Here is a 72,089-nt window from a genome sequence, read left to right on the forward strand (position 1 = left end):
ATCCGAGGCCATGGTCCTCAGTCGGAAAAGGGTGGCTTGCCCACTTCAGGTTGGTGGAGAGTTCTTGCCTCAAGTGGAGGAGTTTAAGTATCTAGGGGTCTTGTTCAAGAGTGAGGGAAGGATGGAATGGGAGATTGACAGACAGATCGGTGCAGCTTCTGCAGTAATGCGGTCGATGTATCGGTCTGTCGTGGTGAAGAAAGAGCTGAGCCGCAAGGCGAAGCTCTCGATTTACTGGTCAATCTACGTTCCTACTCTCACCGAAAGGACAAGATCCCAGATACAGGCGGCCGAAATGAGCTTTCTCCGCAGGGTGGCTGGGCGATCCCTTAGAGATAGGGTGAGAAGCTCGGTCACCCGGGAGGAGCTCAGAGTAGAGCCGTTGCTCCTCCACATCGAGAGGGGTCAGCTGAAGTGGCTTGGGCATCTGTTCCGGATGCCTCCTGAACGCCTTCCCGGGAAGGTGTTTTCCGGGCCCGTCCCATCGGGAGGAGACCCCGAGGAAGACCTAGGACACGCTGGAGGGACTATGTCTCCCGGCTGGCCTGGGAACACCTTGGTGTCCCCCCGGAAGAACTGGAGGAAATGTCTAGGGAGAGGGAAGTCTGGGCATCTCTGCTTAGACTGCTGCTTAGACCCGGCCCCGGATGAAGCGGAAGAAGATGTATGTAGTATTTTGTAATGTAATAGAATGTGTGTTTTGGAAAGTCTGTAAAGGTGCCATGTTGTCTGGTGTTAGTGGGACATCCTAATTTCACACCAATGAGACCAACTGCTTCCTCTGAGGAGCTGACAAAAGGTGCAGGGCCAAAGTAGCCCCACCCGCTCAGATAAATTAGTTGTGATGACAGACCAATCAACATAGTAGTAAAATTACATTTGTTGGATTAATTACACTGTAGTTTGGTCTTTTATTGTGTCCCATAAAGGGATGAACTTGCCAAGATGTTTTGGTGCTGTACATGTTATGTCTTGTTTGTTACAGGTAAATGTTTGCTGGACAATGCAAATCAGTGATACCAAATATCTAGCTCTGGATAAGGCTAACTGTCATGGCAGTTTCTTCATTTTCATTGTTGTTGTCAAGGTGAGGTGATCCTATTGTTGATGCAATGGAGGGGTTTTGAATTGATCTGGACTTTTACATATTTGTGGGAGTCTATAATTAACAAATACTCCTATCACGTGTTTTAGATATGGTATGCTTTAGATGGTATACACTGTTGACTTTAATACAATTTGGTAGGTCATTAAGTATTGTAACTATTCCTTGATTGGAAAAAATGGTATTATTTAGAAATAAAGATTGCAGCAACACTCTTCATTCATGTACAATCACTCCAGTAGAATAATTGGGAATCTATGTCCATACTAGAGTTCTTAGAGATACTGAGAAATACACAACGTAATTTGAAGAGACAAGACTTGTAATCCCTGAGTCCTGGATCCCTGAGTCCCCAGGAATATATGCCATTATAATGTATGGTTTATGATGTAAGGCTTCACTAAACCCTACCTGCATCTTATGGTTACTTACAATATCATATACATAAAAAAACAATATGGATTCAGATTAGAGATTTATCAATTCTAACAAAGGTTAGATTCTCCTGCACAAATTGTTCAATTGGTAAACTTCTTCCACCATTAACTACATCTCTTCTATATTTAATATTTGTTTGATGATTTAATACATAAAATATTTCTCAGCCATTGAAATCTAAATAAGGATTTGAAATGTCACATGCTGTGGCATGGATCCACAAAACAACCAAGCTGGGTTCAGTTTTTATTCACAAGTTATTTTCCAGGTCACATATCATGTCCTCATGGTGGAATATTCAGGCCAAAATAATGTGCTGGCCTGTATCAGATCACTCCATGGTTGGCAAGATAGGTTAGAATGTCTTCCCTTTTCAGCATGCAGTGTGAAGGCAATTGAGCCAGACCTCAACATTTGGGTGGTTGGTCTCAGATGTACTCTGTTATTTTTTGAAGGTCTTTGGAGTTGGGATGTGTAGCAGCAGTGCTTCGTATTCATCGCAACATCCCTTTAAATTCTTTATATTTTTTTTAAACAATCAGTTTTCACATTTTATTTATTGCATTCCAGATAGTAGCCAATTCCGCAGCACCTGCGCCAACTGAGGCACTGCTGGCTTGGACACAGACTGTGTTATGTGGACTAAGTATGAGATACGATTCAGAATTTCTTACAGCAAGCCAATTTTGGCATTGATTGTGAGTTGTGATATAGAAATATGATTATGGTATTATCATTAGGGCTGTCAAAATTATGCATTCATGTTTTGAATCGTGTTGACTCGCCGCTTGTCTGTGAATCTTGCCGTTAAATGGAGAGCTTACACATCTTCAATGACGGGATGCCGTTTGTGTAAATGAGGTGTAACGGCATGTTAGAACTCATACGTTAGAAGAGTCTGCGATGTTCCAAGTTGGAAATTGGAGTATCTACAAGCAGAACAGCCATGCCTCTCCTCTGACACTTTTCTGTTAACCTTGCCTTTAGCACGGTAGGTTTTTTGTTATGCTATGTTATGTTGTTGCTGGTCTAAACTAGACATTCATTTTGTTGCCAGGCGAATTTCCACTAAAACATATTATAATCGTGTAACTTCAATTATGAGCAAAAATAAATTACATATCTTACCCTGATTAATGTTTGTGGATAAACATCTCTTGGTACTTTGCCTACCTTATATTGTACTCCCCAGCAAGCAACACGCCAGTGGCCACTAGCATTTTGCCGATGCGGCCGCCGAGCGTTTCTGCAAAGCGTCTGTCCAGCCGCTTGTTTTATAGCGCGCATCACAGTTTCACTTTCATGACAATGCCTTCTAATACCCTGATCAGCGGCTCACCAGCGGCCCGACGGCGGCTAGCCGCTTTTATGCAATAAACCCAGCGGGATGCCTCACGCCCCAATATTAGGTTTTATTATAATAATCCTTTATAATAATTTTGGTCATATCACAAATGACAATGAACTGAATAAAATCTCAACAATTTATTTCAAATAGTGCAAGATGCATACAAAAAAAACATGCATTTCACAGCAAGCATACATAATAAAAATGTGCAAATTAAATTAAATAGAAATGTTACAAAATCAAATAGTGCAAGAAAATGTGTCCAGCAACAGATAGTAACATTACAGTATTTAAAATGAAAGTACAAAAAAAACATAATAAAATACAAAATAAACAAGGGCTAGAATGGCAGTAATATACATAAGTATGACCTAGCAGCAATCAATAGTTATTGAAAATCATAGATACATCAGTGGAATAAGCTTATGAATGGTGGCATAACACTACAATTGGAGTCAGAATTAAGAACATTCACACAGAGCTATAAATATATTAAGAGGATAATGCAATAATATAAATAACACTGTACATAGCAGCAGTAAAAAAAAAAAGAAAAAGAAATACAGTACAGCAGCTTAGCAGCAATATTGATTGGGCTGGAGATGTCATTCATATTCACAGCAGGTCCCTTGTACTGCCACGTCATCTCCCACCTGCACGGTCAGCTGCCCCTTTCTGGTACCTGGGGACCTGGTTCTGGACAGCCTCATCAGTGGCATCCCGGTTGGAAAGATTCTTCCCTATGGCTCTTGTAATACGTTAATTAGATATTGTACTTAAATGGTCTGACATGATTTTGAGAATTGCATGACATTCAAAACAAATGAAATGTTTCATGAAGACAACATGCTAGCGCAACTATAGTCTTGTTTTTACCTGATTGTAGAAGCTGTCCCCTCGGCTTGACATTCTTTTCAGTGAGACGTTTATCAGAAGATAAAAAGCACAATGAAATGTCAATAGCTTAATAGTGAAATAAACAAAACTGCCATATACATGTAATTTCAGAAAGGCTGTACAGTATTGCATTTCAGTGAAGGGCACAAGTTCAGACAAATGCAGTTTCATTATGACTAGATGCTAGTGTAACTATAGTCTTGTTTTTACCTGATTATAGAGCCAGCTGTACCCTCAGCTCGACCCTCTCTTCAGTCAGCCACTTGATCTTCTCCAAATGTTCTGAAAGTAAAGACAGACAGTTAATTATTCAGTCCTAAATATCTGGTTATTTCACAATCAGAACTCAAATTGCAGTGTCCACCAAAATGTTCATTCTTTCCTTAATGTGCAGAGCTAAAACTTCCCCCTACCTCTTCCTTCTTGCCCTTGAAAAAAAAATTTGAAATTGACAAATAAAATTGGAAGCAACATGCTTTAATAACAAGTTAAGCATCTGGGTTAAGTGAATGAAGCAACACTTACCTATGTAGCCATCCTCTACATGGTGGTGTGGAGTACCTCTCTGGTGCCTTGGAGTACTGCGCTTGCTCCATCCTAAAAATAAACATAAAAGTTTGTGTACAGGTAAATATGATGATACCAAGTAAACATTGCAGCAATTATGAGATCAACATGTAATTCACATACCTGGCGTGGAACTGCTGCCACACAGTCATCCTCCTCCGGGAACAAAACTACAGAAAATGTCATCACCTGAAAGCAATGTTTAGAAAATAAGTTTAAGAAACCGGCAGCATAAGACACACACAGGCTAGCTAAGAACAATGTGGATACACAGACACCTCAGTAACGGAATTGCAACATGTCCAGGTTTAGCTAGTCTATCTAAATTTACTGCCAAGAGTAACGTTATCCACATGATGTGGATAACGTTACACAAAGAAACACGATTTAGCCAACGTAACGTATCAGTTGATAAAAGTTACAAGGAGCACATATTATAAAATTCTAACTTGTTGATACCCTAAGAAACACGATTTAGACAAGTTAGCTAACAATGTTACCATACCTGATCAACTGTTGATATACGAAGAAGCACAAAACATCTGAATTTGAGGATAAACGAAGAAACAAAAAATTGTGAGCAACCACACTTGTGGACACATGAAGAAACAAGGGTTACTGTAGGTATTTCATCTCAGGACAACGCTGTTTTTTTCATGCTCCGTTTCTATAACTCTTTTTCCCGCCAATGGTTTAGAACTTGCATTCAGCTACCAGAAACTTGACTAAAGAATTTGAATGTTAATAGAATAACAAACAGTAATTGTTTAATACAAAACAGTCATTACGTTCTTACTCAGTAACCTAACAACACTTAATGTTAGTTATTTATAATAGAACAGAACATAACTCACCATAGATGTGGGTAACTCTGTGTTCAAAAATGTTCAGACTGATGTCCAAGAAATCCTTGATCATCGTTTGTTTCGGGAGTTCATCAAATTGTAGTAAAACAATGTGGTATTGTCCAATTCAGAGCATATCGCTTATACACTTTGAACAAGAGTTGATGAAAGAACCAAGTCGCTAAAAGAATGTTCCTTTTAGTTTTCACCGCACAGGGCCTCTGCTTTGCCGAGGGGGTTAAGAGGCACCTGGAAGGTGGGTACCCGGAATGTGTAGTGGTGTTCACGGATGGTTCAAAGGACCCAGGGACGGGTCGGACGAGGGCAGCTTTTGTAGTTAGGGGAGCGGGTGTGAGTGTCACTTAAAGGGTTATGGATCACTTGGCGGTTTACACGGCTGAACTTTTGGCGGTGCAGTTTGCATTGAGGTGGGTGGAGGACACGAAGACGGGTAGTGTGGTTATTTGCTCTGATTCATGTGAGGTGTTGGTTAGTTTGCAGTCTTTCAAGTCCACTAGGCGGCAGGACATTTTAAACAGGGTGTTGGAAGCACAGAGTAAGAAGAGATGGGATTCAGGTCTCATTCATGTGGGTTCCGGCTCATGCAGGGGTGGCGGGAAATGAAGCAGCCAATAAACTTGCAAAACAGGCCCTGGTGAGGAGGGTGGTGGACGTGGTGGTGCCCTTGAGCAGGGCAGAGGCTAAGGTGGTGGTGTGGAAAGAGGTGAGGAATATGTGGCAGGAACAGTGGAATGTGGACACCAAAGGAAGGCACTTGTTCCAGATACAGGGTGAGATTGGGGATGGAAGGAGGGCAGTTAGGAGTAGGAAGGAGGAAAGGATTTTTGACTAGATTGAGGGTGGGGCACTGTGGATTGCACGGCACGCTACACAGGATAGGGAAGCATCCGACTGGGTTGTTACTACTGTGGGGAAGTGGAGACGGTGGATCACGTCCTGAGGCAGTGCAGACTCTATGAGAGGTTTCAACAGGGTCTGAGGGCAGAGGGGGTGCACGTGTTGAGTCTAGGATCTATGTTGGGGAGGGGGTGTTCAGGTGCAGTGGTTAGGTGTCTGTTTGTGTTCCTGAGAGAAACTGGGTTTGCAGGGAGAATGTAGGTCCTCCCTGGAGCTGATCCACACTCCTTTACAGTAGGTGTCAGTTATACACCAATAGTGTTGGATGCCAACCGCTGTTCAACCCCACAGAAGAAGAAGAAGTTTTCACTGCACTACAGCGTGGGATCCCAATTGTGATTGTCTTGCTTTACACATGTGCAATTCGCTATAGCGCCATTTACGGACATGGCGGTGTTTAAACACAGTAAAGAACTGTCCCCCATGAAGCATTAAAGTCGAGGCTATAGATGAGTAGTTGAGCCGGTACCATGCAGTGGAAAATGGCCATTAGTTTGGGAAAATATTATGGTAAGCAATGGCGAGATGGGTTTACTGTACATGTCTACACAAAGGTCCTTTACACAAGCAATAGTGCAATAGTCAAAGTCTATTTTATTATAAACTACCAATGTTGACCAAAATTCTGTACACTAATATTTTACAAAATTAAAATAAATCAAATAATCAGTACAAAAACAAAAGGGGTACAGCAGACTAAAGCACACGCTATCTTTTCGGCGGCTAGCCGCCAGCGTAACGCAGTCAGGCCGCTGGTGGAAAGCCGCCTGAGATGCAAATTAGCTCATGCAAAGGTTGTGACGCTGTGTTAAATGTAAATAAAAACAGAATGCAATGATGTGCAAATCATTTAATCCTTATATTTAATGGAAAATAGTACAAAGACAACATATCTAACGTTTACAAAAAACAAGTTGATGATAGTAACACGTTTCAACAAAGTTGGGACTGTGGTATCTTTACCACTTAGATGAACCTTGACCTCACACAGATTACTTAATTCCTGGCATACAACTCCAACACCATGACAAGAGATAGAAAAATATATTGTATTACCAGAGGGTCCTAGATTGCAACTGTTAGAAATCGGCCGTTTCGTATAGTGGTTGTAATAATTAGCATACCCGTTTGTCAAGGGAGAGAGAAAGTATATTATTTATTGCAGCATTAGAAAGTCTTGTTCATGAGGTTACGGACCTGGTCTTCCTTACACAACCTCAATCTCTTCTCAGTCAATCTCTTCTCACTGTAATGTTGGTTACCAGCTAGCCTATACATTAAGGGCGTTTCTAACTTTTTAGAAGTCAACCCCCATGCCATATGGCCATCGTAAACATTCCTGTCATTAGAGCGCTACCTACTGAGAGATAATCTAAACAGAGGTGTTTCTGTTGTTCTCATTATCTAGGCACATTCACTTCCAATGAAACGTACATTCATATTGTAATTGTTAATGCTCAGATTCTACAGTCCCCCCTATCAAACATTTAAAGAAAAACATTACATGTTTGATAAAACATTACAATTCAATTCCTAATGAAAAGAAAAGGCCCATACGCATATGTTACAAATGGCTAAAATGAAAGAACAAAATGAGTATCTGACCAATCAGGTCCTATTGTTCCTCAAATGAAAATGAATGTAAACAGGACAATTGACACACCACACTCCGACACATAACTCAATGTATGACAGTCATCAATCCTGTCCCCACCTCAGATTATAAAGGTCAAGAAACATTGACATCAACAGGTTATTATCAGTGTTAACGGTGTTCAGCAGAAAACCAGACTCAACATGACATCATGATTAAAACATTTCCCCCAAAGTCCATTGAACAATCAAAACCCCCCTTGTCCATATCATGATCCATGCGACAAAATCATACAAAAGACTTATGCGTATCCTGTTGTACCTGTGACAGATTTCAACCTTTAAAATAGGGAAAACATCTACCTTTGTCAGGGACCATCTATAATAGGGAACAATTCACTGTCCAAACAAACCATGATAGCCATCTTAATGTAGATAATTAAGCATCATCACAAATACGCCGAAGTCCAATATTGGGATTGTCATCGTATAGATTTTCCCACCTGTCTTGCGAGAAACAAACCTTCATACATATGAAATCACCATATCAGTTTATTTAGGAAAATCTTAGAGAAGTTAGTTTCCAATCAAGTGTCCTTCAGTTCTTGTCTTCAGTTTTCTTTGTCTTGCATCAGTGATGAAAGTTCCAAAATCAGTTATTGCAGTCAGTGTGATGTGGACCCAGCAATTTGCCTGGTTGTCCTAACAAGTCAGTGTAGGTGTATAATGGAACAGTGAGTTTCCAACACTTCACTTAATCAAGATTAACACCACAACAGTGTCTTCCACTGTGTTGGGACCCTGTGACCTTTCCAGTCAACTGGCCCGTGGTACTCTGACCTGTAGTATTTGGAGTCCTTCAGGACTCAGGTGGATTCTCCTCATCTCGCTGTCAACGATACATCTATAAATGGAGTGTGAAGCCAAGTGATCTGACCCTGGCATCGTTCTGCCATGTGAGTGGTCGGGAAGATTTGAAACAGATTTAACCAATGTGGTTGTAGAAGTCCTTCTTGAACATGTTGCTGGTACTCACACACTCAGTTGTCTGTGTCCAGTCAGTGATGTGATGTATCATCAGAAAAGGGGTTGTGATGTCCTGATCTGTTGAAAGTATAACTGCAAAACAACGATTAGTGTGGTTCAACAGTCCATCAGACTTTCATCCACTGGGTCTGGTTCCGTCAACTCCCAACAATGAAGACAATAGATCAGTCCTGAAAACTTGGATTCGTGGATCTCAGAAGTTCCATCATCAGAGTGAAGCGTACACCTTATTCAGACAAGTTTCCATAAAAGTCTATTTCAATGTTCCTTTTTCATCCAGAACTGGTTTGACTCCATGTGCTATATTAATGCCTGATAGCAGCTAGCAGTGGAATAAAATTGTCAGACTTGACTTTGCTTAGCCAAATCCGAAATGGTTAGATCTATACTATTCAACCATTAAAATGTTAGACCTTATATCAAACAAAACAGTTTCCAAATAAACCAATTAAAAACATCCTGTAAATGTAAAATGTAAAACATAACAGATGCCAATGCTCCGTTATAACTATGCAAACAGGAAAAACTAATTTTTTCACAAAACTCCTTATAAATACCAATTTGATTTGCCTTGAGCCCTAAGCTCAACTCTTTCCAATCATAATCAATTATCATATCATACATCCCCCCTGCCTTCACTTCATTAAGTCAATGGAAAATGACACCATGAGTGAATGCAGAACAATGACAAATAAGGCTACAGGAGGCGCCATCCTGAACCCACACTGGCCATCTTTTCAGGACAGACATGAAAAATAGAGAATTGGTAGTAGGGATGGATCTATAATCCATTCGATAAGGAGTTGCATCCTGTATATTCATCAAAACAAAGTGAACAAGTTAAAAACACGAACATTCACTAATACAAAGACATCAATGTGCAACACGGTCGCTTGTGCGAAGGAATTATAAACCATATAACCCATTAACAAATTTTACCACATAGCTAAACAGCTCTCAAATTTGTCTTTGCCACAGTACCATCACACAGGTCTGTGAAATTGGCTATCATGCATTTATAATATCCTGTAGTTTCTTGGCACATGCCTAACTAAATTGTTTGGCCCCCAGGGGATAAACTGTGCAACTAAATTGTAGGAGTCAAAAACTCCAGCCCATGTGCAGTGGTTTACCTGTTGCAACCACCAGGGCAATTGTATTAGCATAGCTAAAGCAAACAACTTTAGAATTTTTACAGGCAACGGCCAAACTACCTCATGAAAAACACAGTGTCTTGATTAACCGCCTAAATTTTAGGGAATTTGCAAAGTTAGATTAATTTTTATTCCAAATAGTGGCGGTCAGCCAAACCCTAAATCACAACTTTAATGCTGTATCTTTGTTCTATCATCAACAATGGGGGATGACTTTAGGTCTCTACCCTCACTTCAGTTGGTTTCAAAATCATACATTTCAACATTAAAGCTAATGAGAGGAAAATATATTTAGCTTTCACTTAATGTTTGTTTATCCCAAAACTGTATATGCTTTTGTTGATAAAATTACCATAGATGAGACCAGACTGAACACTCAAATGTAACCCTTAGTAATAGGTTACTCTGATGTAATGGGAGAGGTTGTTTGGGGTCATCCTAGGGGTCTGCCCCCCTTCCTGAAGCTCTGAGCTCCACCCATTTATGGTGAGCCATTAAATGACAAATGTTTGTTTATGGTCCTCAGACTATCCTATCAATTTAGCTGACATCCTTTGTTAACTGGAGATTTTGATTTAGTGTCCAACCCATCGAATATTTTCGCAGTTTGTAGAAATGTGCTCATCATTATCTATACAACAACTCAACATTAGGGTGGAAATTAAGAAACTCTTAAGAATGGCAATCCAGACAGAAAACAGATGTATGACGTCACTAAAATCAAGGTACAATAAGTAATCCAAAGGAAACTCAATGTAGGCCCTAAACACTGTTACATCAATTACCTATTTGTTCATTAGTCAATTTACCATTTTAGAATTTAAACTCCATTAACGAGTATCAGGTGTTGGTTTTGAAAACAAGCATTATCCCAGTTATCGTTGGTAAATACAAATAAGAGAAACTATATTATTTAACCAAACTCAATTCAGCATTTAAAATACATCTAATTGTTATGTTGGGGAATAAACTCGCTTCAGCTGTATTACCCTTTTTTTTTTAAGGCTATGACTATATTGGATTCAAATTCAGTCCTCATGGGACACTGCGTGTCTCCTTAAAGTACAAGTCTATCACCATGTGGATTCTTCATCCTACCACTTATACAATATAAAAGGAGAGTGAAAACACAATACCTTAACCTTTTTGTAAGACAACCTTGAGACTATTTTACCAGATTAGAAAATCATTGTACCAAATTCTAATTCATCATAGGTTTCAGATGTACCCACTTGTGCTAGCGAACAGCTCAGCAAGCAACAGACAAGTACCACGTGGTGGGCCTTGATTAAGGCCTACCTACATTGTGAGACCCCCCTTGAGGCCTTACGGTTTTAAACATTTTCATCAACGCAATAAATACGTTTGACTCAAAATTACATAAGTACACATGACAAAGCACAACAAAACAGGTTATTTCTTGAATACCTATTAAAACATGTTCAAGCATGACAGAACAAAACAGGCTATTTCGAATGCCTATTAAAACATGCTATATAACATTCAATTGCTTCTCAAACTACATGTAATATTTAATTAAATAAGCTTGGCTATTACCGAGGAAGGTGATCAGGTTTCCTTGATAAGTTCCAGCTTCATTTAATGATTAAGTACGATACATTTTTAGGAAATAAACATTTAAGAACTCTGAATCAATGATTATGAAAGCTCACGTCAGTTCCTAGTATTGTCCATGATTCCAGGATCCCATAAGAGAGACTCCATCTTGAGACTACTGTCGGTCAGCCAGGTGGTCAAACAGAATGAATCTTCGTCCATTTCGATTGTCTCCTTTTGCGCCTTTCGACTGTTGTCCTTTCTCGGCCATCTTAACTTTCCTCTGTCTTCTCTCTTCGTCTGTACCACACTCTCCATCTGTCCATATACAACTTCATCGGAATCCATCTTGTTTAGCCGGAAAAGGTTCTTTTTCTTTCTGTCCATTTCGAGTCCTGGCATCGTTGTTAATGATCCTTTTCGTTCTTGATGGTATCCTATTCGCGCCTTGCTTTTTAAACATGAACGCATCATGCGCGTCAGAGGCTGCAGTCCTCTTGTTGTATTTGTACAACTGGACGGCATTATATTTTTACTTGTACAAGTCACTGTATAATTGCCGAAAAATACAATATCACACACTAATCCCAAAAAGGAAAATGGAGTGTCATCATACTATGGCGACATGGAATACAGTTCAGCACTGAAGCACACCGGTCAACGCCCCAACAAATTGAGACGGACTGTCCGCACCCGCAGACAGATTCCACGCAAAATAAAAATCACGGCCTAGTCGGGTCGTCATAGGGCTTGTTTGACAAATTAACGCTTTTGCAATCTTGACAGTTCGTTCTATGGCGTAGTTTTATGACTCACTGTTCAGTTGTTTTCAGCAACCAGTAACCGGGAAAAACAACTTCTTCCTCGCGATTGCAAATCGAGCCCCTAAGCTCTCCAGCTGAAGTTCAGCAGAATCGTTAAAACATATCCATCGGGTCGCGGCAGCATCATGTTAGAAATCGGCCGTTTCGTATAGTGGTTGTAATAATTAGCATACCCGTTTGTCAAGGGAGAGAGAAAGTATATTATTTATTGCAGCATTAGAAAGTCTTGTTCATGAGGTTACGGACCTGGTCTTCCTTACACAACCTCAATCTCTTCTCAGTCAATCTCTTCTCACTGTAATGTTGGTTACCAGCTAGCCTATACATTAAGGGCGTTTCTAACTTTTTAGAAGTCAACCCCCATGCCATATGGCCATCGTAAACATTCCTGTCATTAGAGCGCTACCTACTGAGAGATAATCTAAACAGAGAGGTTTCTGTTGTTCTCATTATCTAGGCACATTCACTTCCAATGAAACGTACATTCATATTGTAATTGTTAATGCTCAGATTCTACACAACAGTACAACAATTCATAAGGCCCATATTCCACCTTCAACCACTGCCTTCCTTCCAGTCATTGTGGGCACAACAAAGATTTCCAAACGTGGATACCCTCCCATATGCTAATAGGGCATGCAAATCACAAACTATGCACTCTACACTCAGTATCGGTCTACACTCCAACCAAGCATAAAGGGGAAACACTACAAAAATGTATGGTTTTACACATAGTATGGGGTCCAACACTTGTTTTACTCTATCCTGCCGACCCTTCGAATGCGTTGCTGTTTAGTTGTTTGGATAATGCAGGAAGTAAACAAACAGACATGGACTGTGAATGGAAACTTCTAACAATGTGCAGTCTGTGGAGATAAACATGGCTGATGACTGTAACCCTCTGACCAGAGAACCCACAGAGGAGGATCTTCAGTAGTTGATGAACTGTCTCTGAGGCAGGTTTACAAGCATGGCAGGACTCCTTGAACCTGATCCAGAACAAGTGGTATCCTCCCTGTCTGTACTGGACATTGTTAAATAATCAAGGGAACCCGGGCCCTGCAGGCATCCTGGCTGGCATGGTGGTGTCTTTTGAGTAGCAGGAGGATATACGGCTGGCAACATTGGGACAGCGCACCAACCCCTTATGGCACATCATGTGGAGTGGGAGGTTGAGGGCCAGCAATTTAGGATCAGTGAAATTACTCCACTGCTAAAAAGGGTCCTTGGCTCACAAGCGCTAGATAGGGTGTATGTCTGTGAATTGGGACACAGACAAATGTTTACTGAAAACAGGGCTGAAAGAAAAAAAGTAAAAAATTACTACTATAGTATATGAAAATTGTGATAATAGCCTGGTAAAAAACATTAACAAAATAACATTAGTTTTGCAAGTAGTGCTTAACTAAAATAATGTCTAGTGCCAGCTGTAGTGGTATGCATCATTTCGTCAGGGTGCTAGTTATCTTTGTGGTTATAATCAGATTTCTTGATCTGGTGAGTTAAATTAAGCTTTTGAAGTCATTTCTCTCTTGTACATTTGGGTATTGCAGTATTTCCAACCCATTCATATACATTGCAAATGTACTGTGATCATATTGTGGGTAACGTTGTGTCCATAACATGTTTATTTTACCCCACTGAAATACATTGCAAATGTACAGACAGGAACTGTGACCTCAATGCTCTATATGTGACAGGACCTTGTACACAATGAAAAGTTGAAAAAATATTGTTTGTTTTTTGCTTTTTCAGATGTCCATGGATAGACTGAGATATTTTTAGAGTGGAAAAATAAAAGTATTTCAAAGTGCCTGATTCAACCTTAGGTGTTGGTGGGCCTCCATAGAGTGTCTTCTCAGCAGGATAAGTTTACAAGAGCTTCAATGAGCAAAGGGGGAATGTATATGAATGGGTAGGAAATATTGCCCAATTGTACATATGAAGGGGACCTCTTACAGGCATGGGCCTTTCCACCCTTGTACAATTGGGAAGTATTTTCTCCCCATTCATAAACATTGCCTGTGGACGGTGTCTACCCTTGCTGTGTATGACACTGCCACCGGCAATATATTACACAGGACCTGGACAGTAGAATTGCCACCATTGGATCTGGATGTAGACCAGGCCCAAAAAACACAATGGCCCTCATTTATCAAAAGTGCGTACACCAAATTTCCGTTGGCGTACGGCACTCTCAGATAGCAAAAAATATCCACAAGGCTTCTTTTTGCCGCCGGCCCTTAGCTGTCGGCTATAGGTGCGTCCTGCTGGCGGGGATGAAACGTTTGCCGCCGAATACGTCACTCCCATTTCTTGCGAGATTTTTTGACTGCTTCATTTTCTCTGGCGGTTGCCTGGGTCTAAAAACCGCGGTCCTTCGGCGGCAAGACGCTTTTAAATAGGCTACTCTCAAAATCGACCGGCCATGTTGGTTTGGACACATTCGCATCAGTTCGTCGCTCAATCGCGAGTTACAGTCTGCTAGCTAGCAAAGTCATCGACTACCATCGTTTAAGTAAGTACATGTTTCCTTTTTGTGTAACGCAATATTATGTTGACATTGTTTTTAGTTTATATATTTAAAATGTGTAGTAATCTTTGTTCTGGCCTAACTAGCTAAAGTAGCCTTGTTAACGCAATGTTGTTAGTACATGTTGAATTTTAACGAGCTATAATAGGTAGCAAAAGCTTTACATCTTTGAAAACACTAAAATTTAAACTTAGTCTTTCTTACAAAAAAACGATGTATATATGTTGTTTAAATTATTTTGTTTGCCTGAACAAGTATGCTGCTAGTCCAGTAGCTAGAGTAAGTGTTTGCTAGCACATGCTGTTTTGCCTTTGTTACAGTACACACTGTGGCTAGCATGTTTTGTGCTGTGTTGCTACTGTACTGGACTTAAGGCGATTGTGATTTCTAATTCTCTGAACTGCTGTACGTTTTATGTTTGAGGAACATTCTGTGTTCACTTGAATCACAACACCCAATGAATACATTTTATTTTTAACAATTTCACTGTTCCACGTTTGGCTGATAATGTTTCCCCCCCACAGCATAGCTACTGTATATTCCTAACGTTAACAATCCGATTTTGTTGCAGATACCTTGGCCAGAGCATAACCGATTATCTTCACCCAAGAGACCTACTGTTGGTCAATCGTTTTGGTTTTAAAGGTAAATACATTGTTAGTCACAATGTTTAGTTACTGGGCCAAAAGGAAAATAATAATGACAAGAGTTGAGAGGGACAAACAGGACATTCACTTGAATCACTACATTCTACAGAAGTTGCATTGATTCCAGAAAACCAGGAAAATGTTGAGCCATCTGTAGACTTCAGAGTTGGTATGTAAAATGTATTGCTGTGATGCTTAATTTGTGATCCTGTAACTAAACTATACACTTTGTTAGATTTTCAAATTTCTGTTCCCTCTTTCTCAGAACCAGGTTTCTCCCTAGTAATCCAGACTCCACTTCAGAGCCAAGAGTTTGAGTACAAGTAAGTGATGTTATTTGTGATGTTTTTTGTCTTGGAAACTATTGCTTCTATTTAAGATTAGGAATCCTTTTATCCATAATCTGTTTTTCTTTAGGGCACTTGACTTTCTGGATAAAAGGTGTGGAGGTGTGTTGTACATATCATTAGCTTTGCACAGTTCAATTATTGTTTCATTACTGAATATGCAATCTCTGCAGTGAAATTAAAGCTGTTATGTTTTTTCCCCCAGTTCGTCAAGTACTAAACTTTACACCCCCAGCAGAAAATGTACCCTGGCAGCAAATGGGTGAAAAGGCTGGAGGTATGTAATACGTTGCGCTAAACTGTTACATTTAAGTCCAATTCATTACATGTATGCAATAACTTCAAACATATTTTTACGTCAATGATTATCAATAGGAGAAAGTCATCGCTCCGTTATTGGCCCTTGGACTCCCCTGGCATCGCATGTACAGCATGAAGTTTTCAGCAATGAAGGTATATTCTAGGCCTATGTCCTAATGTCCAGTTTTTTAACAGTTTTGAAAATAGTGCCTTTAGTTTTCCAGAACGAGAACCAAGCCCTGAGGGAGGAGAACCAAGCCCTGAGGGAGGAGAACCAAGCCCTGAGGGAGGAGAACCAAGCCCTAAAGGGGGGAGAACCAAGCCCTGAGGGAGGGGAGCCATGCCCTGAGGGAGGGGAGCCATGCCCTGAGGGAGGGGAGCCATGCACGAGCAGGTGAGAACATGCACTCTTTCTTTAATTTTACTTTTTTGTGTGTAATGTAGGTTCAGAATGACCATATGCCTTTCATTTTGTAGCTTCGGGTGACAGCGGCTCGCTTCAAGAGCAGGTGAAGCTATTTGGGACAATGCTGAAGATTTGCTCGCACTGGGCAATCGGGTACAACTTGCAAACAACACCTGTGGTTGTTGATTTAATTCCCACTGGGTCCACATGTACGTGTATTAGACCTAGGTATAAATGTCATTGTTTAGTAATTGAGGGACCAGGACTGACTACTTTATTCTTTTATTCTGGGAACCCCTGTAGGTGCAGATCAGACCCTAGTGCTGCGACGTCTTGGAGAGTTTGGCGATGTTGTGCGTAGCATGGAAAACAAAATGGACACTATGCTGCAACATTTCAGTGCCAATGTGTCTGTTGGAGAGCTATCCCTGCCAGGGGATGTTACTCCCCCTAGACACCCAGGAAGATTTGGTGTTTCTTGACAGCATTTTGAGGGAGGATAAAGAGCTCCAGGAACGATTTGTAAGTGTGTTGCTTTCGTTTATAAGGCCGTTGGGTAATCTAAAAAGTCAAATTAAGTTTGTACACTATATTCTACAGTCTAAATCCACAGCCTGTCACATTTTATATTTATGTATGAGAAGCTTGCGAGAAATGTAATTTAACACATTTTCAGCTTCGGTTTTTGGCTATCAAATGTGGGAGGGACCTGAAGACAACAGTGTGGAGAATGCTTCAGAGTATTTTCTCTAATAACCTTGCCGTTAATACAACCTGGACTGGTATAGGGGATAAAACCTGTTTTAGAGACCTGTTCCTGAAGACCATTGTTCAAAGTAATTTTTTTAAGTAGATGCCCTGATGCCTTATGCCATTCAAATGTAATGACAGATCTGTATTTTCTACAGGGGCCCTCCGGAAGAACCCGGCAACCCAGGATGCCACTGATGAGGCGGTCCAGGTTAACGTTACACGTTACCTGAAAGGAGCATCAGACTGTGAAGGAGGAAAAAGCCGCCCAGCTGAGAAGGACCCACAGCCAACCCCTTAAACCTAGGCTGACTACTGACACCCCAGCATCCCTGAACTGGAACACTTTCTTTATCCTGCAGTCAGTAACATCAAGAAGCCAGAAGTGCCAGACTACACTCACCAAACCCACCCTGTTTTTTTGTATTAACTTTAGTATTGGCTTATTTCATTCCATCTTAACGATTCTATTTTAGTTTGTAAATCCTATTTCATACCTGTTACTTGATATTGCGCATTAACTAGTACCAATATTCTACTTTCATTTCATCACTATGCTTAACTGTTATCCAATTAATAATAGCTTGGAAATACTATTTCGTACTTATGATACTTGATATTGCACAGTACCTGGTACCAAATATTCTACTTACTCTGTTTTTAACATCAGCATTTTTCATTCCATCACAGTGCTTAACTGTTATTCTATTGTTAAATATAGCTTGTAAATCCTTGTGCCACAGGTCAGCATTGCAGTTATAATGGTCTGTTCTACTACTGTTTTTACCTCTGTATTTTTATATATGTATATCAAGTTTTGTTTATCACAGATACAAGAGACACATCTTAATGCAGCATGGTGTAAATATTGTGCTCCAGGTCAGCAATGCCATTATAATGGAATATTCTACTCTAGAGCTTTACTCAATGGCTTGAAAATGTGATGTTCTACCTCGTTTTATTTGGTATCCTGCACATTCTTTGGTACCAAATATCCTCATTACTTGTTATGTTTACTGGTAATTATTTTCATCCCAGAGCTGACCTCTATATTATTAACAATGATTGTGTTTGTGTTATAATTTGCTTGTATGGCTGTTCTTTTTTTTTTAACCAACTTTTTATTGGAAACCTGCATGTTCTGTGTGTATTTATGCCTATTATTTATTTCAGTGATCTGACACATCTTGTTTGAATGACAGTTACTGTACTTTGAAATGTGGAATTAAAACACCAAATGGAAATTTGTCTGGTTTGATCAATCATTATTCTCGATAAACTATATATATATATATAAAAGCGGCAGATCGCTCGAAAACCTTTTGTATAACGGCGGTGGAAAGGCGGTTGGACCACGGGCCGGCCGCAGAACACAGGCGGTAGGAGTGCGACCGCCGCTTTTAAAAAGCGTCTGCCGCCGGCGGAAAGCTGGCAAACGTGTTTGCGATTTAGACATTCTGACGCTTCTACTGTCTTTGGAGGACCGCCTCCGGTCCGCCGACTCATTGCTATCTGGGACTCAGCCCCTGCTGCAGTTCCCTCGTGCACTGATGTTATGCCAGTGCAGAGATGTAAACTGAAAATAAAACAGTATTAATAGTCATATTTGGAGTGATCTTTGGTGGATGGATGACAACAAAATATTGCACATGGACATGGCGGAGAGAAATGAAACCTTAACAGCGCAGAAAAGAAAATCCTAACGCACTGACAAACTAAAAGATGTGATATATTATGACCTACTGTAAAAAACAACAACAACATAATTACAAACTTCAGTGTTTATTTTTGTGCAACATGGACTTCAAGGTTTCATTTGTGTGACTTTACCAAAGGATTTGATTTATATGTTTTCCTTCAGATGCGAGTCTGTGCGCTTTACATGACGTTTCAGTGTTAGGCCCGGCAGTTGCGCATGGACTGGGTTCAGTAATAAAAGGCTTTGAATTACCAAAATATAATTCAGACTGACAAAATAATAAAAATGACATTCTTCTTCTTTTAGACAATAATATAAATAATAATAATAACGACATTCTTCTTCTAAATAACGATAAACGTCATTGGTAAATATCATGAAATAATAAGACGAATATTACAAATTGTCATGCAGTTATTAATGTGAATGAATGGTACTCCACATCACATCATCATCTTTTATTCCGCTTTTTAAACTGCCAAATGAAACAAATGTATTTCTTTCTACCTCCCTGGTGATCGTCTCAATCTCCACGTCAGATAAGTTTCTCTTTTTTGCCATGTTCCGTGTGTCCATGGCGTAAAATGAGGGCGTGGGGGAAGCGGAAACTTGAATATATAGGGGCGTGTTATTCTAATGACGATCGTTTTCAGCCGCGGCATTTATCAAGGGAAGGTATTGCGTACACCTGGATTTTAAAGGTACGCACAGTTTCATAAATCAGGCGATGAGAGGAGTGTAAGCAAAATCTTACGCCAACATATACTCATATATTCAACGTGCTCCATCTGGGGAATGGGGAGATGAGAAAGCCACACAGTTATGCTAGCTGTATGCAGTTTTTCATTTAGCAATTGTACACTTTGTTTACTCCCATAGACAATACATTGCCTACTCCAAAAATGTCATCTCAAACTTTAAATGGTTTCAGAGTGTCGTAAAGAGCTGTGGTTCAGATCATCCACCCTTTAGAATATTTAGCATCCTGCGTCCACAGGAAGTCATGAGTGACCCCCCAAAAACTGTTTCTCCCAGTGGAATATGTTGAAAATGTTTGCAATTTATCAAGTAAAAACTCCTTCTGTTATTAGCATAACAGTTAAATATTTCAGGTTTAATCGTATATACGGTAGTGATAGGAAGTTCGAGTCATCCTACTGGATCTTGCTGTGTCTATCAGTAAAAAGTTAGATTAATTCGAGTCATTTCGTTCATTTGAGTCAATAATGCCTACAGCCACCAACGAATGCTCATCATCATCTATACTTAAGCAAATGCTTGTTTTACTCTATGATTTATCATTGATTTATCTTTATCATTACAATCTAAAATCAAATACAAAATTTCTTACTATATATCTGTTGCAAACATGTATTTACAATGCTACTTTCTAGATCAACTTTTCTTTGAGAATGTCAAATTAACAGCTGTTTGACCTCTGAGTAGGCCACTGAGCTGGAATCCAGCGATCGGGGTAAAACTCCGCTGGCAGCTGTTCAAATTAAGAAACAACCATTCAATTGAATGATAAAATTGACCAAGTCAGTCATTCACAAGTCTTTTTTAATTAGGCAAAGGCTCAGTGTATGATTTTATCTGTGTTTATCATTACAATTAAAATCAACTACCACATTAATAATTTTAGACCTACCATATGTCCGATTATCTGTTACATATATGTCTTTATTATGCAATTATTTTGATCTATTTTTCTTGGCGAAAGTAAAACTAACAGCGTAATCTGTGGTTGGGTAGAACTCTGCTGCCAGTCATTCAAATGAAGAAACAACCTTTCAATTGAACGATAAAACTGACCAAGTTTGTCATTTTTACTAAGGCAAAGGCAGTGTCTTTGTGCTTGTTTTCATCTTGCACATCGCTAATTTACGGGAACAAGCATCATGAACAGGAGCCCCACTGCTGCTATTAAGACGTACCCCTAAAAGGGAGAGTTCTTCTAGTGAATTCTGCTAGGCCTCCAGGCCTCCTCCATCTCTCTATACCCCGTCCATCATTCCATGCCTCCTCTTTGACACTGCCTCTCCTATATCACTCTGCACCTACTCCATCATCCTGCGGCTCCTCTATCCCTCTGTGCCAACTATCTTCCTCTACCTTCCTGGTCGTTCTCTATCTCTCCACTCCTCCTTCATCATTCCACCACTCCTCTTTGACTCGGCGCCTCCTCCATCTCTCTGCGCCTTTCTCCATCATTCTGCACCTCCTTTATGACTCCGCGCCTCCCCTACCACTCTTCACCTCTACTATCTCGCCGCACCTCCTCTATCAATCCATGTCTCCGTGACTCCTCCATCCACCACGCCTCCCCCATCATTCCACGCCCCATCTACGACATGTAAATTTCCAAATTCTGACTCTGGGGGTGTTTGGACCGAACTGTATGGGTGTTCCAATTGGGGCGTAGAATTGGGCAGTAAAACTGTACATATGCAATGTAAACCACAGCCAACACATGCCCTGGACTTGCTGCCTGACTGTGGAAAATGTCTGACTTGCATCCCAATTGAGAGCAGTGGAACTTGGGGGACCCCTAGAGCATTTTCTGTGAATTGCAGTCTGTATGGGAAGCCCGTAATGCTTGGCATTTGGCATCAAAATGGGCATTATAATTCTAGGGTAACACTTTACTTTAAGTGTAGTTTCATAACAACGTCATAACTATCTCATAATGTGTCTTGTCAGCTGACATTTCATATCCTGTCATAACATGGTCACGACACTGTAATGACACATATTCTGAAAAATGATGACATATATTGTGTTTTATTATGACTGGTTATGACAACAATGCAAGTCAGTCAAAACATAAACCATTCTTTTGCACCAGGCTTCTTATTAACAGAATTGTAATATTGCATTTCTTTATAAATGCTATATATCAATATAATTACGCATGAAGTGATGTCAGGTACATACCTTCCCCAATGCAACATTTCTCATGACTAGGATGCCAGCAATAGATTTCAGGATTAACAGGACATGACATCCTCTTTGTGACTAACAACCAACATAAGGGCATGTACAGCTAGGTGATAGGCATTTCTGTTTCCAGTGATTATGGTTATAATGCGTCTTTTGTAATGTCATACTGCTGTTGTAAAAAGGGCTTTATAAATAAATTTGATTGATCTTGTCATTTGCGCTTAGAAATATATTTCATGTAAGAAATATGCTATATAAATAGTTTGTTTTATTCTTAAATATATATACAGCTCCGGAAAAAATGTACAGACCATTGCAACTTTTTCTTTCCTTTTCAAAAAGGTGGGAAAGGAAAGTTATGAATGAGGAACAGAAGCGTTCAATTTGTAGTGGTATCTTAATTTTAACCATTCTGTTTCTCACTCAAAACCTTTTCGGCATTTTTGGAAAGGAAAGAACAAGGTTCAGTGGTCTCTTAATTTTTCCCCGAGCTGTATATATGTATGTATATGTATGTATATATACGGCTATGGAAAAAATTAAGAGACAACTCCTAATTTTCTTAAATAAGCATCTCTACATGTATGGCAGCCATTCCATTCCAGTGCCTTTTAAATTCCAACACAGGAACACCTCATTTTACTTAATGAGGTACTGATTAGGTGATTGCCTGAACCAAATCTAATTTTACGAGGAAAAGTATGAAAACCACTGCTGTGGTCATCACTATCCTCTTGCAATAGATCCAGCTGGATGGCAAAAACAGTGCAAGTAGTACCTCAAAGGTTATTTGAATAACTTTTCAGAGAGACAGATGAGTTGAAAATAAAAGCTTTAAGTGAGGAAAAGAAGGGTTCAATTCTGGCTTTACTGGCAGAGGGATACAGTGAGCGTCAGGTTGCTTCCATCCTGAACATTTCAAAGACGGCGGTTCATAAGAACAAGGTCAAGCAACAGACAACAAAGCTACAGACTGGCAGAGGGTGAAAAGGACCGAGATGACCGTCAACTCATTCGAATGTCACTCAACAACCGTAGGATTACATCAAGTGGCCTACAAAAAGAATGGCAAACAGCATCTGGGGTGAAGTGCACGGCGAGGACGGTTAGAAACAGGCTCCTAGGGGCAGGGCTGAAGTTGTGCAAAGCTAGAAGAAAGTCCTTCATCAATGAGAAGGAAAGAAGAGCCAGGCTGAAGTTTGCAAAAGACCATAAGAGGACCGTAGAGGAATGGAGTAAGGTCATCTTCTCTGATGAGTCAAATACTCAGCTTTGCCCAACACCTGGTCATCTAATGGTTAGACGGACACCTGGAGAGGCCTACAAGCCTCAGTGTCTCGCACCCACTGTGAAATTTTGTGGAGGATCGGTGATGATCTGGGGATGCTTCAGCAAGGCTGGAATCAGGCAGATTTGTCTTTGAGAACCTGGTTGCATAATTGTGCACACCCTCTAATAACTGGGGATGTGGCTGTGGTCAAGAATTAACCAATCACATTCAAACTCATGTTAAATAGGAGTCATTACACACCTACCATCATTTAAAGTGACTGATTAATAAACGTTCAGCTGTTCTAGTAGGACTTTCCTGACATTTTCAGAGCAAAAGCCATGGTCCGCAGAGAGCTTCCAAAGCATCAGAGAAATCTCATTGTTGAAAGACATCAGGAAAAGGGTAAAAAATAAGTTCCAATACATTAGTTATACCATGGAACACAGAGAAGACTGTCATCATCAAGTGGAGAACAGAGACATTACCAAGAACTGGACGTCCCTCCAAAATGAATGAAAGACGAGAAGAAAACTGGTCAGGGAGGCTTCCAAGAGGCCTACAGCAACATTAAAGGAACTGCAGGAATTTCTGGCAAGTACTGGCTGTGTGCTACACAGCCAGTACTTGCCAGACAACAATCTTCCATATTCTTCATATGAATGGGCTATGGGGTAGGGTGGCAAGACGGAAGCCTTTTCATACAAAGAAAAACCTCCAAGCCCGGCTGAAGTTTTCAAAAACATACATCAAGTCCCCCAAAAGCACTTGGAAAATGTGCTATGGTCTGCTGAATCCAAAGTTGAACTTTTTGGCCATAATTCTAAAAAGTATGTTTGGTGCGAAAACAACACTGCACATCACCCAAAGAACACCATACCCACAGTGAAGCAGGGTGGTGGCAGCATCAAGCTTTGGGGCATTTTTTCTTCAGCTGGAACTGAGGCCTTAGTCAGGGTGGAGGGAATTATTAACAGTTCCAAATACCAGGCAATTTTGGCCCAAAACCTTCAGGCGTCCGTTAGAAAGATGAAGATGAAGTTCACCTTTAAGCACGACAACAACCCAAAGCACAAATCCAAATCACAAAAGCATGGCTTCACCAGAAGATAAAAATTTTGGAATGGCCCAGCCAGAGCCCAGACCTGAACAAAAGTTGTGACATGATTTATCTTTGTCTCATACTTTTACATCACAAGAACCTCGCATTTTAACAGGGGTGTGTAGACTTTTTATATCTACTGCATATTATATATATATATATATATATATATATATATATATGTATAAGTGTATGTTCCCTGCAGTCTTTAAATAGCGTTATAATATAGCCTTATAGTATGCATGTGGGTGTATAGTATGGATTTTTATTTGTATTTCACAGTTTTCATTGACTTTCTATATGAAGAGCCACATGAAAAAATATTATATGATTTAACATTACTTTGGTAACAGCCTGCACAATTAACTGCAACTCTGGCTTTCTATGCAAACCAGGCAAAGTTGATTACATAATTCTGTCCCATTTAGAATTTTTTGCTGTTATTTTGATAATACTAAATTTAGGTAAGTCTATTTTTCTACTAGGATTCGCTAGCATTAGCAATCATGGAAGGTACAAGCTAACTACTGTAGCCTATAACCTTTGGTAATTAAAAGCCCATCATAGAATGTTTTAACTGTGTCATTACACAAATTACAGTTTGATCGTGGGATAAATTGTGTGCATTGATTTAATTTGTACTGTTTATCTTACTGGCATTACCTTGATCACTGTGAGTCATCAATATTAAGATCTTGAGTTTGGGCCTTTCTGGCTCTTATGTAGTTTTAATATGTGGATGAATAGCTTGGACAATTGTAAACTTGTCAAATAAATAACTGTTAAAGTTAAAAGATGTATATTAGTTTATGTACAGCACCAACAACTAAAATTTGATATGGACCATCTAATGATATAATGATATAGGATTTCACTGGAAGTCTTGTACAATATGTTGATAGTATGAACAAACCGAAAAACAAGTTACAAAGTAAATAAATGTTGTCAACATGTGTTTAATTAATGCTCAACATTTCACCATGAAAATCATATTTTATGCAACACAGTAAAATGAATTAAAGATTTTGCTCTTTGGTCTTTACTCAGCAGCTTCTTTGGCCTGTAAGAACAAAGATATACAGTAATCTATCAGTGTAAATAAAGAAAATGATATCTGCAAATAATTTAAAGGATAAGGTATTGAAGGCTTTTTGAGCAGTAACTGAAACATATCTTCTAAAGTTTTGCAGCAACTATGTACCTTTCCACTATCGCGGCTTTTGGCTCTGAGCTTGTTGACTTGAGATTCAGCAATGTCAGCACGCTCCTCAGCCTCCTCCAGCTCATGTTGGACCTTCCTGAATTTAGACATGTGCTGGTTGGCAGCTTCCTCCTGGGTGATTAAAATAGAAGAGCATAACATACAAAGTTTCATAGAAGTGTGAAACTTGGGGTAAAAAAAATAAAAGTATGTAGGCATACAAGGTAGGTATTAACTTACCTAATATATTGAATTTCTTAAACAAATAACTTCTCCATCGACAAACAACATTTTGTAATGTCTTCTAGACCTGGTGAAAGTGTAAAACTCACCGCTTCTTCAGCCTGCCTCTTGTAGGCCTTCACTTTCAGCTGCAGCTTATCTACCAGGTCCTGAAGTCTTTTAACATTTTTCTTATCCTCTTCAGTCTGTGGGAGAAGATCAATGCTGAGGAATAATCAATGTCCAACACTTTCATACACAAACGTGTCTGTGATAGTGTAAAGAAAGCATTTCCCTTACCTGATAAGTCAGCTCTTTGACTCTGCGCTCATACTTGCGCACCCCCTTAACTGCTTCGACACCTCTTCTCTGCTCAGCCTCCACCTCAGTCTCAAGCTCACGCACCTTTGTAGAATAAATGGAGAAATAGAGACATGTCTTTGAGGTTGTGAAATGAGTAATATCTTTGTAAAACTGATAAATGCAACTAAATCAGCTAATATACGCCAATCAGCCATACAATTATGAAAACATGCCTAATATTTTGTAGGTTCCCCTTTTGCTGCAAAAACAGCCCTGACCGGTCAAGGCATGGACTCCACTAGACCTCTGAAGGTGTGCTGCGGTATCTGGCACCAAGACTTTAGCAACAGATCCTTTAAGTCCTGTAAGTTGTAAGGTGGGGCTTCAATGGATTGGATCTGTTTGTCTAGCACATCCCACAGATGCTTGATTGGATTGAGATCTGGGGAATTTGAGAACCTTGAACTTGTTGTTGTTTTCCTCAAACCATTCCTGAACCATTTTTGCTTTGTGGCACATTATCCTGATAAAAGAGGCCAATGCCATCAAGGAATTTCGTCGATATGAAAAAGTGCACATGGTCTGCAACAATGCTCAGGTGGAACGTGAATGGCAGGACCCAAGATTTCCCCATGGTTTCCAACATTGCCCAAAGCATCACACTGTCTCTGCCAGCTTGCCTTTTTCCCGTAGTGCATCCTGGTGCCATGTGTTCTCCAGGTAAGCGGCGCACACACACCCGGCCATCCACGTAATGTAAAAGAAAACTAATTCTTCAGACCAGGCCACCTTCTTCCATTGCTCTGTGATCCAGTTCTGATGCTTATGTGCCCATTGTAGGTGCTTTTGACAGTGGACAGGGGTCAGCATGGGCACCCTGACTGGTCAGCAGCTAAGCAGCCCCATATGCAACAAACTGTGATGCGCTGTGTGTTCTGACACCTTTTTATCAGTACTAGCATTAACTATTTCAGCAATTTGAGCTACAGTAGCTCATCTGTTGGTTCAGACCTCATTGGCCAGCCTTCACTCATCACGTGCATCAATGAGCCATGACCCTCTCGCAGTTTTTCCTTCCTTGGACAACTCTTGATAGGTACTGACCACTGTAGACCAGGAACACCCCACAAGGGCAGCATTTTTGGAGATGATCTGACCCAGTTGTCTAGCCATCACAATTTGGTATGGTATTTGGTATGGTATTTGGTATTTTTGGTGTATAATGAAATAAATGTACAGCAATCATCTTTAAATCTACTGCAACCCATCATGCTGGTAACTGACCCTGGACTCCAGTTTTTGGAGCTGCTTCTTGCCTCCCTTCATGGCCAGATTCTCAGCCTCATCCAGACGATGCTGCAAGTCCTTGACTGTGACCTCCAAGTTCTTCTTCATCCTCTCCAGGTGAGAGCTGGTGTCCTGCTCCTTCTTCAGCTCCTCAGCCATCATAGCAGCCTAAAAAAGTGGTTTGTTTATGTATATATTGACACATATCATAACTTGTTTTTGTTGTGATTGCCCAGCTGCCATTAAATCATGGGCTGAATCAAGTTGATGTAATTGAATAAATCATGAGAACTCACATCAGTGATGGCCTTCTTGGCCTTCTCCTCTGCATTCCTGGCTTCCTGGACAGAGTCATCCACCTCTCCCTGCACCTGCACTAAGTCATTCTCAAGCTTCTTCTTGGTGTTTATAAGGCTGGTGTTCTGGAGGGAAAGATAGGATCGGTTTGAATGCAAAATAACTTGCAAGTCACAAGGCAGAAATGATAGAAATCTATTCCAGGTTTATGTAAACGGCATGCTTGGTTGTGTTTAATTTGAACTAGTTTTTGACCCATACCTGTGAGTGCAACAGACCAACGCGTTCACTGGCATCAACCAGCTCAGCCTCAGCCACTTTGCGACTCCTCTCTGTCTGTTCCAGAGCAGCTCTCAGCTCCTCGATTTCAGCCACCATAAGACTGTTTCTGCGCTCCACCATGGCTACCTGCTCCTTCATGTCCTCTGAGCTACGGAGGGCATCATCAAGGTGCAATTGGGCATCCTGGATTTCATAAGGACATGGTTTCATTAAAACTTGTGGAAGTAGTGGCCATAGAATCAGTGATTGAAATATTGGTAATAATTTACCCAGGATTCATACCTTTCTACAGAACATGAATGCTTTCTCTTTTCAATGTGTCTGTTCTATTCTGTTCTACTTGATGTCCCAGTTCCATTACCTTGAGCTGTCCTTGGACATTCCTCAGCTGTTTCTGGGCCTCTGCGGCCTGCCTGTTGGCATGGCTCAGCTGGATCTCCATCTCATTCAGGTCTCCCTCCATCTTCTTCTTCACCCTGAGAGCATCATTTCTGCTCCTGACCTCAGAGTCCAGGGTGCTCTGCATGGAGTCAATCACCCTCTGGCTGTTCCTCTTGATCTGTTCCATCTCCTCATCCTTCTCCGACAACTTCCTGTCCACCTCACTCTTGACTTGGTTCAGCTCCAATTGTACACGCAAAATCTTGGATTCCTCATGCTCCAGTGTGCCCTGAGAAAAGCGAGGCAGTCAGATTAATAATTTCAAATGGTTTTATGTTAAAACCAATGTAGTGCTTGTATAGCATAACACATTTCTACCTCAGCCTCCTCAAGAGCAGTCTGGATCTCAGATTTTTCAGTCTCCACAGTTTTCTTGGCCTTCTCCAGCTCATGGATGCTCTTGCCAGTCTCTCCGATTTGCTCAGTCAGGTCAGAGATCTCCTCTGTACACACAAATACAGGACCAGTTTAGATGTGGGAAAATAATACCAGTGCACTGGAGTGATATTTAATCATGTTAACAGTTTAAAGGCACCCTGACAAAATACTTAATTTGTGTTTTTCAAAGGAACGCCAATTAGAATTTACATGTTATATAAAACATAGTTTTATGAACTTAATGTCAAAGTGCCATAATTATTTTTATTGTTAAAGTTGCCTTGTGTTAAATACACTAGTCTAATATGAAAAATAGAAATACTGTCAAGTTCTCACGTTGCAAGTTTTTGTTCTCTCTCTTCAGAGTTTCCAGCTGATCCAAAGCCTCCTCATAGGAGTTCTTCATCTTAAAGAGTTCAGTGCTGAGAGAGCGAGCTTCCTTCTGAGCTCCTTCCAACTCAGCTTGGCCCTCCTCACACTTCTGCTTCCACTCTGCCAGAACCTATGGAAATCCACACATTTTAAATCAGAAATATACTACATAGAGTGGATATAAAAAGTCTACACACCCCTGTTAAAATGGCAGGTTTTTGTGATGTAAAAGAATGAGACAAAGATAAGCTATGTAAGAACTTTTTCCACTTAATAAAATAAAAACCTTCTAATAACCTGGTTGCATAAGTGGGGATGTGGCTGTGTTCAGAATTAACCAATCACATTCAAACTAATGTTAAATAGAAGTCATTACACACCTGCCATCATTTAAAGTGACTCTGATTAATCACAAATAAAGTTCAGCTGTTCTAGTATGATTTTCTTGACATTTTCTTAGTTGCATCTCAGAGCAAAAGCCATGGACCGCAGAGAGCTTCCAAAGCATCGGAGAAATCTCATTGTTGAAATATTTCAGTCAGGAGAAGGGTACAAAAGAACTTCCAAAGCATTAAATATACCATGGAACACAGTGAAGAAAGTCATCATCAAGTGGAGAAAATATGGCACAACAGAGACATAACCAAGAACTGGACGTCCCTCCAAAATAGATTAAAAGACGAGAAGAAAACTGGTCAGGGAGGCTTCCAAAAGGCCTACAGCAACATTAAAGGAGCTGCAGGAACTTCTTGCAAGTACTGGCTGTGTGCTACATGTTCTTCATATGAATGTGCTATGGGGTAGGGTGGCAAGATGGAAGTCTTTTTCTTAAAAAGAAAAACATCCAAGCCCAGCGGAAGTTTGCCAAAACATACATCAAGTCCCCCAAAAGCATGTGTGAAAATGTGTTATGGTCTGATTAAACCAAGGTTGAACTTTCTGGCCATAATTCCAAAAGGTATGTTTGGCGCAAAAACAACACTGCACATCACCCAAAGAACACCATACCCACACTGAAGCATGGTGGAGGAAGCATCATGCTTTGGGGCTGTTTTTCTTCAGCTGGGACCATGGCCTTAGTCAAGGGTGGTGGGAATTATGAACAGTTCCAAATACCAGGCAATTTTGGCACAAAACCTTCAGGTGTCTGTTAGGAAGATGAAGAGGAAGTTCACCTTTCAGCACGACAAGCGCACATCCAAATCCACAAAAGCATGGCTTCTCCAGAAGAAGATTAACGTTTTGGAATGGCCCAGCTAGGGCCCAGACCTGAATCCAATTGAACATCTGTGGGTTCATCTGAAGAGGGCTGTGCACAGGAGATAACCTCGCAATCTGACAGATTTGGAGCGCTTTTGCAAAGAAGAGTGGGCAAATATGAAGACATGGCATGCTAATAGAGTTCTACCCAAAAAGACTGAGTGCTGTAATAAAATCAAAAGGTGCTTCAACAAAGTATTATAATAATAATAATAATACATGGGATTTATATAGCGCTTTTCAATGACCCAAAGACGCTTTACAAAAACAAGCAAAACAAAGAACACTGAGAAATAAAATATACAACAACAAAGGGGCTATGGGAAGGCTTGTTTAAACAGAAATGGCTTAAGGCGGAGTCGGAAGGTGTTAAGAGAGTCAGAGTCAAGGATGGATTGTGGCAGTGAGTTCCAGAGCCGGGGAGCAACCCTGGAGAATGCCCTATCACCAAAGCTCCGTAGCTTGGATCTGGGGATGATGAGGTGGCCTGCTGTACAAGAGCGGAGTGAGCGTGAAGGTTGATAGTGTTGAAGAAGGTCCGAGATTAGTTTAAGGGTGTGCACACTTATCCAACCAGGTAAAGAGTTTTTATTTTTCCCCCTCAAAGATTTCAGTTTGTTTTTCAATTGAATTGTTCACGTTAAAAGTCACATTAAAGGTGGAAAATGTTCTGACATGATAAAATGTTTTCACATTCTTTACTATCACAAGAACCTGGCATTTTAAGAGGGGTGTGTGGATATTCATATCCACTGTATATACTTTTACTAAAATTGATGATCATATTGCAAAAAAATATCACCCTAGGGTACGATTTCAAAATGTTCACCTTGTCAAAGTTCCTCTGCTTCTTGTCAAGGTTGGTGGCCATTGCGTTGGCTCTCTCTACATCAATCATGAGGTCCTCCACCTCTCCCTGCAGTCTCTGCTTGGTCTTCTCAAGGGAGGCACATTTGGAGTTAACAGCCTCAATAGTCTCTTCAGCATCCTGGAGACGCTGGGCCAGTTTCTTCCTGTTGAATGGTTGGTTTTATAATGCAAACATATGTTACAACACATATTTCCATAACATTTTATGTACCACCCTAACCATTCACACTATATTTGTGTTCCTGCAGTTCAGTGTGACTCACTTGGCCTCTTCCAACTCTTCCGTGCGCTGGATGGCATCAGTTTCATACTTAGTCCTCCACTGAGCCACCTCACTGTTGGCCTTGGACATGCCACGCTGTAGCTCTGCCTTGGCCTCCTGCTCCTCCTCAAACTGCTCCCTCAGGAGGTCACAGTCATGGCGTGCAGATTGGACACCATGGGCCAGTGCATTTTTAGCCTGTGAGAGAAATAGTATAAGACAAAAATCACAGTTACCATAAAACCTGGAGAGTCTGAGAGTGGCATGCCACAGTGAACATGTAGGTATTTCTCTAAACTCTGTGATTGGAAGCCCATCTTGTATCCCTTACCTTGATTTCCTCCTCAATATGCCTCTTCAGCTCTTCCACTTGCTGGGTGAAGGCCTGTTTGCCTCTGGTCAGCTGTGAAACCAGGGCTTCCTTCTCCTCCAATTGGCGGCTTAATTCACCTGCAGGGATAGAGGACCATATTGTGAAAAGGTATTTGTTTTCCTATAAGATTTTAAATAGAGGTTAATGTATGCTGGAAAAATGTTATGTGCTGAATAGTACTGAAGAAACTGTGTGGAGTGGACTTTAAGCCCCACAGAATTAACAATGTACTATAAAACAACATCATTGGCTTGTTGGTCATTGTTATTGGTTACCATTTTCTGTCAGGAGTCTGGCCCTCTGTGCGCTGGTGTCGGTGATCTGGCGAATGTTTTCATCATTCTTAGTCTTGATTTCACTCAGCTGGTCCTCAAGAGTACGGCACATCTTCTCCAGATTGCCCTGTTAGTACAAAGTACTATCATTAGTTCTGTCCAATTGAATTAAGATGTCAATGACCCTGCTCAACATGGCTTGACCTCTAAACCATCACTACTGACCTTAGCCTTGGCGACGGCCTCCATGTTACTGGAGAGGTCATCTATCTCCATCTTATACTCGCTCTTTTCCTTCTCCAGCTTCTGCTTGACACGCTGCAGGTTGTCAATCTGCTCCCCGAGCTCAGCCACACTGTCAGCCTGCTTCTTGCGCAGAGCGGAGGCTGTGGCTTCGTGCTGCAGGGTGGACTCTTCAAGATCACGACGCAGCTTCTGGAACTCAGCCTCACGCTTCTTGTTCATCTCAATCTGAACAGCAGTGGCACCTCCGGCCTCCTCCAGCCTCTCGCTGATCTCCTCAAGTTCCCTGGAGAGATCTGCCCTCTGCTTCTCAACCTTGGCCCTGGCAGCACGCTCAGCCTCAATCTCCTCCTCCAGTTCCTCAATACGTGCCTACAACAGGAGGCAGGAGTAGTGGAAATAATATATATTAATTCAGGACAATTGTTTCCCTACAATACAGTGGAAACAATTTTACTTGTGTTTGTATTGTTATATACAAGTGTTAACGTATGCCAGTTAGACTGTTACATTCAGTTGACAGTGACACATGCCGTAGTCAACACAGAATGGTAAGCAACACACAGTTAGAGGATTCTAGATTGCCTGTAGCCTTTTCAGCATTGGAATTTTATCAACTGGGAGGGAATTCAAAATAGTTGAGATCACTAATATTGTCAAAAAATTTAGAACACTGCAGAGAACTCATCACACCAATAAAAAGGGATGTCTCATCAAAATGTATTACTCAGGTGCTTTTTCATGTACTCTACCTGGAGTTCCTTGATCTTCTTCTGCAACTGTGCTCCCAGAGACTGCTCATCCTCAATCTTACTTAGGAGTTGGGAGGTCTCAAATTCCTTCCTAAGAAATACAAACATGTCAATTATTGTCAACAAAATGTCCATTTTAATCAATATTGCAGGTAATAATTTTGTCATTTCTTTGTTTACTTCTTAATTTTCTCATCAGATTGCTGTTTGTCATTCTCCAGGTCCATTATGGACTCCTGGGCCAGTTTCAGATCTCCTTCCAACTTTCTCTTGGCTCTCTCAAGGTCCATGCGGAGCTTCTTCTCTTGCTCCAGAGAACCCTCAAGCTACCAGATTAAAACACGCATTAATGAGGTGATGATAGTTTATTGTTAACATCTTGCACACTATGAAGGACTCTACTTACATCATCCACTTGCTGTTCCAGCTTAGTCTTGGCCTTGGTCAGAGTGTTAACTTTGTCTTCCTCTGCCTGCAGGTCATCCAGGGTCTGCTGGTGGGCCTCTTGGAGGGCTTTCTTCTCCTTGGTCAGCTTTGCAACACTCTCCTCCACAGAAGCCATCTCCTCTGTCAGGTTTTTAACCTTTTTTTAAGAGAGGATTTTGTTTGATATACTGTATATTGTAATACATTAATTCTGATTATAATTATGAAATTAACTATATACTGAACAGCAGATAACAGTGCTAACCATACTAGTATGCCTAATGGGTGGAGGTGTAGAGCCTGTAATCAATGTGTGGAGTTCCCTGATACTGAAACCTAATCTAATCTTGCTTCTGATATCCTGCCACTGAAATTCTATTTGGGTCCCTTCACGCATAATATAATCTTTTCATGTTAATAAGTGTTTATTTGATCAATTTACCATCAATATTGGTACTATAATGTATAGTTAGACTATGGTAAGGCACAATACCTTGTTTTCAGTGGCATGCTTCTCTTTCTCCACTTTGGCCAGGGTGAGCTCCAGGTCATCAATGTCCTTCTTCAGCTCAGAACACTCATCCTCCAGCTTCCTCTTTTTGGCTGTCAACTCAGCACTGATCTCCTCCTCATCCTCCAGCCTCTCATTCAACTCTTTGAGTTTGGCTTCCAGCTGGATCTTGCTCTTGATGAGTCCCTCACACCTCTCCTCAGCATCATTCAGAGTCTCTGCATCCTGGTATCAGAACAGGAGGAAATCACAAACCAGCCTCACTTAGTGAATCAAAACATTAACATATTTTAGTCAAAGATGTCATAAGAAAACAATATAGATGAACTAAAATGAATGGCCAATAAACCTGTGTCAGTGTGCATCTGAGTGTATGTGCAAATACAAACTCACAGATGCAACTTGGAGTGACAGATCATTCTTCTCCTGCAGCAAGGTCACCATCTTCTCCTCCAGCTCCTTCTTCTTGGCCAGAGCCTTGGCCAGGTCTGACTGCATCTTCTCATAGTTCTCCTTCATGTTGGCCAGCTCCTTTTCAGTCTCAGCACTCTTCAGCATGGGTTTGATCTTAAAGTACAACTTCATCCATGGCCAGTGTTTCACATTCATGAATGAGCGGAAGTTGTACTGGATGGCGTAGATTGATTCTCTGGTCGATAAAAGATAGGATAAGTTATGTGATTGACATGATAGGATGGGTTATGTGATTGACATGTTTAAAGTTACACCACTGCTTTTTGTATACAGCTGAAACAGTGGACTGGGAAATTGCAAACCCGTTTATCACAGTAGACATTATTTAAAAAAAAAGAAATTCTAAAATGTTTCATCAAAATAATCAGATAACATAATTTCCATATTTTATCATGTATGGTATCAAATTCCATTATGATTATTTATTGTTGAGGTCAACATAACTCTATGTATGTGAAATATTGATGTTATGAGGCAATTACAAGATGTAATCTTTCATTCTGAAGTTCAACTAACATTCATTACATACAGGTTGTTCTCAGAAAGCCTTGCCAAGATGTCTATAATTTCTCACCTCCTCTCCATCATCTTCTTAAACTCTCTCCTCATGAGATATCCACGGCTAAGAGCCTGGAGCATGCGGACCAGAGCAGCCAACTTCTCATCTCTCATCTCCTCCAGGACACCCAGAAGACCGGCTTTGAAGAAAACCTGAGACAGGTAAATATGTTCAATTCTGGAACCCCAGTCAGAATGTGATAGAATGGACTTCAACCCAACTACATAAATAAGAACAACATACAATTTCTAATGCTTACAAATTATCCTTAGGACAGTTTGACTTTCCAATTTCTAAATCATTCTGCATTACAAAGCTAAAATAATAATGTATTTATTTTCCATTAGTGACTAGAAAAAGTAATATTATGGATGTATCACCTAACTGTACATTTCCTTGAAGTTGTATTTTGTTGACAGATTTCGCTGGGTATATTAGACTAACCTTGGTGTGTCCAAACTTGTATTCCTCATGATTTACATCAATGGACCCAAGCAGCTTCTCAGAGGCCTTCTTGTTGTCCATGAACTGTCCCTCAGGGATGACGCTGGCATTCAGTACTTTGTACCTGGATGAGGAAGTTTTCTTTTATTACATATCAAGTTATAATAGATTGGTTATATTCTGTATACGGTAAGCCTTTTCTGATGCTGGGAAAAGCCCTCAGAGTAGATCATTTTTTGGTATTTATGTCTGTGTGTGTAATAAGTACCTCTGCTTAAAGTCAGCATAGAGGATTCTGCTGGGGAAGCCTTTCCTACAGATTCTGATACCCTCCAGTACACCGTTACACCTGAGCTGGTGGATAACCAGGTAGTTCTCCATCAGACCTAGAAAGACAAGCCTCTTTTAATACCCTTTTCCAATGTGGGGTTGTTAAAAGTCAATAATACTGTACTAATGATATTTGTCATTGGAAATCTATATTTAGCTATATTCTTGTACCTGGAGTCTTTGACTCGTTAGGAATCAGGCAGCGTACAAAGTGAGGGTGAGTGCTCCTCAAGTTTGTCATCAGCTTGCCCAAGTTCTCCTGTAAGAGGGTTACAAACCAGTGTCTAGAAAAATATGAATGATAATCAAAGCAGATTTTGAAAGACTTAATATTGAAACATCCAAATCTCACCCTGAATTGGGAGGTCACAGTCTGCATGGACCCACCCTTCTTCTTGCCTCCTTTCTTTGTTGTATCTGACAAAATGGTGGAAAGTCAAAAATTGTAAATGAGGGGATCTCAGGTTAACTTCAAATATCTTAATTGGGTACTGGTGGCCTAAGAGTTGAAGCATCTGAACAGTAACCAAGTGGAATCTAGACTAAATCCCAAAGCTGGCAAAGAAAAAGACAAAAAGATAACAGTTAATTGTGTTTGCTCCCCTGGCTCTCATTGTGAATTATCCCATGTCTCTTCAATTCAGAGGAGCTGGGTTAGATGCAGAAGAAAAACCTAGATTAACCGTATGTGCAAACTGACAAATATCCCCTCTACCTAATGCAAATGCTGTCATAAAGATTTTCTGAATAACCAGAGAAATTGTGATATAAATTCAAAGAATGAATGTGAAGAATGGTGGTCTGTTTTGTTCTTAATATAATATTTTGATATGGTACAATTCTTACCCTCAGGTGGGGCAGCAGGATACAGGGCAGCCAACAGTTTAACTGGGGACTTTCCATACAGCTGACAAACTGAGTCATTCAGGGGGTCCTTGTTCTTGTCCAGCCAGCCAATGATGTTGTAGTTCACAGTGCCGGCATAGTGCACCAGGGCAAAGTGGGCCTCGGGCTTGCCTTTCATAGGCTTGGGCTTCTCAAACACCTTGCTTTTGCCGAGATGTTGGTCGTACAGCTTGTTTTTGAAGGTAGTGTCTGAAGCCTTGGGGAACATGCACTCCTCTTCAAGGATAGAGAAGATACCCATTGGCTGTACAAAAAAGATTGATATTAAATTAATTAGATTGACATGTAGGATCCATATTAGCTTTAATCCCAGACAACCTACCTTCTCAATAAGCTCAATGCATTGCGCCAAGTCCATGCCAAAGTCAATGAACTCCCAGATGATGCCCTCCTTTTTGTACTCCTCTTGCTCCAGGACAAACATGGTGTGGTTGAAAAACTGTTGCAGTTTTTCATTGGTGAAGTTGATGCACAGCTGCTCCAATGTGTTGAACTGTTAATGGGATTTAGTGATTAAAATGAATCATTAATTCATACAAAGTTGTAATTCATCTCAAGGATATCAAATTAACTAGCATTGGTCTCATACTCACATCAAAGATCTCAAACCCAGCAATGTCAAGTACACCGATATAGAACTGCCTTGGCTGCTTGGTGTCCAACATCTCGTTGATACGGACGACCATCCACAAGAACATCCTCTCATAGATGGACTTGGCTAGGGCGCTCACTGCGTTATTAACCTGCAATAATAATGCCTCTTCTTAGTCAAACGCATTAACATCCCTATTTTTAAAGGCACTCATGCCTGAATAAGACCCTGCAGATGTTTTGCTTGTCCGCCTTACCTGAGGCACAGTCTGTCCCTTGGTCACGTACTCATTGCCGACCTTCACTTTGGGGAGGCACAGACACTTCAACATCTCAGCTGAGTTCAGGCCCAGTAGGTATGCCACTTTATCAGCCACTGGAATGAGAGAGACAACCCCAACATAATCAGGCATGAAATCACAGTGGAAACACAACTTCAAGTTCTTAACTGAGTCATGTTTTTCATTTTCATGTGTAATTTCTGGAGGTTCGAAATTCTTCTCCAAAGATTATCTATAACCCGACTTTCATCATATAGGGAATCGGACTTATGTTTTAAACTGTGTATCAAAGAGTGGGCCTCACCCTCTGTGCCATCTGGCTCAGCCTGCTCCTCACGCTGCTTCTGCTTAAAGTGCATGTTGCCATGGTGAATTACTGCTCCTGTCAACTTGTAGATGGACGCTTTCTCTTCATTACTGAAGCCCAGAATTGTAATGGCATCCTGGCATTAGAGAGGAAGTACAAAAGTGAAACACAACGGAAGACTGCTCAGTTACTTTACACTATTCATCTGTAATTGTTATATATCAAGGCATGTAGAGACACTTTTATTAAATAAAATAGAGACATGAAAAGACCTAGCAGCCACTGAGTTAGACTTGTGTTTTCCATTTACAGCATTCGGTGGTCCTACCCATTCCATTTCTAGAGTTTGGTCAAGTCTTTGTATGACTCACATCTGTAGCTTCCAGCTCAACTTTGTCGTCGATGCTGTTTACAGTGATCTGACCCTGGCTACACATGGGGAAGTCATAGGGGTTGGTGGTGAGGAGGGACATTTCTGTGTACCACAGAGAAAAAACTTGTTAGTTCAGTTCATTGCACCCTGCTTTTGTGAGGTACTGTCTTTATTTTAGCAACATTCTAGGCTGAGATGAGTTTATCCTTTTGAAAAGTCTGTCTGTGTATTGAGCCGTTTTATCCATCATCACAGACTACGTTTTTGTCTCTTCCCTGCCTGTACTGTTACCTGACTCTGATTACTTATCAACCGTGGCCTGTTTTCTTCTTCAAGCTTTGTCTGTCCCTGATACTCCTAATAAAAATACCTCCACGATTGGAACAATAATACCAGCCTGAGTCAAATTCTTACACTAATTGCATTCTGCAGAGTAAGAAGCCCTTCTCAAAAAGCTCAATAGGCTTCTCAAAATAAACACAACCTTTGAGACATTCAAGAGAACATGTCAATTATAATCACCATCATTGAACTGCCCAAGCAGAACTGCATAAGCTTGTCATTGAAAGTATATTGACCATGACCCATAGTTTTAGATTTGATAGAAGCCTTTAAAAATGTCTAAATATTTGCCCACCATTAATTGGATAATTTATGAGATACTAAATAAAAATACAGCTCTGGAAAAAATAAAGAGACCACTGCAACTTTTTGTTTCCTTTCCAAAGAAGTTGAAAAGGAAGGTTTTGAGTGAGGAACAGAAGGGTTAAAATTAAGAGACCACTGCAAATTGAATGCTTCTGTTCCTCACTCAAAAGTTTCCTTTTCAACTTTTTGTTGAAAAGGAAACAGTGGTCTCTTACTTTTTTCCAGAGCTGTATGTGAAAGTATTTGTTGAGGTTAAAGGACAATGCTACCACTAATAAAAAGTGATTATGCTGTCAGTATATTAGATGCTTCTGTTGGATTTGGTACATGTTTTGTTGTTTTAATAGTTAACTGCACAATTATCTGTTTTGTGCTTTTGTACAATATAGACGACATGAAAAATCCATGTATTTGTACAATATAGACGACATGGCCATGTCTTTGTACAATATTTTCCGCTGCTATATCATGGTGCCAGGGGAGTAAGGGAGCAGGGTGTCTAACTTTCATTGCATCTTGTTACATTTAAAATGAGGAGGACATGAGCCCTTGGTCCACACCTCAGGACTACCAGGCCCTCAGGCCTTGGAGCTGTCCCTGTCCAAAGTCCTCCTGGTTGTGTTGCAGATCAAGTAATTGACAATAACTGATGATTCCGGCTGCCACTCTGCTGACCCAACCCCCGATTGTCCCTGTCCTTGTCCATCTGGTCATGCATCTGACATGGATTTATAGGCTTAAAATGTTCACCAGTTACAGGCAGAGGAGAGGTCACCCCTCAGAGCCTTGTTCCTCTCTAGGTTTCTTCATCCCTTTTAAGGAGTTTTTCCTATTCACTGTGCATCAACCCTGTTGTTGCTTGCACTTTGGGGTTTCAGGCTGGATGTTTATAAAAGCACTTTTTGAAAACTGCTGATGTAAAAAGGCTGATGTAAAAAGGGCTTTATAAAATATGATTAGATTTGTGGCATTAAATGATTTCCATATGTATTTCCTTTCTCATTATGGGATGCACAGTGTAGGTAGCCTTCAGGTTGCACTGCTGTCAGGTGAAGCCTAATCCAAATACGTTATCATTGCATTTTGACATTTACAGGTGAAAATAACTACTTAATCATTGTCTCAAAGCCAGTGTCATTGGATCTACATTTCCTGTACTGGGACATCAAACTGCATCTGGTCAATGTGTAGATGTTAGGATTTACTAATTTCTTTTTGTGGACATTTTTATGGATTTGCTACAAACAGAATAATTTCCCTTAAATCTCTTAAATTTCCATACCAACTATATCAGGTTTGTGGCCTGTCATCATCTGGAAGAAGATGTGGTAGCCTCTTTCATCGGGCAACTGGAAGGTCACTCTGGACTTCTCCAGCAGGTCTGATGGAAAAAGTGAGATAGTAAGTGACCGAGAGAAAGAGACAAAGAGATTTAGACAGAGAGCATAAGAAACAAGCATTACATTATTTTCAAAATAGACTCTGAAATCTGTATTGGGATACAACCAAAACCAACTCACAGGTCTCAATGTCAGCTTTAGCCAATTTGGGTCCTTGGAAGTGAATCCTGATGAATTTACCCTACAGTAAAGTATTTGGTTATAAAACATTAGGGGGGGAAAGATTTTCCTGTTTATCATTCATGGACAAAATGCTTTCCCGGTATCATACTTACAAAGCGAGATGAGTTGTCATTTCTCACTGTCTTGGCATTACCATAAGCCTCTAGCAGAGGGTTAGCTGCAATGATCTGATCCTCAAGAGACCCCTGAATGAGACCAACACAAGTTGCTCTAAAACTGGTAAAGTGGGGATTCTTGAAAAATATTTACACATCCAACCCAAGTGAAATGCATTGAAAAAGCAAAAATAAGCACCTGCATTTTGCTGGGGTCTTGCTTTTTCTTCTCACCACCAGACACTGCAATGGTGGCAAAGTACTGGATGACACGCTTGGTGTTGACAGTCTTTCCTGCACCGGATTCTCCACTGGTTCATATGACAAAGGAAAAAGGTTTTTAATGACAAGTTTGATTGTAAGGAAGGTTTCTACTACGAAATAGCATGAACAAATACACAGCCTCATTTATAATGTAATCCAACCTTATAGTAATAGATTTTTTTTATGTAAACAGCTTACGTAATCAAGATGGACTGGTTCTCCTTATCTGTGAACAGAAACATTTTGCTTATAATTCTGTAACGTTATGGGTAGGACAACATGATTTCATATCATTCCATCCATCCATTCAAGCTTGTACCTATCTGCATGAATTGAAAGCCGTTGTCAGAGACAGAGAAGATATGGGGTGGAGCCTCAACTCTCTTCTTCCCTCTGTAGGCAGCAACAACCTCTGCATCATACACAGGGAGCCACTTGTAGGGGTTCACCGTGACACAGAAGAGCCCAGAGTAGGTCTATATGGAGAAGATTATATTAAACTCACAGATTGTAGCCCATTAATAAATGACTTGACTGCATATCTGTGTCTGTCCATAGGATTTTCTTCTGTACATCCAAAGGATCATCTGGGTGAATAATGTGTCTTACCATAGACATTGCAGGGTAATGCCTGTTACCCCATTTTCCTAAAGTGAATATGTTCAGTACAAAGGATTCTCTCTTCACAAGAAAAACATTTGCCTCGAAGATACGGTCGGCCATGATAGAATTTCAGGCATTTTGGATATTATTCCTCTATGACCTAACAAGGCATCAGATAACATGCTGTCCCCCACTTTTGCTGTTCACATATTAGTAATAGAGTTTGCAGCCTACAATTGTAGAGTTTGCAGCCTATCATGGGCATATGTATTTAAATGTCTTTATGTTTAACTCATGAATCATTACAATTTGACACACATGCTTAGGACAATTTGCCAAGTAAAATTTCTCAGAATCCTTGCAATAAAAAAAAAATATTTTTTACATTTACAAATGTAAATCTCAAAGATTGGTGTTGCAGTATTAAACTGAATTGTATAAATTCACATGCAGTGTTTCTACAGGCAAAGCGGGGGCACTGAATCATTCATGAGTGACAGCATGTTTACTTTATGTTTACCTTGTTTCTACCTGGATTTATATGTCGTTATGGTTTTACTGTATTGGCATGTCTTGAATTATTTGCTTTGTATCTAGATTCATGTGTCAGTGCAGTTCTAATGTATTGGCATGACTTGGTTTATGAAGGTATTATCTCATGTTCAATTATGTGTTAGTGTTTCTGCAGGTTTCTTACGTAGATCATCCATGCTGCATAACGCTCTTTGAGGTTATACAACACAGTAGCTTCATTCAGGTAGGTCATCATGGCCATGTCTTCAATCTTGTCGTACTTAGGGGGGTTCATCTGAAGCAGGTCAGCTTCTTTAAACTCTTTCCCTTCCTGAAATAGACATTTAGTTTACTGAATACCATTTCTTGTCATTACATAGTTGCATCAACAAAATGTAAATGAATGTGTGCATACCAGACTTGTGTGCATGCTGGCCTTGAAGATGAATATAACAGTAGTGGTAGTTACAGCAGTACTAATGGTAGTACTAGGAATGCTAAAGGGCAAAGGTGTGAAGATCACGTAGCCTTGTGGGACACAATTTGGTCTCTGCTATGTTCTGGTGGTATGCACCTAAAATACTTCATACTATCTTGCAAAACTATTGCTACGGTGGTATTCTATTAATCAGTTTTGTAATTGTTGATATTTCCTGAATCTTCAGCTTCTGTATCAGTGATTGTTAGCAAGTTAATAAAAATAAGAAACCAGGCAAGTGTAGTTCAGATGGCCCGCAATAGAAAGTGTTCCCATCTCGAGATTAAAAACCCAGGTCGCCCACATGAAAGGTTGTTTCGTTAACCACTACATCACAGTGCTGTACATTTGCCGGCTGTTAGTATAGCTTCTTGTCTCTATCCTCTATCCTTATTTAAGAAGGGTCACTCAGTCATTCACTCAGTAAGAGACATGGAGTCAACTGAGACCTAGACCCATTTACAATGGAGCCCTGCATATAATATAATAACATATACTTCTAATGCAAATGTATTTTCAATGTATTTTTACACAGTTTATATTAAAAAAAACACCAGGAAATATAAAGCGTCATGACATGCATATTTAAATGAATATATATGTTTAACTCTCATTTACATTTAATCCCTTCATTTACATTGAGTTACATATCTTTTGTGTTAAGATCCACACATTTTCAGTTGAATGCTCTTCATTATACAAGTCTTACCTGTGTACTGCCGTCAGGCATCTTGACTGTCACAGTACAGGTTCCATCTTTCCTGGCTGTGACCAAACCCTTAAGGTACAGCTCCTTGGGATCAGTTACGAAGCAGGAGTTCTTTGAATCAAATGGAGCTGCTTGTGCCTCAATCCTCTCCCTTTCAGGTTTACGGAGGTATATGGCGGCCTTGCCATATTGCTCCATCTCTGCATCCGTACTCATTGTGACGGATCTCTAGGAAAGACATGAAACACAAGGTGTGATGGACACCATGGTGCTTCCTCCGCAGTCAACAGGTATCTCAAACAGAATAATTAAATACATTTGTTATGTCTCACCTTTTTTCCCACTACAGATGAAAATGTACTTGTTGGAGAACCCTGTAAAGCATTAGAGTGTTGTGAATTCTGTGAATATATAGGAAACATTTTGAAAGGCATAATTCAAGTTTGTCATATTAGCCATGTGGGTGCAACTGGTAATGTTCATTTTCCTAGTGGCAACTGACTTTACTGAATATTATTCAAATTATATACACCTGAGAACCCCAGTTACATTTTACGCCACTGCCTGAATTCACAAACAAGTGCAAGAAAACCAAATTTCAGTTCAAATCTATATAAAACATTAGAATACACACATTATAAATACATTTAAAAATGCAGAATTTGGACTTCCAATAAAGAAGTCTTACCCCAGAGGAAGAAGGTGTCTGACTTAGGGGGATCCAGGGGTCCCATCCTCCTTATATCAGTTTGAAGGTGCCAACCAAGCAAAAGTTAATTATGGACAACTCTGGAGAAGGAAATGAATTGGAGGAGAGGGATCTTTAATCATGCATTCAACTAACGTCAACAAATTCCAAGAGTGTCACACTCATTTTACCTTATAATATTTGAATGGAATTTACATGGATGATACATGTCACAACTGTGATTATGACAAAAGGAAACGTTTGATGTATCAATAGTATTATTTATGTATTAATTCATGTTTATTATTTAACTATTATTTAATGTGACCACTTCCCTATAAATACTGTGGGATAATAGTATAAAATCATGCAATACACATAAAAACTGAAACATTTTGTATTTCATTAGCTGTTGCATCTAATGTAAAATTTATATCTATGACATTTCATCTATTTAAGATTCTGGAAGTGCATATTGCTGACAGCACAGTAGCTGCCTAAAACTTTTATTACACTCTGAAGTAAACTGCTTAGCAGCTGAGCTGGCATCAATGAAACTGATGTACACTCAATAGGCAGTATACCTATTTTTATATTTTTGCCAAAATACTGTTTTGGAATCATGTAAAGGAGCCACCATTAACTGAGACATTGATGTACATTATTTTAAGAATGTACTTGAAAAGGTTTTTCTTTCAAATCCCCAAAATCTAAACAAAGCAAGGGAGTAGCATTCTTAATCAAAGCCAGTCAGTTGTGCAACATCTTGTCCTGTCTGGTAACGTGGGTAGACACCATTGCGGTTTTTCAATCACTTTTTATACACCAACATTTTAGCTCTGCCTGTATTAATAAGTAAAAGGTTTAGACATCCTCTGTGATCTCCTTGGTTTACAGTTTATTTTTGGTTTTAACTTGTTTTAATTTTATAATATTAATGTACTGGGCATATGTAATTTAGATAAACATGTATTTCATACAATCTATCACATTGTTTTTGTTTTGAAACCTTTGTATTCAAATAGTATTTTATATGTCCTTTATGTCTATAAAGGATAATATAGCTGCCAAAAGTTGTAAATCTAATTATGACACAGGTCACCGCAAATAGTCAAGAGAGAAAATTCACTCTTGATTAAGCATTTATAACATGTTATTTATTTTATACATGACTTGCACTTTTGTATAACAGGGACATGTTTCTCTAAGCTCCAAAATTGTTTTGGGTTGACACTTAAAAGGAAATAAAAAATGGAAGCCATAATATCTCATAAATTGTTAATGAAATGTGTAATAATGATTGTAAATATTTGACGTATATTTTGGTCGAGTCTTGTGTGAATCAGTGATAGCAATTGATGCAATAAATGTTAGAAGGGCTTTAAATGACAGTCTGTGCTCGCAGAGTAGTTTTATGATGGTCTGATTCATCCCAGCGCATTTGGCCTAGTCAGAATCTGTCACATGGTTTAATGGATTAAATCTATATTCAGATTCGAAGTCACATTTTGTGGCATGAATCCACAAAACAACCAAGTTGGGCTTGATATAAATTTGGATCTTGTTTTTCCAGATCACATATCTTGCAATAAATGTGTTAGGTGCGAATAAGGTCACAAAAATGTGCTGGCCTGTCAAATCTCCCTGCGGTGTACAGGATAGGCTATAGTGGGGAGAACAAGAACTGCCGATTTTGCAGGTTTTCCCACTTACAAAGCATGTAGAAGTCTGTAATTTTTATTATAGGTACTCTTCAACTGTAAGTGTCGGAATCTAAACACAAAAATCCAGAAAATCACATTGTATGATTTTTAAGTAAATCATTTACATTTTATTGCATGACATAAGTATTTGCTACACCAGAAAAGCAGAACTTAATATTTGGTACAGAAACCTTTGTTTGCAATTACAGAGATCATAAGTTTCCTGTAGTTCTTGACCAGGTTTGCACACACTGCAGAAGGGATTTTGGCCCACTCCTCCATACAGAGCTTCTCTAGATCCTTCAGGTTTTGAGGCTGTCGCTGGGAAATACGGACTTTCAGCTCCCTCCAAATATTTTCTATTAAGTTCAGGTCTGGAGACTGGCTAGGCCACTCCTGGACTTTGAGATGCTTCTTACGGAGCCATTCCTTAGTTTCCCAGGCTGTGTGTTTCGGGTTGTTGTCATGCTGGAAGACCCAGCCACAACCCATCTTCAATGCTCTTACTGAAGGAAGGAGGTTATTGGTCAAGATCACGCGATTCATGGCCCCATCTATCCTCCCCTCAATGCGGTGCAGTCGTCCTGTCCCCTTTGCAGAAAAGCATCCCCAAAGAATGATGTTTCCACCTCCATGCTTCACGATTGGGATGGGGTTCTTGGGGTTTTACTCATCCTTCTTCTTCCTCCAAACACGGCGAGTTTAGACCAAAAAGCTAAATTGTTGTCTCATCAGACCACTTGACCTTCTCCCATTCCTCCTCTGGATCATCCAGATGGTCATTGGCAAACTTCAGATGGGCCTGGACATGCGTTGGCTTGAGCAGGGGGACCTTGCGTGCGCTGCAGGATTTTAATCCATGACGGCGTAGTGTGTTACTAATGGTTTTCTTTGAGACTGTGGTCCCAGCTCTCTTCAGGTCATTGACCAGGTCCTGCCGTGTAGTTCTGGGCTGATCCCTCACCTTCCTCATGATCATTGATGCCCCAAGAGGTGAGATCTTGCATGGAGCTCCAGACCGAGAGAGATTGACTGTCATCTTGAACTTCTTCCATTTTCTAATAATTGCGCCAACAGTTGTTGCCTTCTCACCAAGCTGCTTGCCTATTGTCCTGTAGCCCATCCCAGCCTTATGCAGGTCTACAATTTTATTCCTGATGTCCTTACACAGCTCTCTGGTCTTGGCCATTGTTGTCTTTTATACAGGTAACGAGTTCAAACAAATGCAGTTAATACATCTGTGGATAACAGGAGGGCTTCTTAAAGAAAAACTAACAGGTCTGTGAGAGCCGGAATTCTTACTGGTTGGTAGTTGATCAAATACCTAAAAATCATACAATGTGATTTTCTGGATTTTTGTTTTTGATTCCATCTCTCACAGTTGAAGTGTACCTATGATAACAATAACAGACCTCTACATGCTTTGTAAGTAGGAAAACCTGCAACATCGGCAGTCTATCAAATACTTGTTCTCCCCACTGCATCTTGCAATAAATGTATTAGGCGCTAATAAGGTCACAATAATGTGCTGGCCTGGATCAAATCTCCCTGCGGTGTACAGGATAGGCTATGTGGTTTTGCCTTTTCAGCATGCAGTGGGAAGTCAATGGAAGTTAAAATGTAATGCTAATCTCATGACCAAGGATGAACACATCAAATGGGGAGCTGTCTTCAAATAAGCTTTATAAATCTATTGAGGAACATACACACGTTCTGTTTTATGTTTATGTTTTTGCATTTTTATTTTCTCTGACGTAGTAATGAATCAGAACAATAATAAATATATTTAAAACATCCCAAAAATTTAATATATGCACTTATTGCAATTTGCTCTGGAACAGAGCATCAACATTATTTTAATGTAAATTAATTATTGAGGAAATCCCTTAGATACAACCAGAGATTTAATCAGCAAGTACTGTCCTCGTATGAAATATTTGTAACTCCAGGCTAGAAAATAATACTACACTGCTCAAAAAAATTAAGGGAACACATAATCATCACAGTATAACACCAAATCAATAAAACCTCAGGGATATCAATCTGTCCTGTTAGGAATCATAAGCGATTATGAATTAATGTCACCTGTTTTGGTGCAAATGAAAGTGACAACAGGTGCACTGGAGAGACAACAGCAAGACAACCCCAAAAAAGGGAATTGTTTAGCAGGTGTTGGCCACAGACAATTGCTCTCTCCTTATTGCTCCTGAATGATTCTTCTGTAGTTTTGCATTTTGCTAGTGTACCTGTGTTATGGAAATTCTTGAACTAATGTATATTTGAGAAATGTCTGCTTTTCTATTACCTGGTATGTAACTCTGGTCCACATGTCTGAATAATATCAGCGGATAATTAGGAACTCTGACCATTTGTTGATCTGCCTAAACCATCAAGGATATCTGTCCTTTGTTCTTCAGGAATGTGGCTGAATGTCTTTTCTGTCTTTATGTTCCCCTACCCCCCTTGACAGTAAACACCTAGGGCAGGAAAGATAAGGTGGGGGGACAGCCCACCCTTTGGGTAAAACCTATGTGACATAAGACAGCTGGGCAGTATCTTACCATACACCTTTTAACTGTAATAAAGACTGAATGTATTTTCCTCAGAGATTCCTCCAAGGTATATTCTGTAAGTTTTTGACGTGTATCTCTATTTCCAAATAAACTGCTAATTGTGCCAAGAGAATTTTGTCTCTGTACCTACTCCTAAAAGAGTTCCTATGGATGGAATTACCATCACACCTTGTCACTAACGGTAGCATGAGGCACTACCTACAGCCTATACAGGTCCCGCTCCTCCAGGATGGCACATCCATACATGCCGTCGCAAGAAGGTTTGCTGTGTCTCCCAGTACAGTCTCAAGAGCATGCAGGAGACAGGCTGTTACACAAGGAGAGCTGGACAGGGCCTGTCCAGAGTGCGGAGATGCTGTGGCGAATGTTATGCTGCCTGCAACATCATCCAGCATGACCGGTTTGGTGGTGGGTCAGTGATGGTCTGGGGAGGCATATCCTTGGAGGATCACACAGACCTCCACGTGCTAGCCAACGGTACCCTGACTGCTGTTATGTCCTGGGATGAAATCCTCAGACACATCATCAGATCTTAGGCTGATGCAGTGGGCCCTGGGTTCCTCCTGGTGCAGGACAATGCCCGGCCTCATGTGGCCAGGGTGTGTAGTTACTTCCTGGATGACAAAGGCATTGATGCCATTGACTGGCCTTCGTGTTCCCCAGACCTGAATCCAATGTATCGGTGCATCTGACGCCGCCAAATAGCTTCTACAAACTGTCCAGGAGCTCACTTATGCCCTGATCCAGGTCTGGGAGGAGATTCCCCAGGACACCATCCATCATCCCATCAGGAGCATGCCCAGATGTTGTGGGAGTGCATACAGGCACGTGGGGGCCATACACACTACTGAGTCACATTATGAGTTGCCGTGATGAAATTCACGGAAGTTGGAACAGCCTTTGATTTCAATTGTTAACTTAGATTTTCGGTGTGAGTTTGAATCCAGCCCTCAGTCGGTTGGTGATTTTGGTTTCCATTGACCATTGTCACATAATTTTGTTTTCAACTAATTACACAATGTACATTAAAGATTTGGATCTTTAATATATTTAGTTCAAGAGCCGATGTGTGATTTAATTTTTCCCTTAAAAAAAAAATATATATATATATATATATATATAGATATATGTCACGGCTTCGGGGTTTGAGGAGCAAGGAGGAACAGGAGAAGGCGTGGTGGAAGGATATTTAATTGTATCCCAGCGAAAATATATAGCATAAGCTTAACAAAGCGTCGTACAGCTCTTGTATCAGCAAGAGACAATCACACACAAAGACAGGGGGAGCAGAGGGAACATATATACCGGGGGAAACAGCGATTATGAGGAACAGGTGCACTAAACGAGACACAGGTGAAATGTATGATGAGACGGTGGTGTCAGAAAGCCGGTGACGTCGACCGCTGGGGCCCGCCCGCTGCAGGGGGAGGTGAACCAGCAGAGGTCGCAGTTGTCACAACTGCTGGTTCACCTCCCCCTGCAGCGGGCGGGCCCCAGCGGTCGACGTCACCGGCTCGGGGTTGACCCAGGGGGCGCGGAGCAGGGCGATCCGGCCGACGCTGATGGAAGTCGCGGACAAGGACGGGAGCCAGGACGTCCTTCACTGGAACCCAGCTCCGCTCCTCCGGGCCGTACCCCTCCCACTCCACAAGGTACTAGAGGCCCCCCGCCCGGCGCCTCGAGTCGATGATGGAGCGGACAGAGTACGCCGGGGCCCCCTCGATGTCCAGAGGGGGAGGGGGAACCTCCCGCACCTCACACCCCTGAAGGGGACCAGCCACCACCGGCCTGAGGAGAGACACATGGAACGAGGGGTTAATACGGTAGTCGGGGGGAAGGCGTAACCGATATGTTACCTCGTTGACTCTCCTCAGGACTTTAAAGGACTTCAAACCGCGGGGCCAGCTTCCGGCAGGGCAGGCGGAGGGGCAGGTCCCTGGACGAGAGCCAGACCCGGTCGCCCGGCCGATACACCGGGGCCTCCCCGCGGTGGCGGTCCGCAGAGACTTTTTGACGGCGGACAGCGAGCCGGAGGCGGGCTTGTACTGCCACCCATGTGCCCGCTGCCCGCCGGAACCAGTCGTCCACCGCAGGGGTACCGGTCTGGCTCGGCGTCCAGGGCGCCAGGACCGGCTGGTAGCCCAGAACGCACTGGAATGGCGACACGCCCGTGGAGGAGTGGTGCAGAGAATTCAGTGCATATTCTGCCCACGGCAGAAACTCTGCCCACTCCCCCGGCCGGTCCTGGCAGTAGGACCGGAGGAACCTACCCACTTCCTGGTTCACCCGCTCCACCTGCCCGTTAGACTGGGGATGGTAGCCCGAGGTCAGGCTGACCGAGATCCCCAGGTGCTGCATGAAGGCCTTCCACACCCTGGACGTGAATTGGGGACCCCGGTCAGACACAATGTCCTCGGGCACCCCATAGTGCCGGAAGACGTGAGTAAACAGGGCCTCCGCGGTCTGTAGGGCAGTAGGAAGGCCGGGCAGAGGCAAGAGGCGGCAGGACTTCGAGAACCGATCCACAACGACCAGGATGGTGGTATGGCCCTGGGAAGGGGGGAGATCAGTCAAAAAATCAACAGATAGGTGGGACCATGGTCGTTGTGGAATGGGCAAGGGGTGCAACTTGCCCACAGGTAGGTGCCGGGGTGCCATACTCTGGGCGCACACCGAGCAGGAAGAGACATATACCCTCACGTCCTTGGCTAAAGTGGGCCACCAGTACTTACCGGCCAGGGCGCGCACTGTTGGCCCGATGCCAGGATGACCGGAGGAGGGAGATGTATGCGCCCAGTAGATGAGGCGGTCGCGGACAGACGCCGGCACATACGTATGGCCCTCAGGGCATGTGGGCGGAGAGGGATCGTCGCGCTGCGCTCTGGCGATGTCCGCGTCCAGTTCCCATACCACCGGTGCCACGATGCATGACTCCGGGAGCACGGGAGCATCATCCACTGGCCTCTCCTCCGTGTCATGCTGGCGGGACAGCGTGTCAGCCCCGACGTTCTTACTCCCCGGCCTGTAGGTAAGAGTAAACACAAACCGGGTGAAGAACATAGCCCACCTTGCCTGGCGAGGGGTCAGCCTCCTCGCTGCCCGCATGTACTCCAGGTTCCGATGGTCAGTCCAGACGAGGAAAGGGTGTTTAGCCCCCTCTAACCAGTGCCTCCACGCCGACAGAGCTCGAACCACGGCCAGCAGCTCACGATCACCTATGTTGTAGTTCCGCTCCGCCGCACTGAGCTTCTGGGAGAAGAAGGCACAGGGACGGAGCGTGTTACGACACCCCGTCCGTTGGGAGAGGATGGCACCGAGCCCACAATCAGACGCGTCCACCTCCACGATGAACTGGAGCGACGGGTCGGGATGGGCCAGGACCGGAGTGGTGGTGAAACAGTGTTTCAGTTCCACAAATGCCCGCTCCGCTTCCACGGTCCACCGCAACCGGGTCGCCCCCCCCTTCAGAAGGGAGGTGATCGGAGCTGCGACCTGGCTAAAGCCCCGGATAAACCTCCTGTAGTAGTTAGAGAAGCCTAAGAAACGTTGCACATCCTAAACCATTACGCACGGCGTCAATGTGAGGCTCCTCCATAGCCACACCCATGCTGGAAAAGCGATAACCCAGGAAGGACACAGACGACTGGAAAAACAGACACTTCTCGGCTTTAACGTACAGGTCATGCTCCAGCAGTCGAGCCAGCACCCTGCGCACTAACGAGACATGCTTGGCGCGGGTGGCAGTGTATATCAAGATGTCATCGATATACACCACCACGCCTTCGCATAACAAGTCCCGGAATACGTCGTTAACGAAGGACTGGAAGACTGAAGGAGCATTCATCAACCCGTACGGCATCACTAAATACTCGTAATGGCCGGACGTGGTACTAAAGGCTGTTTTCCACTCGTCTCCTTCCCGGATACGCACCAGGTTATAGGCACTCCTGAGGTCTAATTTAGTGAAAAAGCGGGCCCCGTGCATCTTCTCCACCTCCGCAGAGATCAAAGGGAGAGGGTAGCGGAACGGGATGGTGATCTTGTTCAGCGCCCGGTAATCGATGCACGGGCGCAAACCACCGTCCTTCTTTTTCACAAAAAAGAAACTCGAGGAGACCTGTGACTTGGAGGGCCTAATGTAGCCCTGTGCCAACGCTTCCGTAACGTACGCGCCCATGGTTTCCGTTTCGGTGCGGGACAGTGGATACACGTGACCCTTCGGGAGTGCGGCTCCGTCAACGAGGTCTATCGCACAATCCCCCGGCCGGTGTGGTGGCAACACAGCGGCCTTAGCCTTGGAAAAGACTGCAGCTAAGTCCCTGTATTCGGGGGGAATGGGCACGGCGGGAGCACTGTCTGGACTTTCCACCGAGGTCGAGCCAACGGAAACACCCAAACACTTACCCTGGCACTTCCGCAACCACCCCGACAAACGTCGACTAGACCAGGAGATGACGGGATCGTGTAGGGACAACCAGGGGAAAACTAAAATGACAGGAAACGTGGGTGAGTCGATTACGTGGAACGAAATGGTTTCGCTGTGTCGGCTGTCGGTAATCAGGAGGAGGGGAACAGTGCAACTTGTGACCAGACCTGACCCTAGTGGCCGGCTGTCTAAAGCTCTCACGGGCAGGGGGGTGGCGAGGACCTGGAGGGGTATGCGTGACCGCAGGGCAAAGGACCTATCCATGAAATTCCCAGTCGCGCCTGAGTCTACCAGCGCCTTACCCCGGGAAAGCAGCGGAAAGTCTGGGAACCTAACAGGAACAGTGCACATAGAGAGGGAAGAGGTAAGTGGTGAATGGGCATATGCTACCTGGGGTGACGCGGAAGTGCCATGCCTGTCGCCTGTTGACTCGGGGAGGGAGGTGCGGTGGGGTGCAGTAGTACGGCCTCGTTGCCCCTTGGAGGCACTCCGCACCTGTCCTCCCCGACGTCTGCCCGGCAGTGCAGCCGCCCCCAACTCCATGGGGACGGCGGTGTCGGGTTGGTAGCGTGGAACGGACGGGCCTCTTCCGGGACGTCCTCGGGCAGCCAGCAGGTTGTCGAGACGGATGGACATGTCAACCAGCTGGTCGAGGGAGAGGGACACGTCTCGACAAGCTAGGTCCCTCCGGACGTCCTCGCGAAGGCTACAACGGTAGTGGTCGATTAGAGCCCGTTCGTTCCACCCTGATCCTACTGCCAGGGTCCGGAACTCCAGTGCGAACTCCTGCGCCGATCTCGTCCCCTGCCGTAGGTGGAACAGCTGTTCACCCGCCTCTCTTCCTTCGTGTGGATGGTCGAACACGGCTCGGAAGCGGCGGGTGAAATCGGCGTAGCTGCCCTGGGTGGGCTGCTCGGTGTTCCAGACGGCGGTGGCCCACTCCAGGGCTTTTGCGGACAGGCAGGAGACGAGCGAGGTGATCTTCTGAGCCTCGGTCGGCGCAAGGTGCATCACCTGGAGCGCGATGTCCAGTTGTAGGAGGAATCCCTGGCAGCGGTCCGCCGCCCCGTCGAAGTCCCTGGGCAAGGGAAGATGCAGTGCCCCCATGCTTGGCGGCGAGGCAGGGGCAGGCGGAGAAACGGCCGGTGCTGCGGGGTTCTGCTGGCTCAACTCTAGGCGCTGTACCGCTTTTAATACGTTGTCCATTGCAGCGCCTAGGCTGGCCAGCATCGTTGAATGTACTTGGACCGCCTCCGCAACACCGACCTCGCCTGTGGCTCCTGTAGGCTCCATATCCTTGCTGTCTTTGTCTAGGTGTGTGATTCTGTCACGGCTTCGGGGTTTGAGGAGCAAGGAGGAACAGGAGAAGGCGTGGTGGAAGGATATTTAATTGTATCCCAGCGAAAATATATAGCATAAGCTTAACAAAGCGTCGTACAGCTCTTGTATCAGCAAGAGACAATCACACACAAAGACAGGGGGAGCAGAGGGAACATATATACTGGGGGAAACAGCGATTATGAGGAACAGGTGCACTAAACGAGACACAGGTGAAATGTATGATGAGACGGTGGTTGTCAGAAAGCCGGTGACGTCGACCGCTGGGGCCCGCCCGCTGCAGGGGGAGGTGAACCAGCAGAGGTCGCAGTTGTCACAATATATTTATAGAGCACTTTTCAAAATTAATTTGCATTTCAAGAAAAGCATAAAACTCAAGTAAAATCAGGAAAGGATTTACGAGAAAAATATATTTTAGGTTTTTGGTTCTATGACAGAACCATCCAATGTAAATATGGGGAAATCATCCAAACCAACATGTTGGGATCTAGTGAATAGAATATTCTGTTTTATTTGTATTTAGTACTAACTTAAGACACACAAGTGCATGGAAATCAGAGAGTAAGTGTGCAAATGGTTGTGTAAGAGAGGGAGTGATCCACTATACCAAGAGCCTTTGACAGGTTAATACATATGGCAACACAATGTGATTTCTCATCCAAGGCATTGGCAATATAATGTAATTGCTGTAATAGTGCTGTGCCCAGGTCTAAAAATGTACTGCTATCTGTTCAGAATGTAGTTGTCAGATAAAAAGAATGTAGCTACTTACTTACCAGCGACTCCATAATTTTAGCTCGGTAAGACAATTTGATTGGACAATAACTGTCACCAGTATTTCCCAAGTAGTGGCAGCACATAGACAGTTTCCTTGCTTTTGAAATAACCTCAGAAATGAGTGTTAGATTAAAAATACCAAAAAAAGCTCCATAAATTACTTTTATTAAACTGTGTTGTAGGTGGAAATACTGGCTCTCTTTCAATAAATCCATTGTATGATTTGGATTTGTGATAAAAATCTCATATGGTCATAAAAGTCTTTGATAGTTATGAATTCAATCTAGCAGTGTTTCAATATTTTAAAAACCTTATCTAAAGAAACCAGTTTGACCCAATAACAATGTTGTAATTACCAAACAATACTTGGCAAATCAAATTTCTGATTAAATAACTTTACACAACTGAACCTCTAGCTAGGAATAATAAAAGAACACTTTTCAGAAAAAACAATGCCACAGGGCTGGGCGATAAAATAAAAGAGAGAAATTATTCGGTTCCTAACAGGAAGTTTGAGACTTGCAATAACAGCTCTTCTGTTCCATACGTTCTTCTTATAAATCTTTTGCTGGGAGATAAAAGTAAAGGAAATGGAATGCAGGGTGACTCGGGACCTAAATAAGAATGCAAGAAATGATTTTCTGTTATATATTAGCAATTTATAAATGTATATACAGCTCCAGAAAAATTTAAGAGGCCAATGCACCTTTTTCTTTCCTTTCCAAAAAAGTCAAAAAAGAAGGTTTTGAGTAAGGAACAGAAGGGTTAAAATTAAGAGACCACTGCAAATTGAACACTTCTGTTCCTCACCCAAAACTTTCCTTTTCAACTTTTTTGGAAAGGAAACAAAAAGGTGCAGTGGTCTCTTAATTTTTTCCGGGGCTGTATTTGCAATTAATTTGCAGATTTTATTTTTCTATTTCACTTCTTTGTGTTAAGCAGTGGCAAAACACCTGATTTAATAAAAATAAAAAAGCAACATTTGAAAAAGTCCAAGTGAACACCTTTGAGAGCGACTTTATTTTTTAAATTTTATTATACACTCCTAAAGGATTATTAGGAACACCTGTTCAATTTCTCATTAATGCAATTATCAAATCAACCAATCACATGGCAGTTGCTTCAATGCATTTAGGGGTGTGGTCCTGGTCAAGACAATCTCCTGAACTCCAAACTGAATGTCAGAATGGGAAAGAAAGGTGATTTAAGCAATTTTTAGCGTGGCATGGTTGTTGGTGCCAGACGGGCCGGTCGGATTATTTCACAATCTGCTCAGTTACTGGGATTTTCACGCACAACCATTTCTAGGGTTTACAAAGAATGGTGTGAAAAGGGAAAAATATCCAGTATGCGGCAGTCCTGTGGGCGAAAATGCCTTGTTGATGCTAGAGGTCAGAGGAGAATGGGCCGACTGATTCAAGCTGATAGAAGAGCAACTTTGACTGAAATAACCACTCGTTACAACCGAGGTATGCAGCAAAGCATTTGTGAAGCCACAACACGCACAACCTTGAGGCCGATGGGCTACAACAGCAGAAGACCCCACCAGGTACCACTCATCTCCACTACAAATAGGAAAAAGAGGCTACAATTTGCACAAGCGCACCAAAATTGGACAGTTGAAGACTGGAAAAATTTTGCCTGGTATGATGAGTCTCGATTTCTGATGAGACATTCAGATGGTAGAGTCAGAATTTGGCGTAAACAGAATGAGAACATGGATCCATCATGCCTTGTTACCACTGTGCAGGCTGCTGGTGGTGGTGTAATGGTGTGGGGGATGTTTTCTTGGCACACTTTAGGCCCCTTAGTGCCAATTGGGCATCATTTAAATGCCACGGCCTACCTGAGCATTGTTTCTGACCATGTCCATCCCTTTATGACCACCATGTACCCATCCTCTGATGGCTACTTCCAGCAGGATAATACACCATATCACAATGCTCGAATCATTTCAAATTGGTTTCTTGAACATGACAATGAGTTCACTGTACTGAAATGACCCCCACAGTCACCAGATCTCAACCCAATAGAGCATCTTTGGGATGTGGTGGAACGGGAGCTTCATGCCCTGGATGTGCATCCCACAAATCTCCATCCACTGCAAGATGCTATCCTATCAATATGGGCCAACATTTCTAAAGAATGCTTTCAGCACCTTGTTGAATCAATGCCACGTAGAATTAAGGCAGTTTTGAAGGCGAAAGGGGGTCAAACACAGTATTAGTATGGTGTTCCTAATAATCCTTTAGGAGAATTTACTTTTGAAATCTATTTTCACAGACCTGCACAAATTGTTCAATTGGTAAACATCTTCCACCATTAACTACATCTCTTCTGAAGTTAATATTTGTTTGATGACTTAATACATAAAATATTTCAGCCATTGAAATCTAAATAGGGATTTGAAATGTCACATGCTGTGGCATGGATCCACAAAACAACCAAGCTGGGTTCAGTTTATATTCACATGTTATTTTCCAGGTCACTTATCATGTCCTCATGGTGGACTAATAAGCCCAAAATAATGTGCTGGCCTGTATCAGATCACTCCATGGTTGGCAAGATAGGTTAGAATGTCTTCCCTTTTCAGCATGCAGTGTGAAGGCAATTGAGCCAGACCTCGACATTTGGGTGGTTGGTCTCAGATGAACTCTATAATGTTGGGATGTGTAGCAGCAGTGCATCGTATTCATAGCAACATCCCTTTAAATTCTATATACTTTTTTTAAACACACTTTTATTTATTGTATTCCAGATAGTAGCCAATTCCGCACCACTTGCGCCAACTGAGGAACTCCTGGGTCGGACACAGACGGTGTTATGTGGGCAAGCATGAGATACGACTCTGAATTTCTTACAGCAAGCCAATCTTTGCCTGAATGTGAGTTGTCATATGTTGCCAATAAATATTATTTTGGTATTATCACTAGGGCTATCAAAATTAACGGATTAGCACATGCAATTAAAAATGATTATCGCTGTAGTTTTTTTTTTAATGCATTTTTCTTGGTTTTAGCCTCAGAACACATAGTGCTTGGCTTCGAGAGTACTTCACATTAGCTTTTTCCAATATAACAATGTACATAAAATTACGCATTCATGTTGGGAATCCTGTTGACTCGCCGCTTCTGTGAATCCTGCCGTTAAATGGAGAGCTTACACATCTTCAATGACGGCATGCCGTTTGTGTAAATGAGGAGTAACGGCATGTTAGAACTCATACGTTAGAACAAGAAGAACAGCCGTGCCTCTCCTCTGACCCGTTTCTGAAACTGATCCCTATACTCTGTGTGCACGAATGCACCTGTTAACCTTACTTTTAGCACGGTAAGTTATTATGTTGTTGTTGCTAGCCTAAACTAGATATTAATTTCGTCGCCAGGAGCATTTCTACTAAAACATATTATAATCGTGTAACTTCAATGCTGATCAAAAATAAATTACACTGATTAATTTTTGTGGATAAACATCTCTGGCTACTTTGCCCACCTTATATTGTACTCAGTGCCTTGATCTAGAGCATAATGGTAGGAGATGGTAGAACAATTGGCTCATAGACCAGCAACTTTCTTCAATCCCATGTTAAATGTAAATAAAAACAGAATGCAATGATGTGCAAATCATTTAATCCCTATATTTAATGGAAAATAGTACAAAAACAACATATCAAACGTTTACAAAAAAAACAATAAAAATTTCAAGTTGATGATAGTAACACATTTCAAAAAAGTTGGGACTGTGGTTTCCTTACCACTTAGATAAACCTTGACTTCACACAGATTACTTAATTCCTGGCACACAACTCCAACACCATGACAAAAATCTATTGTATTACCAGAGGGTCCTAGATTACAACAATTCAAAAGTTCCATGTTCCACCTTCCGCCACTGCCTTCCTTTTATATTCCCCAGTCAATGTGGGCACAACAAAGATTTCCAAACGTGGATACCCTCTCATATGCTAATAAGGCATGCAAATCACAAACTATGCACTCTACACTCAATATTGTATGGTCTACACTCCAACCAAGCATAAAGGGGAAACACTACAAAAATCAATGGTTTTACACATAGTATGGGGTCCAACACTTGCTTTACTCTATCCTGCCGACCCTTCGAAAGCATTGCTGTTTAGTTGTTTGGATAATGCAGGAAGTAAACAAACAGACATGGACTGTGAATGGAAACTTCTAACAATGTGCAGTCTGTGGAGATAAACATGGCTGATGACTGTAACCCTCTGACCAGAGAACCCACAGAGGAGGATCTTCAGTGGTTGATGAACTGTCTCTGAGGCAGGTTTACAAGCATGGCAGGACTCCTTGAACCTGATCCAGAACAAGTGGTATCCTCCCTGTCTGTACTGGACATTGTTAAATAATCAAGGGAACCCGGGCCCTGCAGGCATCCTGGCTGGCATGGTGGTGTCTTTTGAGCAGCAGGAGGATATACGGCTGGCAACATTGGGACAGCGCACCAACCCCTTATGGCACATCATGTGGAGTGGGAGGTTGAGGGCCAGCAATTTAGGATCAGTGAAATTACTCCACTGCAAAAAAGGGTCCTTGGCTCACAAGCACTAGATAGGGTGTAAGTCTGTTAATTGGGGCACAGACAAATGTCTACTGGAAAGGATATGTGCAGGGCTGAAAGAAAAAAAGTAAAAAAATACTACTATAGTATATGAAAATTGTAATAATAGCCTGGTAAAAAACATTAACAAAATAACATCAGTTTTGCAAGTAGTGCTTAACTAAAATAATGTCTAGTGCCAGCTGTAGTGGTATGGATCATTTCGTCAGGGTGCTAGTTATCTTTGTGGTTATAATCTGATTTGGTGAGTTAAATTAAGCATTTTAAGTCATTTCTCTCTTGTACATTTGGGCAGTATTTCCTACCCATTCATATACATTGCAAATGCACTGAAAGGAACTGTGTCCCCAATGCCCTATTTGGAGGTGGCTTTTGTCATTTGACACCCCACACCATGTGACAACGGCCTAGTAAATAAGGAAAATAAATATATACATTTTTTTGATTGGACAAATCGAAGTATTTCAAAGTATCTGATTCAACCTTAGGGATGTTGGGGGGCCTTCCGAGTGTCTGCTCAGCAGGATTAGTTTATGAGAGCTTCCATGTCTGGAGGGGGGAAGGTGTACATTCCCAATGTATTTGAATGGGGTTGAAATACCCATGAATTGTACATCGACTTGGGGCCAACATGTGATCATATTGTGGGTAACGTTGTGTCCATTACGTGTTCATTTTACCCCACTGAAATACATTGCAAATGTACAGAAAGGAATTGTGCCCCCATTGCCCTATTTGAAGGTGGCTTTAGTCATTTGACAAGGCCCACCATGTGACAGGACCTTGTACACAAGCAAAAGTTGAAAAAATATTAATAAGTTTATAAGAGCTTCAATGAGCAAAGGGGGAATGTATATGAATGGGTAGGAAATACTGCCCAATTGTACAAAAGAAATAGACCTCTTAGAGACATGGGAGTTTGATTTTTGAAGAATACAGCAAGGCCCTTTCAATAGGCCCTGAAATAAAGCATTTTCAGGGTTTTTACCCTGTATATTTGGGCAGTATTTCCTACCCTTTCAATTACATTGCAAATGGCACAAGTCTGGTAAGGTGACTCATGTACTTCAGCAATGTATATGAATGGGTAGGAAATACTGCCCAATTGTACATATGAAGGGGACCTCTTACAGGCTTGGGAGTTTCAATAGGACCTTTCAATAGGACCTAAATGGGACAATGTTAAGCCTTTCCACCCTTGTACAATTGGGAAGTATTTTCTCCCCATTCATAAACATTGCCTGTGGACGGTGTCTACCCTTGCTGTGTATGACACTGCCACCGGCAATATATTACACAGGACCTGGACAGTAGAATTGCCACCATTGGATCAGGATGTAGACCAGGCCCAAAAAACATAATGTGTATTAGCGGTTTGTGTGTTTTGACATATTGCAGCCCGTAGGTCGCTCAGAGACACAATGTTTTGCTCCATCTGGGGAATGGGGAGATGAAAAAGCCACACAGTTAGGCTAGCTGTATGCAGTTTTTCATTTAGCAATTGTACACTTTGTTTACTCCCATAGACAATACATTGCCTACTCCAAAAATGTCATCTCAAACTTTAAATGGTTTCAGAGTGTCGTAAAAAGAGCTGTGGTTCAGATCATCGGAGATTGGCCTAGTCCACCCTTTACAATATTAGCAATCTGCGTCCACAGGAAGTCACGAGTGACCCCCCAAAAACTGTTTCTCCCAATGGAATATGTTGAAAATGTTGGCAATTTATCAAGTAAAAACTCCTTCTGTTATTAGCATAACAGTTAATTATTTCAGGTTTAATCGTATATACGGTAGTGATGGGAAGTTCAAGTCATTCTACTGACTTGGATCTTGCTGTGTCGTTCAGTAAAAAGTTAGACTAATTCGAGTAATTTCGTTCATTTGAGTTAATAATGTCTACAGCCACCAACGAATGCTCATCATCTTCTATACTTAAGCAAATGCTTGTTTTTCTCTATGATTTATCATTGATCTTTATCTTTATCATTACAATCAAAAATCAAATAATACATTTTTTACTGAAGGCTATGTATCTGTTGCAAACATGTAATTACAATAATACTTTCTAGATCAACTTTTCTTTGAGAATGTCAAATTAACAGCTGTTGGACCTCTGAGTAGGCCACTGAGCTGGAAGCCAGCGATCAGGGTAAAACTCAGCTGGCAGCTGTTCAAATGAAGAAACAACCGTTCAATTGAATGATAAAATTTTCCAAGTCAGTCATTCACAAGTCATTTTACTAAGGCAAAGGCAGCGGCTCCGTGCTTGTTTTCATCTTAATCTTTTCATGGCATCAGTAATCAACTAACTATATTAATTATTATAGTCTACGTTCAATTATCAGTTATAAACATGTCTTTCTGATGTTCCAGCCTTGAACTATTTTTGTCTGCGAATGTAATGGGACAAGTTGATCAGACAACTGAACGTTGGATACGATACAATTGAACCCCTAAAAGGGAGAGTTCTTCTAGTGAATTCTGCTAGGCCCAAGGCCTAGTTTACCACACATAGAGTAGATGTAGACCTGGAGCATTACTCAGCCGACATTCCATTCATTACTGCCCCTAAACACAGAGACATCATGAGTTGCTAACAGGGTTGTTGAGTATATGTAATGTTTCAAGCATACAGAATACAAAGGCCTTCTAACAGAAAGTTGAAAAATTAGGATATAATAATAAATACATTTTCTACAAATACATTGCCTGACCTATTGTGACCTAGGTCACTCAGAGACAAGCAGTTTTCAATGTGGCGCATCAGGGGAGCTCTAACTCTGCTCTTCCTCTACCTGAGAGTAGATGAAGGTGTAGACCCCTTCTACACCTCCTCTATAGCTGCTCTACATCTTTTCTGTCGCTGCTTCATATCTCTTCTTCCGCTGCTCTACATCTATAATGCTTCTCTAAATCTCTACTGTTGCTCTATATCTCCTCATTTCCTCCTCTAACTCCCCGCGCCTCCTCCATCATCCCGCGCCTCCTGTATTACTCTGCGCCTCCTCTATCCCTCAGTGCTTCCTTTCCTCCTCTACCTTCCTGTGCCTCCTCTATCACTCTATGCATCCAGGCCTCCTCCATCTCTTTATACTTCCTCCATCATTCCATGCCTCGTCTTTGACACTGCCTCTCCTATATCACTCTGCACCTACTCCATCATCTCGCGCCTCCTCTATCCCTCTATCTCTCCACTCATCTTCCATCATTCCACAACTCCTCTTTGACTCTGCACCTCTTCCATCTCTCTGCGCCTTTCTCCATCACTCTGCACCTCCTCTATTACACTGCGCCTCCTCTACCACTCTTCACCTCCACTATCTGGAGGCCGCGCCTCCTCTATCAATCCACGTCTCCGTGCCTCCTCCATCACCCCATCTATGACATGTAAATGTCCAAATTCTGACTCTGGGGGTGTTTGGACCGAACTGTATGGGTGTTCCAATTGGGGCGTAGAATTGGGCAGTAAAACTGTACATATGCAATGTAAACCACAGCCAACACCTGCCCTGGACTTGCTGCCTGACTGTGGAAAACGTCTGAGTTGCATCCCAATTGAGAGCAGTGGAACTCGGGGGACCCCTAGAGCATTTTCTGTGAATTGTAGTCTGTATGGGAAGCCCTTAATGCTAGGCATTTGGCATCAACATGGGCAGTATAATCCTAGGGTAACACTTTACTTTTGAGTGTAGTGTCATAACATCATCATACTGATGTTATGACACATATTTAGAAAAATTACATGTTTATTATGACTGGTTATGACACCAATGCAAGTCAGTCAAAACATAAACCATTCTTTAGCACCAGGCTTCTTATTAACAGAATTGTAATATTGCATTTCTTTATAAATGCTATATATCAATATAATTACGCAAGTGATGTCAGGTACATACCTTCCCCAATGCAACATTTCTCATGACTAGGATGCCAGCAATAGATTTCAGGATTAACAGGACATGACATCCTCTTTGTGACTAACAACCAACATAAGGGCATGTACAGCTAGGTGATAGGCATTTCTTGTTCCAGTGATTATGGTTATAATGCGTCTTTTAAACAGGGCTTTATAAATAAATTATTGTATTTGTGCTTAGAAATATATTTCATGTAAGAAATATGCTATATAAATAGTTTCTTTTATTCTTGAATATATATACAGCTCCGGAAAATATTTACAGACCACTGCAACTTTTTCTTTCCAAAAAGGTGGTAATAGAAAGTTATGAGTGAGGAACAGAAGCGTTCAATTAGCAGTGGTCAATTAATTTTAACCATTCTGTTCGTCACTCAAAACCTTTTCGACATTTTTGGAAAGGAAAGAAAAAGGTGCAGTGGTCTCTTAATCTTTTCCCGAGCTGTATATATGTATTTATATGTATGTATATATACAGCTCTGGAAAAAATTAAGAGACGACTCCTAATTTTCTTAAATAAGCACCTTTACTTGTATGGCAGCCATTCCATTCCAGTGCCTTTTACATTCCAACACAGGCACACCTCATTTTACTTAATGAGGTACTGATTAGGTGATTGCCTTAACCAAATCTAATTGAACAAGGAAAAGTATAAAAACCACTGCTGTGGTCATCACTATCTTCTTCCAATAGGACCAGCTGGATGGCAGAAACAGTGCAAGTAGTACCTCAAATGTAATTTGAATAAAAATAATATATTTTCAGCCGGACAAAAGAGTTGGAGATAAAAGCTTTGAGTTAAGAAAAGGAGGGTTCAATTCTGGCTTTACTGGCAGAGGGATACAGTGAGCGTCAGGTTGCTTCCATCCTGAACATTTCAAAGACAGACAGACATTGGGGACAACAAAGCTACAGACTGGCAGAGGGTGAAAATGACCGAGATGACCGTCAACTCATTTGAATGTCACTCAACAACTGTAGGATGACATCAAGTGGCCTACAAAAAGAATGGCAAACAGCAGTTGGGGTGAAGTGCACGGCGAGGACGGTTCGAAACAGGCTCCTAGGGGCAGGGCTGAAGTTGTTCAAAGGTAGAAGAAAGTCCTTCATCAATGAGAAGCAAAGAAGAGCCAGGCTGAAGTTTGCAAAAGAGCATAAGGATTGGACTGTAGAGGAATGGAGTAAGGTCATCTTCTCTGACGAGACAAATGTTCAGCTTTGCCCAACACGTTGTCGTCTAATGGTTAGACGGAAACCTGGAGAAGCCTACAAGCCACAGTGTCTCGCACCCACTGTGAAATTTAGTGGAGGATCGGTGATGATCTGGGGATGCTTCAGCAAGGCTGGAATCAGACAAATTTGTCTTTGAGAAGGATGCGTGAATCAAGTACTAGGTTATCCTGGAAGAACACCTGCTTCCTTCTTCTCTGAGAATGTTCCTCAACTCTGAGAATAGTTTTTTTTCCAGCAGGACAATGCTCCATGCCACACAGTGGAATAAAGTCACCCAACAGCAATGTGACAGTCTGGTGGAGAGCATGACAAGAAGCATGAAAGCTGTGAAAATCTGGGTTGTGCCACCAAATATTGATTTCTGAACTCTTCCTAAGTTAAAACATTAGTATTTGGTTGTTGAAAAATGAATATGTATTTGTTTTCTTTGCATTATTTGAGATCTGAAAACAATGCATATTCTTTTGGTTATTTTGACCAGTAGTTTATAGAACAAAACACATACCTATGATCAGTAAAACCAGAGAAACTGATAATTTTGCAGTGGTCTCTTAATTTTGTCCAGAGCTATATACACTGGGGAGAACAAGTATTTGATATACTGCCGATTTTGCAGGTTTTCCCACTTACAAAGCATGTAGAAGTCTGTAATTTTTATCATATGTACTCTTCAACTGAGAGTCACGGAATCTAAAACAAAAATCCAGAAAATCACATTGTATAAGTTTTAAGAAATTAATTTGCATTTTATTGCATGACATAAGTATTTGATAAATCAGATTAGCAGAACTTAATATTAGGTACAGAAACCTTTGTTTGCAATTACAGAGATCATACTTTTCCTGTAATTCTTGACCAGGTTTGCACACACTGCAGCAGGGATTTTGGCCCACTCCTCCATACAGACCTTCTCCAGATCCTTCAGGTTTCAGAGCTGTCGCTGGGCAATACGGACTTTCAGCTCCCTCCAAAGATTTTCTATTGGGTTCAGGTCTGGAGACTGGCTAGGCCACTGCAGGACCATTAGATGCTTCTTACAGAGCCACTCCTTAGTTGCCCTGACTGTGTGTTTCGGGTCGTTGTCATGCTGGAAGACCCAGCCACGACCCATCTTCAATGCTTTTACTGAGGGAAGGAGGTTGTTGGCCAAGATCTCGCAATACATAGCCCCATCCGTCCTCCCCTCAATATGGTGCAGTGGTCCTGTCCCCTTTGCAGAAAAGCATCCGCAAAGAATGATGTTTCCACCTCCATGCTTCACGGTTGGGATTGTGTTCTTGGGGTTGTATTCATCCTTCTTCTTCCTCCAAACACAGCGAGTGGAGTTTAGACCAAAAAGCTCTATTTTTGTCTCATCAGACTTCATGATCTTCTCCCATTCCTCCTCTGGATCATCCAGATGGTCGTTGGCAAACTTCAGACGGGCCTGGACATGCCTGGACAGGATTTTAATCCATGACGGCGTAGTGTGTTACTAATGGTTTTCTTTGAGACTGTGGTCCCAGCTCTCTTCAGGTCATTGACCAGGTCCTGCCGTGTAGTTCTGGGCTGATCCCTCACCTTCCTCATGATCATTGATGCCCCACGAGGTGAGATCTTGCATGGAGCCCCAGACTGAGGGAGATTGACCGTCATCTTGAACTTCTTCCATTTTCTAATAATTGTGCAAACAGTTGTTTGCCTTCTCACCAAGCTGCTTGCCTATTGTCCTGTAGCCCATCCCAGCCATGTGCAGTTCTACAATTTTATCCCTGATGTCCTTACACAGCTCTCTGGTCTTGGCCATTGTGGAGAGGTTGGAGTCTGTTTGATTGAGTGTGTGGATAGGTGTCTTTAATACAGGTAAAGAGTTCAAACAGGTGCAGTTAATACAGGTAATGAGTGGAGAACAGGAGGGCTTCTTAAAGAAAAACTAACAGGTCTGTGAGAGCTGGAATTCTTACTGGTTGGTAGGTGATCAAATATTTATGTCATGCAATAAAATGCAAATGAATTATTTAAAAAAAAAAAAAATCTGGATTTTTGTTTTAGATTCCATCTCTCACAATTGAAGTGTACCTATGATAAAAATTACAGACCTCTACATGCTTTGTAAGTAGCAAAATATGCTAAATCGGCAGTGTATCAAATACTTGTTCTCTCCACTGTATGTATGTATTTATCTATATACAGTGGATATAAAGTCTACACACCCATTTGAAAATGCCAGGTTTTTGTGATGTAAAACAATGAGACAAAGATAAATCATGTCAGAACGTTTTCCACTTTTAATGTGACCTATAATGTTAACAATTCAGTTGAAAAACAAACTGAAACCTTTGAGGGGGAAAATTTTAAAATAAAGACCTTACAATTACCTAGTTGCATAATTGTGCACACCCTCTTATTACTGGGGTTGTGACTGTGTTCAGAATTAACCAATCGCATTCAAACTCATGTTAAATAGGAGTCATTTAGCACCTACCATCATTTAAAGGGACTCTGATTAATAAATGTTCAGCTGTTCCTAATAGGACTTTCCCTTTTCTTAGTTGCATCTCAGAGCAAAAGCCATGGTCCGCAGAGAGCTTCCAAAGCATCAGAGAAATCTCATTGTTGAAAGACATCAGTCAGGAAAAGGGTACAAAAGAATTTCCAAAGCTTTAGATATACCATGGAACACAGTGAAGACAGTCATCATCAAGTGGAGAAAATATGGCCAAGAACTGGACATCCCTCCAAAATTGATGAAAAGACGAGAAGAAAAATGGTCAGGGAGGCTTCCAAGAGGCCTACGGCAACATTAAAGGACCTGCAGGAATTTTTGGCAAGTACTGGTTGTGTGATACATCTCCCATATTCTTCATATGAATGGGCTATGGGGTAGGGTGGCAAGACGGAAGCTTTTTCTTACAAAGAAAAACCTCAAAGCCCGGCTGAAGTTTGCAAAAACATACATCAAGTCCCCCAAAAGCACTTGGAAAATGTGTTATGGCCTGCTGAATCCAAAGTTGAAATTTGGCCATAATTCCAAAATGTTTGGCGCAAATACAACACTGCACATCACCCAAAGAACACCATACCCACAGTTTTTTTTTCTTCAGCTGGAACTGAGGCCTTAGTCAGGGTGGAGGGAAATATGAACAGTTCGAAATACCAGCCAAGTTTGGCACTAAACCTTCAGGCGCCCGTTAGAAAGATGAAGTTCACCTTTAAGCACGACAACAACCCAAAGCACAAATCCAAATCCACAAAAGCATGGCTTCACCAGAAGATTAACATTTTGGAATGGCTCAGCCAGAGCCCAGACCTGAAAAAAAGTTCTGACATGATTTATCTTTGTCTCATTCTTTTACATCACAAGAACCTAGCATTTTAACAGGGGTATGTAGACTTTTAATATCCACTGCATATATACATATATATATGGATATGTGTATATTCCCTGCAGTCTTTAAATAACGTTATGATATAGCCTTATAGTATGAATGTGCATGTATAGTATGAATTTTATTTGTATTTCACAGTTTTTATTGACTTACTATATGAAGCACTTTGCATCGGTGTATGAAATGTGCTACATGAATAAAGATTATATGATTGAACATTACTTTGCTAACAGCCTGGACAATTAACAGCAATTCTAAGCAAACCAGGCGAAGTTGATTACATAATTTTGTCCCATTTTTTATTTATTGCTGATATTTTGATAATATTAAATTAGCTAAGTGTATTTTTCTACTGGGATTTGCTAGCATTAGCAATCATGGAAGGTACAAGCTAACTACTGTAGCCTAAAACTTTTGGTAATTAAAAGCCTATCACATAGATTGTATTAAATGTGTCATTACACAAATTACAGTTTGATCGTGATAAAAGGTGTGCATTGGTTTAATTTGAACTGTTTATCCTACTGGCATCCTACTGGCATTACCTTGATCACTGTGAGTCATCAATATTAAGATCTTGAGTTTGGGCTCTTATGTCATTTTAATATGTGGATGAATAGCTTGGACAATTGTGTACAGCACCAACAACTAAAACCTGATATGGACCATTATCTGCTACATTTAAGTAGTTTTAACCATCTAATGATATAGGATTTCACTGGAAGTCTTGTACAATATGTTGATTGTATGAACAAACTGAAAAACAAGTTACAAAGTAAATAAATGTGGTCAACATGTTTAATAAATTCTCAACATTTCACCATGAAAATCATATTTTATGCAACACAGTAAAATGAATTAAAGATTTTGCTCTTTGGTCTTTACTCAGCAGCTTCTTTGGCCTGTAAGAACAAAGATATACAGTTATCTATCAGTGTTAATAAAGAAAATTAGATCGGCAAATCATTTTAAGAATAAGGTATTGAAGGCTTTTTGAGCATTAACAAACATATCTTCTAAAGTTTTGCAGCAACTCTGTACCTTTCCACTATCGCGGCTTTTGGCTCTGAGCTTGTTGACTTGAGATTCAGCAATGTCAGCACGCTCCTCAGCCTCCTCCAGCTCATGTTGGACCTTCCTGAATTTAGACATGTGCTGGTTGGCAGCTTCCTCCTGGGTGATTAAAATAGGAGAGCATAACATACAAAGTTTCAAAGTGTGAAACTTGGGGTAAAAAAAATAAAGGTATGTAGATACTCTAAGTATTCAAGGTAGGTATTAACTTACATAATATACTGAATATCTTAAACAAAAAACGTCTCCATCGGCAAACAACATTTTGTAATGTCTTCTAGACCTGGTGAAAGTCTAAAACTCACCGCTTCTTCTGCCTGCCTCTTGTAGGCCTTCACTTTCAGCTGCAGCTTATCTACCAGGTCCTGAAGTCTTTTAACATTTTTCTTATCCTCTTCAGTCTGTGGGAGAAGATCAATGCTGAGGAATAATCAATGGCCCACACTTTCATACACAAATGTGTCTGTGATAGTGTAAAGAAAGCATTTCCCTTACCTGGTAAGTCAGCTCTTTGACTCTGCGCTCATACTTGCGTACCCCCTTAACTGCTTCTACACCTCTTCTCTGCTCAGCCTCCACCTCAGTCTCAAGCTCACGCACCTTTGTAGAATAAATGGAGAAATAGAGACATGTCTTTGAGGTTGTGAAATCAGTGATGTCTTTGTAAAACTGATAAATGCAACTAAATCAGCTTATATATGCCAATCAGCCATAAAATTATGAACACCTGCCTAATATTGTGTAGGTTCCCCTTTTGCTGCCAAAACAGCCCTGACCGGTCAAGGCATGGACTCCACTAGACCTCTGAAGGTGTGCTGTGGCATCTGGCACCAAGCCATTAGCAGGAGATCCTTTAAGTCCTGAAAGTTGCAATGTGGGGCTTCAATGGATTGGATCTGTTTTTCTAGCACATCCCACAGATGCTTGATTGGATTGAGATCTGGGGAATTTGAGAACCTTGAACTTGTTGTTGTTTTCCTCAAACCATTCCTGAACCATTTTTCCTTTGTGGCAGGGCACATTATCCTGATAAAAGAGGCCAATGCCATCAGGGAATATCGTCGCCATGAAAAGGTGCACATGGTCTGCAACAATGCTCAGGTAGGTGGTACGTGTCTAGATAACATCCACATGGATGGCAGGACCCAAGATTTCCCCATGATTTCCAACATTGCCCAAAGCATCACACTGTCTCTGCCAGCTTGCCTTTTTCATCCTGGAGCCATGTGTTCTCCAGGTAAGTGATGCACACACACCCGGCCATCCACGTAATGTAAAAGAAAACTAATTCTTCAGACCAGGCCACCTTCTTCCATTGCTCTGTGATCCAGTTCTGATGCTTGGGTGCCCCATTGTAGGCGCTTTTGACAGTGGACAGGGGTCAGCATGGGCACGCTGACTGGTCAGCAGCTAAGCAGCCCCATATGCAACAAACTGTGATGCGCTGTGTGTTCTGACACCTTTTTATCAGTACTAGCATTAACTATTTCAGCAATTTGAGCTACAGTAGCTCATCTGTTGGCTCAGACCTCATTGGCCAGCCTTCACTCATCACGTGCATCAATGAGTCATGACCCTCTCGCAGTTTTTCCTTCTTGGACAACTTTTGATAGGTACTGACCACTGTAGACCAGGAACACCCCACAAGGGCTGCAGTTTTGGAGATGATCTGACCCAGTCGTCTAGCCAACACAATTGTCAAAGATGCTCAGATCATTATGTTTGCCCATTTTACCTGCTTCTAACACATCAACTTTGAGTACAGAATGTTCACTTGCTGCCTAATATATGCCACTCACTGACAGTTGCCATGATAACGGGATTATCAATGTTATCTACTTCGTCTGTCAATGGTCATAATGTTATGGCTGATCGGTGTGTAATGAAATAAATGTACAGCAATCATCTTTAAATCTACTGTAACCCATCATGCTGGTAACTGACCCTGGACTCCAGTTTTTGGAGCTGCTTCTTGCCTCCCTTCATGGCCAGATTCTCAGCCTCATCCAGACGATGCTGCAAGTCCTTGACTGTGACCTCCAAGTTCTTCTTCATCCTCTCCAGGTGAGAGCTGGTGTCCTGCTCCTTCTTCAGCTCCTCAGCCATCATAGCAGCCTAAAAAAGTGGTTTGTTTATGTATATATTGACACATAGCATAACTTGTTTTTGTTGTGATTGCCCAGCTGCCATTGAATCATGGGCTGAATCAAGTTGATGTAATTGAATAAATCATGAGAACTCACATCAGTGATGGCCTTCTTGGCCTTCTCCTCTGCATTCCTGGCTTCCTGGACAGAGTCATCCACCTCTCCCTGCACCTGCACTAAGTCATTCTCAAGCTTCTTCTTGGTGTTTATAAGGCTGGTGTTCTGGAGGGAAAGATAGGATCGGTTTGAATGCAAAATAACTTGCAAGTCACAAGGCAGAAATGATAGAAATCTATTCCAGGTTTATGTAAACGGCATGCTTGGTTGTGTTTAATTTGAACTAGTTTTTGACCCATACCTGTGAGTGCAACAGACCAACGCGTTCACTGGCATCAACCAGCTCAGCCTCAGCCACTTTGCGACTCCTCTCTGTCTGTTCCAGAGCAGCTCTCAGCTCCTCGATTTCAGCCACCATAAGACTGTTTCTGCGCTCCACCATGGCTACCTGCTCCTTCATGTCCTCTGAGCTACGGAGGGCATCATCAAGGTGCAATTGGGCATCCTGGATTTCATAAGGAGATGGTTTCATTAAAACTTGTGGAAGTAGTGGCCATAGAATCAGTGATTGAAATATTGGTAATATTTTACCCAATATTCATACCTTTCTACAGAACATGAACCCTCTCTCTTTACAACGAGTCTGTTCTATTCTGTTCTACTTAATGTCCCAGTTCCATTACCTTGAGCTGTCCTTGGACATTCCTCAACTGTTTCTGGGCCTCTGCGGCCTGCCTGTTGGCATGGCTCAGCTGGATCTCCATCTCATTCAGGTCTCCCTCCATCTTCTTCTTCACCCTGAGAGCATCATTTCTGCTCCTGACCTCAGAGTCCAGGGTGCTCTGCATGGAGTCAATCACCCTCTGGCTGTTCCTCTTGATCTGTTCCATCTCCTCATCCTTCTCCGACAACTTCCTGTCCACCTCACTCTTGACTTGGTTCAGCTCCAATTGTACACGCAAAATCTTGGATTCCTCATGCTCCAG

At 41.6% G+C, this 72,089-nt stretch overlaps 2 protein-coding genes and 1 long non-coding RNA gene across 5 annotated transcripts in view; 1 reads left to right on the forward strand and 2 right to left on the reverse strand.

Annotated features, from left to right (window-relative positions):
* The first annotated feature begins 16,600 nt into the window (after positions 1-16,600).
* LOC117593629 lies at positions 16,601-17,545 on the forward strand. Of its 3 annotated transcripts, none has more exons than XR_004575079.1 (3): positions 16,601-16,629; positions 16,830-17,048; positions 17,435-17,545. It is a non-coding gene; the product is annotated as an uncharacterized LOC117593629 (long non-coding RNA). The 3 variants fall into 3 exon arrangements; XR_004575078.1 differs by having other exon boundaries at positions 16,625-16,679; XR_004575077.1 differs by lacking the exon at positions 16,601-16,629 and adding an exon at positions 16,657-16,735.
* Positions 17,546-25,237: 7,692 nt separating this feature from the next.
* LOC114829911 (myosin heavy chain, fast skeletal muscle) lies at positions 25,238-43,953 on the reverse strand. Its single transcript, XM_029116216.2, has 41 exons — positions 43,892-43,953; positions 43,536-43,577; positions 43,204-43,431; positions 42,201-42,347; positions 41,220-41,376; positions 41,099-41,126; positions 40,836-40,947; positions 40,634-40,726; positions 40,479-40,539; positions 40,241-40,339; positions 38,309-38,412; positions 37,935-38,073; positions 37,607-37,725; positions 37,352-37,501; positions 37,081-37,251; positions 36,699-37,002; positions 36,205-36,269; positions 36,024-36,111; positions 35,791-35,908; positions 35,523-35,646; positions 35,094-35,230; positions 34,439-34,694; positions 34,028-34,270; positions 33,515-33,691; positions 33,289-33,434; positions 33,109-33,199; positions 32,339-32,728; positions 32,114-32,240; positions 31,797-31,915; positions 31,467-31,663; positions 31,163-31,346; positions 29,038-29,203; positions 28,642-28,766; positions 28,244-28,552; positions 27,862-28,065; positions 27,600-27,725; positions 27,301-27,471; positions 26,014-26,118; positions 25,824-25,919; positions 25,492-25,623; positions 25,238-25,350 (listed from the first exon to the last, which is right to left on the reverse strand). The coding sequence occupies exons 3-41, from the start codon at positions 43,417-43,419 to the stop codon at positions 25,330-25,332; spliced, it is 5,817 nt and encodes a 1,938-aa protein (XP_028972049.2). The 5' UTR covers positions 43,420-43,431; positions 43,536-43,577; positions 43,892-43,953; the 3' UTR covers positions 25,238-25,329.
* A 24,652-nt stretch (positions 43,954-68,605) lies between these two features.
* The window catches only part of LOC117593612 (myosin heavy chain, fast skeletal muscle-like), a 15,193-nt gene continuing 11,709 nt past the window's right edge, over positions 68,606-72,089 (reverse strand). Inside the window, exons 25-32 of the mRNA XM_034289333.1 lie at positions 71,787-72,089; positions 71,405-71,608; positions 71,143-71,268; positions 70,844-71,014; positions 69,395-69,499; positions 69,205-69,300; positions 68,867-68,998; positions 68,606-68,727 (exon numbers count right to left, since the gene is read on the reverse strand). The exon at positions 71,787-72,089 is cut by the window's right edge and continues 6 nt beyond it. Of these exons, the coding sequence (XP_034145224.1) occupies positions 68,707-68,727; positions 68,867-68,998; positions 69,205-69,300; positions 69,395-69,499; positions 70,844-71,014; positions 71,143-71,268; positions 71,405-71,608; positions 71,787-72,089 (1,158 nt within the window). The 3' untranslated portion in view covers positions 68,606-68,706. The remainder of the gene's footprint in view (positions 68,728-68,866; positions 68,999-69,204; positions 69,301-69,394; positions 69,500-70,843; positions 71,015-71,142; positions 71,269-71,404; positions 71,609-71,786) is intronic.

Source organism: Esox lucius, chromosome 21 (assembly GCF_011004845.1).
Source record: "Esox lucius isolate fEsoLuc1 chromosome 21, fEsoLuc1.pri, whole genome shotgun sequence".
Taxonomy (NCBI): Eukaryota; Metazoa; Chordata; class Actinopteri; order Esociformes; family Esocidae; genus Esox; species Esox lucius.

Coding starts and splice junctions, on each gene's coding strand:
- LOC114829911 (XM_029116216.2), bottom strand. CDS start 43,419: ATGAGTACGGATGCAGAGATGGAGCAATATGGCAAGGCCGCCATATAC. Junction 36,112..36,204: donor CTGTGACCTCCCAATTCAGG/GTGAGATTTGGA, acceptor ACCCTCTTACAG/GAGAACTTGGGCAAGCTGAT. Junction 35,909..36,023: donor TAACGAGTCAAAGACTCCAG/GTACAAGAATAT, acceptor TTGTCTTTCTAG/GTCTGATGGAGAACTACCTG.